General features: G+C 44.4%; 2 protein-coding genes and 1 long non-coding RNA gene across 6 annotated transcripts in view; 1 reads left to right on the top strand and 2 right to left on the bottom strand.

Moving 5' to 3' along the window:
- The first annotated feature begins 29,970 nt into the window (after window positions 1-29,970).
- On the top strand, window positions 29,971-36,167 carry LOC125545484 (putative ABC transporter C family member 15). Of its 4 annotated transcripts, XM_048709432.1 has the most exons (11): window positions 29,971-30,106; window positions 30,193-31,092; window positions 31,182-32,629; window positions 32,897-32,983; window positions 33,181-33,765; window positions 33,859-34,023; window positions 34,104-34,398; window positions 34,550-35,070; window positions 35,236-35,299; window positions 35,376-35,627; window positions 35,755-36,167. In XM_048709432.1, the coding sequence occupies exons 2-11, from the start codon at window positions 30,228-30,230 to the stop codon at window positions 35,874-35,876; spliced, it is 4,404 nt and encodes a 1,467-aa protein (XP_048565389.1). In that variant the 5' UTR covers window positions 29,971-30,106; window positions 30,193-30,227; the 3' UTR covers window positions 35,877-36,167. The 4 variants fall into 4 exon arrangements, with proteins under 4 accessions (XP_048565389.1, XP_048565388.1, XP_048565391.1 ...); XM_048709431.1 differs by having other exon boundaries at window positions 30,030-31,092; XM_048709434.1 differs by having other exon boundaries at window positions 30,030-31,092; window positions 35,391-35,627.
- LOC125545485 lies at window positions 32,509-36,710 on the bottom strand. Its single transcript, XR_007300046.1, has 3 exons — window positions 36,462-36,710; window positions 32,907-33,024; window positions 32,509-32,649 (listed from the first exon to the last, which is right to left on the bottom strand). It is a non-coding gene; the product is annotated as an uncharacterized LOC125545485 (long non-coding RNA).
- A 34,555-nt stretch (window positions 36,711-71,265) lies between these two features.
- Window positions 71,266-72,089, bottom strand: part of LOC125547057 (tyrosine/DOPA decarboxylase 2-like) — a 4,193-nt gene continuing 3,369 nt past the window's right edge. The window contains exon 2 of the mRNA XM_048711090.1: window positions 71,266-71,295. Coding sequence (XP_048567047.1) covers window positions 71,266-71,295 — 30 coding nt within the window. The remainder of the gene's footprint in view (window positions 71,296-72,089) is intronic.

Genomic DNA, 72,089 nt, shown 5'->3' on the forward strand with positions numbered 1-72,089 from the left:
AAACCGTTCCGATTTTCTAGATCGGTTTTCGTTCTTCTTTCGGACCGTTTCGTCTTCAACGAACATGATCACCGATTATTCCTTCTAGGTTAACGAAGCCCGTCGTATAACCGTTCTTCTTTTTCTTCTCGTCGGATTTATTCCGCGATCACGATCTCAGATCCGATCTTCGTTCCAGTCTTTCTTCCCGCTCGTTTATCGGAATCAGGTGATTCAAGTGCCTGGAGTTTCGTCTCGAAACCGCCGTTCCGTCTAATCAACTTGAACAAGTTTTTGCTATGGTAAAATTTGACCTAGTTTCAACTTGCTAGAACCGAGTTGTTTTCTTCCGCCGTTTGTTTTCCGTTTCTTTGTTCGGTTCGTTCTTTCTTTGCAACCGGAGTTCTTAAGTTGAACTTTCTGGTTCGTTCTCTCGTTCGAGTTTTACTTGTGCATTAGATGAGTACTATTGTGTGGTTACTATTGTTTGCTTACGATAGATTGACCGGAGTGTGACGAGTAGATCTATCAAGAGTTTTGAGTGCGAATCATCTTCATCAACCTTGCAGGCAAGTTCACACTTTGATCATACCTTTTCTACAACCCATGTTTTATTGCATTAGATCAATCCTCACACATTGCATGATTAGGATCTAATTAAATTGTGGGATGGAAAGTAGATGAGGTAGTACCTATCACTGTTTATTATGAAACCTTTGGGAGTTACTTCTACGTTTGCTTATTATGCCATGCTATGCTAGTAGACGTGGATTGGGTGAGTGATATCCATGACAGATGTGAGTTGATAATTTTAATGGTTTATCTAAGGTGGCAACTTAAACACACATCTGGGTGGATTGAGGCACCTGATGTCTATCAGGACTTGCCTGTTTTTTTTTGGACCGGCCACCCAGGCTCAAAGGGATCATAAGATCTTTCATGCTAGAAACTTCCGTGTGCAGCCACAATGCTACTATGGGCTCTGGCATAGTTGACTAAGTCGTGCGAACTCTTACGGGGTGGACTAGCAGATGTAGGGGATGTAGGTGGTACGGTCTACCCCACATGTAAGGTGCTAGCGCTTCTGAAAGACTATGTCTCGGTCATCCGTTTCTCAAACACCATGTAGTGCGAGAAAACAAACGAAGGCGATCGAGTCATGTGGGGAAAAGTGCGCAAACCTCTGCAGAGGTGTACAAACTAATCATGATTAGCCGTGTCCCCGGTTATGGACAACTTGAGTATCTAGTACTTGAATATCATGTGAATCTCATCACGTTACTTCTAATTAATGTTGTTGGGTTTTAATTACTTAATTGGGATTGAGAATGCTGTCAACCATTCTCAATGTTTAACAACCACCATGATAGTGATAGTAATTAATCTTATTCCTTTGCAGTAGGGAAAAATTGGCTTTACGCAAAAACCTTATAACCATAGAGCTTTCCACCAGCCAAATATGCATATAGTGATAGCCATTGTTCATCATTCTCTATGGTGTGAATTTGCCAGTACATTCAATGTACTGACCCGTTTCGGGCTGCAACGTCTCATGTTGCAGGTTTCTTACGACGAGTAAGTGATACGTTAGGGTTACGATTTCTACACTCAACTTTGTCGTTGGTGTTGATGGGAATCCACAACCTTGTTGCTTCCGCTATTGGATTGAGGTAATAGTATTTAAGTTACTTTATACATGTGATTTACCTCTGTTATAAATCCTTCGAGTACTGTGTGTGTCAGCATACCGATCCAGGGATGACACGTAAGCACAGAGACTTGACCCATTCGGGTCTGGTCGCTACACCATGGACATTGGATGTCGTAGATAACGGGATCACATCATTAGGGGAATGATGTGATGGACAAGACCCAATCCAAAGCCTAGCACAAGATCGTATAGTTCGTCTGCTAAAGCTTTTATAATGTCAAGTATCATTTCCTTAGACCATGAGATTGGGCAACTCTCGGATACCGTAGGAATGCTTTGGGTGTACCAAACGTCATAACGTAACTGGGTGGATATAAAGGTGCACTACGGGTATCTCCGAAAGTGTCTGTTGGGTTGGCACGAACCGAGACTGGGATTTGTCACTCCGTGTAACGGAGAGGTATCTCTGGGCCCACTCGCTAGGACATCATCATAATGTGCACAATGTGACCAAGGAGTTGATCACGGGATGATGTGTTACGGAACGAGTAAAGAGACTTGCTGGTAACGAGATTGAACGATGTATTGGGATACCGACGATCGAATCTCGGGCAAGTATCGTACCGATAGACAAAGGGAATTGTATACGGGATTGATTGAATCCTTGACATCGTGGTTCATCCGATGAGATCATCGTGGAGCATGTGGGAGCCAACGTGGGTATCCAGATCTCGCTGTTGGTTATTGACCGGAGAGTTGTCTCGGCCATGTCTGCGTGACTCCCGAACCCGTAGGGTCTACACACTTAAGGTTCGATGACGCTAGGGTTATAGGGAAAGTATGTACGTGGTTACCGAATGTTGTTCGGAGTCCCGGATGAGATCCCAGACGTCACGATGAGTTCTGGAATGGTCCAGAGGTAAAGATTTATATATGGAAAGTCCCGTTTTGGTCACTGGAAAGGTTTCGGGTGCTATCGGTAACGTACCGTGACCACCGGGAGGGTCCCGGGGGTCCACCAGGTGGGGCCACCAGCCCCAGAAGGCTGCGTGGGCCAAGTGTGGGAGGGGACTAGTCCCAGGTAGGCTGGTGCCCCCCCCACCAAGGCCCAAGGCGCAGGGAGAGTGGGAGGGGGCAAACCCTAGGTCCAGATGGGCCTTAAGGCCCACCCTAGGGCGCCCCCCTCTCTCCCTCTCCCCTCTAATCGCCACCCTAGATGGGATCTAGGGCTGCCGCCCCCCTTGGGGAGGGAACCCTAGAGGGGGCGCAGCCCCTCCCCTCCCCTATATATACTTGAGGTTTGGGGCTGCCCAACATATGTGATTTGATCTCTCTCTTGGTGCAGCCCTACCCCTCTCCCTCCTCGTCTCTCGTAGTGCTTGGCGAAGCCCTGCTGGAGTACCGCGCTCCTCCACCATCACCATGCCGTTGTGCTACTGCTGGACGGAGTCTTCCCCAACCTCTCCCTCTCTCCTTGCTGGATCAAGGTGTGGGAGACGTCACCGGGATGTACGTGTGTTGAACGCGGAGGCGCCGTTGTTCGGTGCTTAGATCGGAATCGACCGCGATCTGAATCGCTGCGTGTACGACTCCACCAATCGTGTTCTTGTAATGATTCCGCATTGCGATCTTCAAGGGTATGAATATGCACTCCTCTCTCTCGTTGCTAGTCTCTCCATAGATTGATCTTGGTGATGCATAGAAAATTTTAAATTTCTGCTACGATCCCCAACAGTGGCATCATGAGCTAGGTCTATGCGTAGTTTCTATGCATGAGTAGAACAAAAAGTAGTTGTGGGCGATGATTTGTTCAATTTGCTTACCGTTACTAGTCTTATCTTGATCCGGCGGCATTGTGGGATGAAGCGGCCCGGACCGACCTTACACGTATGCTTATGTGAGACTGGTTCCACCGACTGACATGCACTTGATGCATAAGGTGGCTGGCGGGTGTCTGTCTCTCCCTCTTTAGTCGGATCGGATTCGATGAAAAGGGTCCTTATGAAGGGAAAATAGAAATTGGCATATCACCGTTGTGGTTTTGCTTAGGTAAGAAACGTTCTTGCTAGAAACCCATAGCAGCCACGTAAAACATGCAACAACAATTAGAGGACGTCTAACTTGTTTTTGCAGGGTATGCAATGTGATGTGATATGGCCAAAAGGATGTGATGAATGATATATGTGATGTATGAGATTGATCGTGTTCTTGTAATAGGAATCACGAATTGCATGTCGATGAGTATGACAACCGGCAGGAGCCATAGGAGCTGTCTTAATTTATTTATGACCTGCGTGTCAATGAAAATGCCATGTAATTACTTTACTTTATTGCTAACCGTTAGCCATAGTAGTAGAAGTAATAGTTGGCGAGGCAACTTCATGAAGACACGATGATGGAGATCATGATGATGGAGATCATGGTGTCATGCCGGTGACGAAGGTGATCATGCCGCGCCTCGAAGATGGAGATCAAAAGGCGCAAGATGATATTGGCCATATCATGTCACTTTATGATTTGCATGTGATGTTTGTCATGTTTTTTCATCTTATTTTCTTAGAATGATGGTAGCATAAAAAAGATGACCCCTCACTAAAATTTCAAGAAAGTGTTCCCCCTAACTGTGCACCGTTGCTAAGGTCCGTTGTTCCGAAGCACCACGTGATGATCGGGTGTTATAGGTTCTAACGTTCGCATACAACGGGTGTAAGCTAGATTTACACATGCAATACACTTAGGTTAACTTGACGAGCCTAGCATGTACAGACATGGCCTCGGAACACGGAAGACCGAAAGGTCGAACATGAGTCGTATAGTGGATACGATCAACAAGAAGATGTTCACCGATGATGACTAGTCCGTCTCACGTGATGATCGGACACGGCCTAGTTGACTCGGATCATGTATCACTTAGATGACTAGAGGGATGTCTATCTAAGTGGGAGTTCATTGAATAATTTGATTAGATGAACTTAATTATCATGAACATAGTCAAAAGGCCTTTGCAAATTATGTCGTAGCTCACACTTTGGTTCTACTGTTTTAGATATGTTCCTAGAGAAAATTTAGTTGAGAGTTGACAGTAGCAATTATGCGGACTGGGTCCGTGAACTGAGGATTGTCGTCATTGCTGCACAGAAGGGCTATGTCCTTAATGCACCGCTCAGTGCATTGAACCTCGAGCGTCGTCTGTAGATGTTGGGAAACATATGACATACACGTTTTGATGACTACGTGATAGTTCAGTGCGTAATACTAGCGGTTTAGAATTGTGGCACCAAAGACGTTTTTTGGAACGTCGCAGAACATATGAGATGTTCCAAAGACTGAAATTGGGATTTCAGACTAGTGCCCACGTCAAGAGGTATGAGACCTCTGACAAGTTTCTTAAGCCTGCAAACTAAGGGAGAAAAGCTCAATCGTTGAGCATGTGCTCAGATTGTCTAAGTACTACAATCGCTTGAATCAAGTGGGAGTTAATCTTCCAGATGAGATAGTGATAGTTCTCCGTAGTCACTGCAACCAAGCTATTAGTGCTTAGTGATGAATTATAACATATCAGGGATAGACATGATGATCCTTGAGCAATTCGCGATGTTTGACACCGTGAAAGTAGAAATCAAGTAGGAGCATCAATTGTTGATGGTTAGTAAAACCACTAGTTTCAAGAAGGGCAAGGGAAAGAAGGGATACTTCATGAGACGGCAAATCAGTTGCTGCTCTAGTGAAGAAACCCAAGGTTGAACCAAACCCGAGACTAAGTGCTTCTATAATGAGGGGAACGGTCACTGAAGCAGAACTACCCTAGATACTTGGTAGATGAGAAGGATGGCAAGGTCGACAGAAGTATTTTGAATATACATTATATTATTGTGTACTTTACTAGTACTCCTAGTAGCACCAGGGTAATAAATACCGGTTCAGTTGCTAAGTGTTAGTAACTCGAAATAAAAGGCTACGGAGACTAGCTAAAGGTGAGATGACGATATGTTGGAAGTGTTTCCAAGGTTGATGTGATCAAACATCGCACGCTCCCTCTACCATCGGGATTGGTGTTAAACCAATATAATTGTTATTTGGTGTTTGCGTGGAGCATAGACATGATTGGATTATGTTTATCGCCACACGGTTATTCATTTAAGGAGAATAATGGTTACTCTGTTTATTTGAATAATACCTTCAATGGTCTTGCACCTAAAATGAATGGTTTATTGAATCTCGATCGTAGTGATACACATGTTCATGCCAAAAGATATAAGATAGTAATGATAGTACCATGTACTTGTGGCACTGCCATTTAAGTCATGTTGGTGTAAAATGCATGAAGAAGCTCCACGTTGATGGATCTTTGGACTCACTCGTTTTTGAAAAGATTGAGACATGCGAACCATGTCTATTGGTAGATATGCATGAAGAAACTCCATACAGATGGATCGTTTGGACTCACTTGATTTTGAATCACTTGAGACATGCAAATCATACCACATGGGCAAGATGACTGAAAGACCTCATTTTCAGTAAGATGGAATAAGAAAGCAACTTGTTGGAAGTAATACATTTTGATGTGTGCAGTCCAATGAGTGCTGAGGCACACGGTGGATATCGTTATGTTCTTACTTCACAGATGATTTGAGTAGATGCTGAGTATATTTACTTGATGAAACACAAGTCTGAATTATTGAAAGGTTCAAGTAATTTCAGATTGAAGTTGAATATCGTCGTGACAAGATGATAAAATGTCTATGATATGATCATAGAAATGAATATCTGAGTTACAAGTTTGGCACACAATTAAGACATTGTGGAAATTGTTTCACAACTAATACCGCCTGGAACACCATAGTGTGATGGTGTGTCCGAACATCATAACTGCACCCTATTGGATATGGTGCATACCATGATGTCTCTTATCGAATTACCACTATCGTTTATGGGTTAGGAATTAGAGACAACCACATTCACTTTAAATAGGGCACCACACAATTCCGTTGAGACGACACCGTATGAACTATGGTTTAGAGAAACCTGAGCTGTCGTTTCTTAAAAGTTTGGGGCTATGATGCTTATGTGAAAAGGTTTCAGGCTAATAAGCTCGAATCCAAAGCGGATGAATACATCTTCATAGAATACCCAAAACAGTTGGGTATACCTCCTATTTCAGATCCGGAAGCAAAATTGATTGTTTCTAGAAACGGGTCCTTTCTCGAGGAAAAGTTTCTCTCGAAAGAATTGAGTGGGAGGATGGTGGAGACTTGATGAGGTTATTGAACCGTCACTTCAACTAGTGTGTAGCAGGGCACAGAAAGTTGTTCCTGTGGCACCTACACCAATTGAAGTGGAAGCTTATGATAATGATCATGAAACTTCGGATCAAGTCACTACCAAACCTCATAGGTTGACAAGGATGTGTACTACTTCAGAGTGGTACGTAGTCCTGTCTTGGAAGTCATGTTGCTAGACAACAATGAACCTACGAGCTATGGATAAGCGATGGTGGGCCCGGATTCCGACGAATGGCTCGATGCCATAAAATCTGAGAAAGGATCCATGTATAAAACAAAGTATAGACTTTGAAAGAACTACTTGATGGTCGTAAGGCTGTTGGGTGTAGATGGATTTTAAAAGGAAGACAGACAATGATGGTATGTGTCACCATTAAGAAAGCTTGACTTGTCGTTAAGATGTTTCCCGAAAAGTTCAAGGAGTTGACTACGATGGGACTTTCTCACTCATAGCGATGCTAAGAGTCTTTTGGAATTATGTTAGTAGTTACTACATTATTTATGAAATCTTGCAGATAGGATGCAAAAACATTGTTTCCTCGACATTTTTCTTGAGGAAAGGTTGTATGTGATACAACCAGAAGGTTTTGTCAATCCTGAAAGATGCTGACAAGTATGCAAAGCTCCAGCAATCCTTCTAAGGACTGGAGTAAGCATCTCAGAGTTGGAATGTACGCTCTGATGAGATGATCAAAGATTTTGGGTTTATACAAAGTTTATGAGAAACTTGTATTTCCAAAGAAGTGAGTGGGAGCACTATAGAATTTTTTATGAGTATATGTTGTTAACATATTGTTGATCAGAAATGATGTAGAATTTCTGTAAAGCATGCAGGGTTATTTGAAAAGTGTTTTTCAATGGAAAACCTGGATTAAGCTACTTGAACATTGAGCATCAAGATCTATAAGGATAGATCAAAAACGCTTAATAGTACTTTCGAATGAATACATACCGTGACAAGATTTTGAAGGAGTTCAAAATAGATCAGCAAAGAAGGAGTTCTTAGCTGTGTTACAAGGTGTGAATATTGAGTAAGACTCAAGACCTGACCACGGCAGAAGAGAGAGAAAGGACGAAGGTCGTCCCCTATGCTTTAGACGTAGGCTCTACAGTATGCTATGCTGTGTACCGCACCTGAAGTGTGCCTTGCCATGAGTCAGTCAAGGGGTACAAGAGTGATCCAGGAATGGATCACACGACAGCGGTCGAACTTATCCTTAATAACTAGTGGACTAAGGAATTTTCTCAATTATGGAGGTGGTAAAAGAGTTCGTCGTAAACGGTTACGTCGATACAAACTTTGACACTAATCCGGATGACTCTGAGTAGTAAACCAGATTCGTACAGTAGAGCAGTTATTTGGAATAGCTCAAAGTAGCGCGTGGTAGTTGCATCTACAAGATGACATATAGATTTGCAAAGCACACATGGATCTGAAAGGTTCAGACCCATTGACTAATAAACCTCTCTCACAATCAAGATATGAACAAACCCCATGGGTGTTGGATTCATTACAATCACATAGTGATGTGAGCTAGATTATTGACTCTAGTGCAAGTGGGAGACTGTTGGAAATATGCCCTAGAGACAATAATAAAATGGTTATTATTGTATTTCCTTGTTCGTGATAATTGTCTATTGTTCATGCTATAATTGTATTAACCGGAAACCATAATACATGTGTGGATACATAGACAACACCATGTCCCTAGTAAGCCCCTAGTTGACTAGCTCGTTGATCAATAGATGGTTACGGTTTCCTGACCATGGACATTGGATGTCATTGATAATGGGATCACATCATTAGGAGAATGATGTGATGGACAAGACCCAATCCTAAGCCTAGCACAAGATCGTATAGTTCGTCTGCTAAAGCTTTTCTAATGTCAAGTATCATTTCCTTAGACCATGAGATTGTGCAACTCCCGGATACCGTAGGAATGCTTTGGGTGTACCAAACGTCACAACATAACTGGGTGGCTATAAAGGTGCACTGCGGGTATCTCCGAAAGTGTCTATTGGGTTGGCACGAATCAAGACTGGGATTTGTCACTCCGTGTAATGGAGAGGTATCTCTGGGCCCACTTGGTAGGACATCATCATAATGTGCACAATGTGACCAAGGAGTTGATCACGGGATGATGTGTTACGGAACGAGTAAAGAGACTTGCCGGTAACGAGATTGAATGAGGTATCGGGATACCGATGATCGAATCTCGGGCAAGTATCGTACCGATAGACAAAGGGAATTGTATACGGGATTGATTGAATCCTTGACGTCGTGGTTCATCCGATGAGATCATCGTGGAGCATGTGGGAGCCAACATGGGTATCCAGATCCCGCTATTGGTTATTGACCGGAGAGTTGTCTCGGCCATGTCTGCGTGACTCCCGAACCCGTAGGGTCTACACACTTAAGGTTCGATGACGCTAGGGTTATAGGGAAAGTATGTACGTGGTTACCGAATGTTTTTCGGAGTCCCGGATGATATCCTGGACGTCACGAGGAGTTCCGGAATGGTCCGGAGGTAAAGATTTATATATGGGAAGTCCCATTTTGGTCACCGGAAAGGTTTCGGGTGCTATCGGTAACGTACCGGGACTACCGGGAGGGTCCCGGGGGTCCACCAGGTGGGGCCACCAGCCCCAGAAGGCTGCGTGGGCCAAGTGTGGGAGGGGACCAGTCCCAGGTAGGCTGGTGCGCTCCCCACCAAGGCCCAAGGCGCAGGCAGAGTGGGAGGGGGCAAACCCTAGGTCCAGATGGGCCTTAAGGCCACCCTAGGGTGCCCCCCTCTCTCCCTCTCCCCTCTAGCCGCCACCCTAGATGGGATCTAGGGCTGCCGCCCCCCCTTGGGGAGGGAAACCTAGAGGGGGCGCAGCCCCTCCCCTCCCCTATATATACTTGAGGTTTGGGGCTGCCCAACATATGTGATTTGATCTCTCTCTTGGTGCAGCCCTACCCCTCTCCCTCCTCGTCTCTCGTAGTGCTTGGCGAAGCCCTGCTGGAGTACCGCGCTCCTCCACCATCACCATGCCGTTGTGCTGCTGCTGGACAGAGTCTTCCCCAACCTCTCCCTCTCTCCTTGCTGGATCAAGGCATGGGAGACGTCACCGGGCTGTACGTGTGTTGAACGCGGAGGCGCCGTTGTTCGGCGCTTAGATCGGAATCGACCGCGATCTGAATCGCTGCGTGTATGACTCCACCAACCGCGTTCTTGTAACGCTTCCGCATTGCGATCTTCAAGGGTATGAAGATGCACTCCTCTCTCTCGTTGCTAGTCTCTCCATAGATTGATCTTGGTGATGCGTAGAAAATTTTAAATTTCTGCTACGATCCCCAACACCCAAATACTCCTATGCCTGATTTCAAGCTGACTCCTGGCCAAAGTCATATGTTGACTCACTTCATACAAGAATAAAAATGGAAGTTGGAGAAGGCCAGGTAGATCAAGAAAGCACAGTACAAAAAGGAGCGCTACCTGAAGAAAAACATTGTCTCTATGACAACTGAAGAACTCGTCAATATGCAGTCTGAGATCAAGAAACTCAGTGATGAATTTGACGCATACCATGTTGATTGGTTGGGAGCCAAGGTTCTTTTTGTGAGACTCGCTGACAACTTCACTTCAAATGTTGCAGCCCCAATGCAACAGGAAATTCCTCAGGCTGAAGCATTTGCTCAGCCTACCGAAGAAAATGCCAGCACCGCTGATGACAATCAGGCTGCTGAAGAAAATGATAATTCCAGGGTTAATGACTGCATTCCAGCCGCTGAAGAAACTACTAGGGCAACCACTAGTGTTGTGCCTGAAGAAAGTGAAGACCTCAGGGCAACTGCATCAGTTGCGCCTAAATAAATTCAACCAAATTCCTCTGCTCCTCCTGCGCCTACACCAACTCCGATCCTTCCATCTGCATCAGATGTGAAGAAGACCAAGGCTGCAGAGCGTGCAGCAGTGAAGAAAAGGAAGACATCAACTTCATCAGATTCTTCAACCCCGAAGAAGATGAAGCCATTGACTAGCTCATTTGACAACCCAATTGATATTGTTCCTATCTCAACCATGCCATCAAAGGACCTTGTTCCTTTTGATGAAGAGTATGTGATTCCAAGTGAATCAGATGAAGCGAATCCTTCTGCTGCTTCGTTAGAGCAGTTGGATGAAGAAATTGAAGTGGATGAAATCCCTTCAACCCCAATTATCTCATCACCCATGCCTCAGTTCACTGCTGAAGAGGCCGACGTTGAAGAAATGGATGAAGAAGTCAATGTGGACATTGGATGCACCACCTCAGTGCTGAATGATGATTTTTGGGAAAGTCAGCACCCCAACTCTCCTCTATTCACACCTGTTCAACAAATTCCTCAGTCCCCAGTAACTACTGAAGTCCAAATGGGATCTGAAGAACCTCGGGCAACTCCATCCATCCATGAAGAAATTCCAGCCACTAGTGCTGATGAACATGTAAATGAAGAATTGAAGTCTGAGGCTGCCACTGAAGAAGTACCTGAAATTCCTCAGCCCGTGGAACCTGAGATTGAGATCCCTGAGGTTGTGATGCAATTGACTGACACTCCTCACCCCAAGCCAAAGGATCCCTTCTTGAAGGAAGAAAAATTCAAGGCTGATGACTTCTTTGGCGAGCATGTATTCTTCACTGACTACAATCCTTATGACTCTGCTCGTCTTAGGAGGAAGCGCTTCTGGACTCCTAGCCAGGCCAATTTCTATTCTTCGCTGCTTTTCAACAAGGACAAAATCTTCTACCATGAGCATATTCCTCATGTAGACATGGAATCATTGCCCTGTTTCACTCTTGTGCTCAGTGTGCTTCATGACGCAGGCCTCCTCAACTTTTGCTCTGACATTTTTGATTGGAATGAAGAGCTCATTCTTCAGTTCTATGCGACACTGCACATCACCGGTGATCCTGAAGACATCAACACCTGGGTCTTGGACTGGATGACCGATAATACTCACCTTAAGGCACCGGCCTCTGAATTACTTCACGCCCTGCCCATTAGTCCACCCAGTGATGGAGCTCGCTGCTTGTACCAAGAACCTGAACTCACTGCTCATTACATGCAAGTGTTAATGAAGCCTCTGAAGCCCGGTCAAGCCCCAAGGACCAAATTCCTTGTAAAGGACTTACTCTATGTGCCCAGAACAGTCTATCGCATTCTGACAAGGACAATGAGTCCCATCAAAGGCCACGACTCATATGACGAGGAAATATTTGGCATCATGAAGAATCTACTATTCAACATCATTCATAGCATTCCAACCAATTATTATGATTACTTCATGAGGACTCTGGCAATGTTGCACTCTCTCCATTTGAGTTGAAGCCTTATGCTCCTTGGATTATGAGATTCCTTAGAACAAGGTCTTCACTCAACTACAAGGCTGATTTTCAGAATCACCTCAGCTACTTGCCCCCGATTGAAGTCCTCAAGCAAACTTATACCTCAGCTCATGAAAAGGGCAAGGCACCTCTGGTCATTGATGAAGGCATTCGTCCATTGGATGGTCAGTTTCGCAAAGCTGCATCTTACTCCACCAATGATGACTCTGCCACTCATGATTCTGCTACCAATGCACCCAAGTCTACTCCTCAAGCCACAGCTCCACGTGTGATGACTGACCGTGAGCTGCTTCATAGTCTTCACCAGAAGGTGGATCGAAATCATAAATGGGTTAAGCGTCAGTTTGGTTCTATTCTTCACAACATGACTGCTACACATAATGCAGTGAAGAAAAACCATTACTACCTTCATGAAGTCTTCGATCGCACCTGGGCTGTCCTATCACATCTGTATGGTGAAGAAGATTTAAAGAAAATTGGTCTCAAGGAAGATTTTGACTGGTCTTCACCTCCTCCGAAAAAATTCAAGAAGGTCAAGGTTCATTCTTTGGTGACCAGCTCATATTCTTCATCGCGCGCTACCGACGAGTATGAAGACATGGACGACACTACGGCAGGCCCTACAACGACAAACGGCCCCAACAACGCTGGCGCTACTCCATCAACTTGATATTCTTCTGGGGCGTTAGTCCTCATTTTCAACCCTTTTGGTCATTCGATGACAAAGGGGGGATTTGAGTTAGTCTTCAAGCGGGTCTACTTTTATGGGCGTTGTTTTTCTGAGTTACAACTCTCGTTCTTTTGAAGACTTTGCTGGACCGAGTTGTAATCTTAAACTCTATGGTGACCTGATACTTTTGTTGTGCTTTCCTTCATGCTTATTCCTTATTAATGTTAATGCACGCATGCGGGATTACATCAATCACCATATTTCATCATGCATGTCAAATTCTTCATAATATATGTCAATGCGTGTATGAATTACAAGATATAGGGGGAGATCTCCATGATTCTACTCTTCAAGTGTGCTTTGCTTCAAAAGAAAATTCCTCACTATGCACATCTTCAGGGGGAGTTCTTCTATATCTTGAAAACTTAACATATATTGTCATCAATCACCAAAAAGGGGGAGATTGTAAGTGCATCTAGTGCCCCTTAGTGATTTTGGTGTATTGAAGACTTATAGGTTAAGCGACTAATATGTTTATGAGTGTACACAGGTCTATAAGTCTATGAGGAGTTTGATATTTACAGAGAAAGTCGGCCCCTAAAAATGAAGTTCTTCGACTGAAGACTTTGGCTTTCTAAAGACTTCCTGAAGACTTTGAAAGTGAAGAAATTGGTGCAATCCTGAAGACTTGGTATTCATTTGAGGAGCATGAAGCATGAAGACTTTTGTTTTCGTAGTTTCATTTTCTCTTTCTTGAGTCATAGGAAACACCGTATTGTTAAAGGGGGTCAAGTAAATACTAAGGAAAAATTTCCATGTGATGCTCAACTCAAATCCTACACCTACCAATCCCTTCGAGTGAAGCCATTGGAAATCTCATACAGTTCAGTCAAATTTCTTCAGTGACAGAGACGAAGTTCTTCTAGTCTCTGAGGAATTTGTTCTGACTAAGGAGTTAGGAATTCGCCAGTGTGAATTGCCTACACAGTGAGGAACATGATAGCCCTGAGGAATTTGATACTCAAAATTCTGACCGTTGCTGTGCTATGCGCCAGCTGTCCCAAAATATCTACCCACTTAACGGTCATATCATTGAAGGGCATTTATGTCTTATCATGTCGGCTGCTCCCTAGGCTATAAATAGCCGCCCCTTACAACCACTAGCTAGTTGGCTGCTCCGAGAGAAACTGACACTTGTCATTTGAGAGCATCCCATCCTTCGAGGACTTTGAGTGAAAATCATCAAGTGAGGAAAACCCAAACCCAAACACCTACAAACCCCAAGTGATTGAGCATCTGATTGATCCTGCGTGGATCCGACGCTTGTTACCTTTGAAGACTGTGCATCTTCCTGACGGTTAGGCGTAAGGTCTAGAGCATCCAAGGGGAAATTGTGGATCGCCGATGACCAAGTCTGTGAAGGTTTCGAAGTCACCTGAAGACTTACCACGAGTGATTGGGCGAGGTCTGTGTGACCTTAGCTCAAGGGGAATACGGTGAGGACCGAGTCTTCTGAACTGCGTGTTCAGAACTGGGTGTCCGGGACTATGTGTCCGCAGGTTTAAATACCTAGCCGCCCTAACCAGACGTATAACTGTCACAACAGTTGGAATTGGTCTACCAAATCATTGTCTTCACCAAGCTACCTGGTTCCATTTCCTCAACCCTTTCATTTCCTCATTTATGTGTTGAGTGCTTGTTTATATCTGTTTGAAGACTTTGACTGAAGACTTCCTCTATTTCCTCAGCTCAATTTCTTCAGCCTGTTTGTCTTATCCTGTGTTATCCTGTGTTTACACTTTCTATACTCTGTACTTATTTTCATTTCATCATGAAGACCATTCTCATGCACTGCTATGTTTACTTCTGAGTACTTATTCCACTTCAAGTAGTTCTTCACTCAGGAATTTCCTCACCCGCAAATTCCTCAATGAAGAATTCATAAAAATCGCCTATTCACCCCCCTCTAGTCGATATAATGCACTTTCATTTTTGAAATTACTACATTCCCCAACTGTGGCATCCGAGCCAGGTTTATGCGTAGATGTTATATGCATGAGTAGAACACAAGTGAGTTGTGGGCGATACAAGTCATACTGCTTACCAGCATGTCATACTTTGGTTCGGTGGTATTGTTGGATGAAGCGGGCCGGACCGACATTACGTGTACGCTTACACGAAACTGGTTCTACCGACGTGCTTCGCATACAGGTGGCTGGCGGGTGTCAGTTTCTCCAACTTTAGTTGAACCGAGTGTGACTACGTCCGGTCCTTGTTGAAGGTTAAAACAACACTAACTTGACGAAATATCATTGTGGTGTTGATGCGTAGGTAAGAACGGTTCTTGCTCAGCCCGTAGCAGCCACGTAAAACTTGCATGAGATATAAATTGTTGTATGAGATGATCATGTTTTGTTAAAGTTATCGGCAACTGGCTGAAGCCTTATGGTTGTCTCTTTATTGCATAAGATGCAAGCGTCATACAATTGCTTTACTTTATTGCTATGCGATAGCAATAGTTGCAGAAGCAATAGTTGGCGAGACGACCATATGAAGACACGTTGACAGAGATCAAGATGGTGGAGATCATGGTGTCATGCCGGTGATGATAGAGATCATGACAGTACTTTGGAGATGGAGATCAAAGGCACAAGATGATGATGGCCATATCATATCACTTATATTGATTGCATGTGATGTTTACCCTTTATGCATCTTATTCTGTTTTGATTGACGGTAGCATTATAAGATGATCTCTCACTAAATTTCAAGGTACAAGTGTTCTCCCTGAGTATGCAGCGTTGCCAAAGTTCGTCGTGTCGAGACACCACGTGATGATCGGGTGTGATAAGCTCTACGTCCATATACAACGGATGCAAGCCAGTTTTGCACACGCAGAAATACTCGGGTTAAACTTGACGAGCCTAGCATATGCAGATATGGCCTCAGAACACTGGAGACCGAAAGGTCGAGCGTGAATCATATAGTAGATATGATCAACATAGTGATGTTCACCATTGAAAACTATTCCATCTCACGTGATGATCGGACATGGTTTAGTTGATTTGGATCACGTGATCATTTAGATGACTAGAGGGATATCTATCTAAGTGGGAGTTCTTAAGTAATATGATTAATTGAACTTTAATTTATCATGAACTTAGTCCTGATAGTATTTGCATAACTATGTTGTAGATCAATAGCTCGCGATGTAGCTCCCCGTTTTTTTGATATGTTCTAGAGAAAAACTAAGTTGAAAGATGATAGTAGCAATGATGCGGATTGGATCCGTGATCTGAGGATTATCCTCGTTGCTGCACAGAAGAATTATGTCCTTGATGCACCGCTAGGTGACAAACCTATTGCAGGAGCAGATGCAGACGTTATGAACGTTTGGCAAATCTCGGTATGATGACTACTTGATAGTTTAGTGCGCCATGCTTTACGGCTTAGAACCGGGACTTCAAAAACGTTTCGAATGCCACGGAACATATAAGATGTTCCAAGAGTTGAAACTAGTATTCAGACTCATGCCCGTGTCGAGAGGTATGAGACCTCTGACAGTACTTTGCTTACAAGATGAAGGAGAATAGCTCAACCAATGAGCATGTGCTCAGATTGTCTGGGTACTACAATTGCTTGAATCAAGTGGGAGTTAATCTTCCAGATAAAATAGTAATTGACAAAGTTCTCTAGTCACTATCAGCAAGTTACTAGAACTTCGTGATGAACTATAATATGCAAGGGATGACGAAAGTAATTCCTGAGCTCTTCGCAATGCTGAAATCGGCGAAGGTAGAAATCAAGAAAGAGCATCAAGTGTTGATGGTTGACAAGACCACTAGTTTCAATAAAAGGGCAAAGGGATAGAAAGGGAACTTCAATAAGAATGACAAGCAAGTTGTCATTCCCGTGAAGAAGCCCAAAGCTAGACCCAAGCCTAGAACCGAGTGCTTCTACTGCAAAGGAAATGGTCATTGGAAGTGGAACTGCCCTAGATACTTGGCGGATAAGAAGGACGGAAAAGTGAACAAAAGTATATTTGATATACATGTTATTGATGTGTACTTTACTAGTGTTAATAGCAATCTCTCAGTATTTGATATTGGTTTAGTTGCTAAGAGTAGTAACTCCAAACGGGAGTTTCATAATAAATAGAGACTAGTTAAGGGTGATGTGATGATGTGTGTTCGAAGTGATTCCAAGGTTGATAAGATCACCATCGCACACTCCCTTTACCTTCGGGATTAGTGTTGAACCTAAAATAAATGTTATTTGGTGTTTGCGTTGAGCATGAATATGATTGGATCATGTTTATTGCAACACAGTTATTCATTTAAATCAAAGAATAATTGTTGTTCTATTTACATGAATAAAACATTCTATGGTCATACACTCAATATAAATGGTTTATTGAATCTCGATCGTAGTGATACACATATTCATAATATTGAAGCCAAAAGATGCAAAGTTAATAATGATAGTACAACTTATTTGTGGCACTGCCGTTTAGGTCATATTGGTGTAAAGCGCATGAAGAAACTCCATACTGATGGGCTTTTTGAATCACTTGATTATGAATCATTTGATGCTTGCGAACCATGCCTCATGGGCAAGATGACTAAAACTCCGTTCTCCGGAACAATGGAGCAAGGAACTGACTTATTGGAAATAATACATACTGATGTATGCAATCCGATGAGTGTTGAGGCTCGCGGCAGGTATCGTTATTTTCTGATCTTCACAGATGATTTAAGCAGATATGGGTATATCTACTTAATGAAACATAAGTCTGAAACATTTGAAAAGTTCAAAGAATTTCAGAGTGAAGTGGAAAATCATCGTAACAAGAAAAAAAGTTTCTGCGTTCTGATCATGGAGGATATTTGAGTTACGAGTTTGGTCTTCATTTGAAACAATGTGGAATAGTTTTGCAACTCACGCCACCTGGAACACCACAGCATATTGGTGTGTCCGAACGTTGTAATCGTACTTTATTGGATATGGTGCGATCTATGATGTCTCTTACCGATTTACCACTATCGTTTTGGGGTTATGCATTAGAGATGGGAAAATTTTGTTTTTGCCACTCTAGTTTTTGCCAACTTTTCTTAAGCCAGTCTAGAATTTGACATTTCACTTTTGCCACTCTTAGATTTTGACAATATATCACTTTTGCCATTCCGTGGCAAAAGCAAAAAATTTAGAGTGGCAATTGTGATACATGTCAAAAGCTAAGAGTGGCAAAAGTGAAATGAAAAATTATCGTTTTTGCCATGGAATGGCATTTGTGATGTATTGTCAAAAGCTAAGGGTGGCAAAAGTGAGATGTCAAATTCTAGAGTGGCATAAGCAAAGTTGGCAAAAACTAGAGTGGCAAAAACAAAGTTTTCCCATTAGAGATAGCTGCATTCATGTTAAATACGGCACCGTCTAATCCGTTGAGACGACACAGTATGAACTATGGTTTGGCTAGAAACCTAAGCTGTCGTTTCTTAAAGTTTGGGGTTGTGATGCTTATGTGAAAAAGTTTCAGCCTGATAAGCTTAAACCTAAATCGGAAAAGTACGTCTTCATAGGATTTCTATCATAGATCCGAAAGGCAATATCTTTGTTGCTAAGAGTGGATCCTTTCTAGAGAAGAAGTTTCTCTCAAAAGAAGTGAGTGGGAGGAATGTAGAACTTGATGAGGTAATTGTACCTTCTCCCGAATTGGAAAGTAGTTCATCACAGAAATCAGTTCTAGTGATCTCTACACCAATTAGTGAGGAAGCTAATGATGATGATCATGAAACTTCAGATCAAGTTACTACCGAACCTCGTAGGACAACCAGAGTATGGTCCGCACCAGAGTGGTACGGTAATCCTTTCTGGAAGTCATGTTACTAGACCATGACAAACCTACGAACTATGAGTAAGCGATGATGAGCCCAGATTCCGCGAAATGGCTTGAGGCCACGGAATCTGAGATGGGATCCATATATGAGAACAAAGTATGGACTTTGATTGACTTGCCCGATGATCGGTGAGTCATTAAGAATAAATGGATTTTCAAGAGGAAGACGGATGCTGATAGTAGTGTTACTATCTACAAATCTCGAATTGTCGCAAAATGTTTTCGACAAGTTCAAGGTGTTGACTACGATGAGATTTTCTCACTCGTATCGATGCTTAAAAGTCTATCCAAATCATGTTAGCAGTTGCCGCATTTTATGAAATCTGGCAAATGGATGTCAAAACTGCATTCCTTAATGGTTTTCTTAAAGAAGAGTTGTATATGATGCAACCAGAAGGTTTTGTCAACCCTAAAGGTGCTAACAAAGTGAGCAAGCTCCATCGATCCATCTATGGACTAGTGCAAGCATCTCAGAGTTGGAATATATGCTTTGATAAAGTGATCAAAGCATATGGTTTTATACATACTTGCGGTGAAGCCTGTATTTACAAGAAAGTGAGTGGGAGCACTACAACATTTCTGATAAGTATATGTGAATGACATATTGTTGATCGGAAATAATGTAGAATTTTCTGGAAAGCATAAAGGAGTGTTTGAAAAGAGTTTTTCAAAGAAAGACCTCGATGAAGCTGCTTACACATTGAGCATCAAGATCTATAGAGATAGATCAAGACGCTTGATAAGTTTTTCCAATGAGTACATACCTTGACAAGATTTTGAAGTAGTTCAAAATGGAACAGTCAAAGAAGGAGTTCTTGCCTGTGTTGCAAGGTGTGAAGTTGAGTAGAGACTCAAAACCCGACCACGGCAGAAAATAGAAAGAGAATGAAAAGTCATTCCCTATGCCTCAGTGCTTCCTCTTGAGCACTGCGTTGGTTTTTCCCGAAGAGGAAGGGATGATGCAGCAAAGTTGCGTAAGTATTTCCCTCAGTTTTTTAGAACCAAGGTATGAATCCAGTAGGAGGCTACGCGCGAGTCCCTCGTACCTGCACAAAACAAATAAATCCTCGCAACCAACGCGAATAGGGGTTGTCAATCCCTACACGGCCACTTACGAGAGTGAGAAATGATAGATATGATAAGATAATATTTTTGGTATTTTTGTGATAAAGATGCAAAGTAAAATAAAGGCAAAGTAGAAAAGCAAAGGAAATAACTAAGTAGTAGGAGATTAATATGATGAAGATAGACCCGGGGGCCATAGGTTTCACTAGTGGCTTCTCTCGAGAGCATAAGTATTCTACGGTGGGTGAACAAATTACTGTTAAGCAATTGACAGAATTGATCATAGTTATGAGAATATCTAGGTATGATCATGTATATAGGCATCACGTCCGAGACAAGTAGACCGACTCCTGCCTGCATCTACTACTATTACTCCACTCATCGACCGCTATCCAGCATGCATCTAGAGTATTAAGTTAAAACAGAGGAACACCTTAAGCAAGATGACATGATGTAGAGGGATAGACTCATGCAATATGATGAAAACCCCATCTTGTTATCCTCGATGGCAACAATACAATACGTGCCTTGCTGCCCCTACTGTCACTGGGAAAGGACACCGCAAGATTGAACCCAAAGCTAAGCACTTCTCCCATTGCAAGAAAGATCAATCTAGTAGGCCAAACCAAACTGATAATTCGAAGAGACTTGCAAAGATAACCAATCATACATAAAAGAATTCAGAGAAGATTCAAATATTATTCATAGATAGACTTGATCATAAACCCACAATTCATCGATCTCAACAAACACACCGCGAAAAGAAGATTACATTGAATAGTTCTCCACAAGAGAGGGGGAGATCATTGTATTGAGATCCAAAAAGAGAGAAGAAGCCATCTAGCTAATAACTATGGACCCGTAGGTCTGAGGTGAACTACTCACACTTCATCGGAGGGGCTATGGTGTTGATGTAGAAGCCCTCCGTGATCGATGCCCCCTCCGACGGAGCTCCGGAACAGGCCCCAAGATGGGATCTCGTGGATACAGAAAGTTGCGGCAGTGGAATTAGGTTTTTGGCTCCATATCTGATCGTTTGGGAGTACGTAGGTTTATATAGGAGGAAGGAGTACGTCGGTGGAGCAACAGGGGGGCCCACGAGGGTGGAGGGCGCGCCTGGGGGGGGGGGGGGGGGGGGGGTCGGGGGGGGGGGGGGGGGGGGGGGGGGGGGGGGGGGTAGGCGTGCCCCCCTACCTCGTGGCCTCCTCTTTTGTGTCTTGACGTAGGGTCCAAGTCTCCCGGGTCTCGTTCGTTGAGAAAATCACGTTCCCGAAGGTTTCATTCCGTTTGGACTCCGTTTGATATTCCTTTTCTTCGAAACCCTAAAACAGGCAAAAAACAGCAATTCTGGGCTGGGCCTCCAGTTAATAGGTTAGTCCCAAAAATAATATAAAAGTGGATAATAAAGCCCGATAATGTCCAAAACAGTAGATAATATAGCATGGAGCAATCAAAAATTATAGATACGTTGGAGACGTATCACTCAGTCATAGGTTCTATAAAGTATGCTATGCAATTTACCAGTCCTATTGTATACCTTAGCATGATTCTGGCAAGGGAGTACAATAGTGATCTAGGATTAGATCACTGGACAACGGTCAAAATTATCCTTAGGGGACTAAGGAAATATTTCTCAGTTATGGAGGTGATAAAAGAGTTCATCGTAAAGAGTTACGTCGATGCAAGCTTTTTACATCGATCTAGATGACTCTAAGTCTCGATCTAGATGCATATTGAAAGTGGGAGAAATTAGCTAGAGTAGCTCCGTGCAGAGTATTGTAGACATAGAAATTTGCGAAAAACATACGGATCTGAATGTTGCAGACTCGTAGACTAAACTTCTCTCACAAGCAAAACATGATCACTCTTTGGGTTTTAATCACATAACGATGTGAACTAGATTATTGACTCAAGCTAACCCTTTGGGTGTTAGTCACATGGAGATGTGAACTAATCACATAAAGATGTGAACTATTGGTGTTAAATCACATGACGATGTGAACTAGATTATTGACTCTAGTGCAAGTGGGAGACTGAAGGAAATATGCCCTAGAGGCAATAATAAAGTTGTTATTTATATTTCATTATATCATGATAAATGTTTATTATTCATGCTAGAATTATATTAACTAGAAACTTAGTACATGTGTGAATATATAGACAAACTAAGTGTCACTAGTATGCCTTTACTTGACTAGCTCGTTGAATCAAAGATGGTTAAGTTTCCTAGCCATAGACATGAGTTGTCATTTGATTAACGGGATCACATCATTAGAGAATGATGTGATTGACTTGACCCATTCCGTTAGCTTAACATTCGATCGTTTAGTATATTGCTATTGCTTTCTTCATGACTTATACATGTTCCTATGACTATGAGATTATGCAACTCCCGAATACCGGAGGAACACTTTGTGTGCTACCAAACGTCACAACGTAACTGGGTGATTATAAAGGTGCTCTACAGGTGTCTCTGATGGTACTTGTTGAGTTGGCATAGATCGAGATTAGGATTTGTCACTTCGATTGTCGGAGAGGTATCTCTGGGCCCTCTCGGTAATGCACATCACTATAAGCCTTGCAAGCAGTGCAACTAATGAGTTAGTTGCGGGATTATGTATTACAGAATGAGTAAAGAGACTTGCCAGTAACGAGATTGAACTAGGTATTGAGATACCGACGATCAAATCTTGGGCAAGTAACATACCGATGACAAAGGGAACAACGTATGTTGTTATGCGGTTTGACCGATAAAGATCCTCGTAGAATATGTAGGAGCCAATATGAGAATCCAGGTTCCGCTATTGGTTATTGACCGGAGATGAGTCTCGATCATGTCTACATAGTTCTCGAACCCGTAGGGTCCGCATGCTTAATGTTCTATGACGTTTTGTATTATGAGTTATGTGATTTGATGACCGAAGTTTGTTCGGAGTCCCGGATGAGATTGGGAGATCGGGGACATGACGAGGAGTCTTGAAATGGTCGAGACGTAAAGATCGATATATTGGAGGGCTATATTTGGACATCGGAAAAGTTCCGAGTGATTCGGGTATTTTTCGGAGTACCAGAGAGTTACGGGAATTTGCTGGGAGAAGTATTGGGCCTTATTGGGCCATACGGGAATAGAGGAGGCAGGACAAAGGGAAGGAGGCGCGCGCCCCCCTGGGTCCGAATTGGACTAGGGGAAAGGGGGCGGTGCCCCCCTTGCCCTTTCCTACTCCCTCTCTCTTTCCTTCTTTCTTCTCTCCTACTCCGGAAAGGAAAAGGGGAATCCTACTAGGACTTGGGAGTCCTAGTAGGACTCCCCACACTTGGCGCGCCCCCTCTAGGGCCGGCCTCCTCCTCCTCCCTCCTTTATATACGGGGGCAGGGGGCACCCCATGGACACACAAGTTGATCATTGATCTTTCTTAGACGTGTGCGGTGCCCCCCTCCACCATAATCCACCTCGGCCATATCGTAGCGGTGCTTAGGCGAAACCCTACGTCGGTAGCTTCATCAACATCGTCATCACGCCGTCGTGCCAACGAAGCTCTTCCGCGAAGCTCTACTGGATTGTGAGTTCGCGGGACGTCACCGAGCTAAACGTGTGCTGAACGCGGAGGTGCCGTACGTTCGGTACCGAGGATCGGTCGATCGTGAAGACGTACGACTACATCAACCGCGTTTTCATAACGCTTCCGCTTACGGTCTACGAGGGTACGTAGACAACACTCTCCCCTCTCGTTGCTATGCATCACCATGATCTTGCGTGTGCGTAGGATTTTTTTTGAAATTACTATGTTCCCCAACAAACAAACGGGTTGTATCTTCAATAGTAGGCTCTCTCAAGTACTCAGGGCCAAACGCAGCAATAACAGCCTTGCAGAACTTATACAGGGACTCTAGGCATGTAGACTCGCTCATACGCGCATACTCGTCAATGAGATCACCGGGCACTCCGTATGCAAGTATTCGGATGGTGGCAGTGCATTTTTGATAAGAGGAGAAACCAATCTTGCCAGCGGCATCCTCTTTGCACTCGAAGTAGTCATCATAGCCGACCACCCCCCTCTCTAATACGATTGAAAAGATGCCTACTCATACGGAAACAACGACATAATTTTTGATATTTGAACAACGGGTTGTTGTATCAAAGTAGTCCTTCCAAAGAAGGAATGCCCGCTCTCTCGGTTGCGATTCAACGCCGGAAGGTGGCCCAGAATGGAGCCACAGAACAACGGCCGTTGGCTGTTGAGGTGGTGATGGACCAACATGGCAGCCAATATCTCCTCATCGTCATCGGACGACGAATCGTCGGAGTCACAAAGGAAATTATGAAAAAAGAATTCGTTGGCGGAGTCCATTTTGTACCTTGGCAAACTGTCAAACAGTTTGCGGGAGTCGACAAAGGAGACGGCCGGCGAAGGGAGTCGCGGCGCGCATGGACTAGCTAGCTGCCCTGCCGGCGTCCGACGAGTGGGCCCGCGTCCGACGAGCGTGCCGGTGAGGATTTGGCCGGGGCGGCGAGGCGGCTTCTTGGTCGGGGGCGGCTGTGTGGTGGGGGAGACGCGGGGGTGTGGGAAGCAGTCGGCTCCCCGACGGCAAGACGGTGGTGGCGGGCAATGTGGGAGTGGGCGGCGTTGCTGGCGGATGTGAATGCGCCGGCAGCTGGCAGAGTCGCTGGCAAAAATGGACGGCGGCGTCGGCGACGAAGCAGGCGGGCGAGGGTTGCTGTTGGATGGGGGGAGGCCAATGTGCCACCGACCAGCGGGCCTGGGGAAGGAGAAGGCGAGTGTGCGCGCGTCCGTTGCGTGTCTGTGCCGACGCAAGTCCGGCTCAAAAATGGGCCGGGATTGGGTCGCCCGCGACGAAGAGCGGATGCGCGTCCGTTTGGATCGGCGCGTTGGGTCACCTTTTTTGTTCGCACCGACCCAAACAGAAGGCGGCGGACGAAATGGTTCGCCCCATTGGAGTTGCTCTTAGTGTCTTAGAAAGGATCCAACGGCCTCATGGAGTTTTTTTTTTTTTGAGACAAGGCCTCATGGAGCTGAATATCAGTTTTCATAGGAGACTTTGTCTGTGATCCAGACGAAGGGTGATCCAGTCCGCACACCTCAGATTTAACGGCCCATGACCGAGTTTCTAAGTTTCCATGGGATGTCAGGTTTCATTGGAGACTTTTTGTCCGTGATATGCCTGCAGCGCGGTGCAGTCCGAGACAGATCGAGACAAGGAGGCTAGCTAGGAACGCTGGTTGGCAACCTGTCCCTTCTAGCCTTTGCTTCCCCTAATTAGGTACTTCCTTTTTTTCCCGAGGAAATTACGTATACTTCCTTTAGTTTTTGACACTATACATTCTTATATTATGAGACGGAGGGACTTCGTGTATATATTATACACGTTCGTGCGTGCAGTTCACTGTGCCCACGCAGCGATCGCAGGATAGGACGGGGCCCCATAGAGACAGCTAGCGAATCCACGTACGCACTTGCGTAGTGGCTTCCCTCCAGTTGGCAAAAAGCGTTGGATTCTGCATCGGATGGTCCATTTCAAACAGAGGCACGCCGGTCCGGTGCACGCCGTACGCACTGCGTACGTGGTCCGTCCCCGGCCCCTATACATACATCAGTGCACAACCGACGCTGCACGTACCGCACGCGCATGCACGACGCAATCGCTCCGCTGCTACTTCAGATACCGTGACGCGTGTGGGGCTCCGGCGCGCAGGGCAGGGAGTGTTTTTTTTTAATGTTGGCAAGAGAACTATCAAATTCATTGATCAGAAGAAGTGTTACAAGAGATCCTCAGAAAGGAAAGCACCGCAAAAAGGCAGCGCAAAAAGAAAAGAAAAGAAAAGGCCCCGTCGGCAGAACCACAAACCCAAATTCTATCATCAATCGTGAACACCGTTAGAATCCATCGTCGGGATCTCCAAGGTGACGCCTCCAAAGAGGATAACGATGTTGAGGCACCGTCGTCACCCGATCTGGCACTACCAGATCTTAGGTTTTCACCCGAAGATCTCACGCCATTGGGCAGGAAGAGCAAACGGCTCCACAACGATACCTCCAAGGAGGAAGACGACATCCGTGGATGCCGTTATCGCTGGCAACGACAGGGTCGATGCAAGATTTTCATCCAGAGCTGTGCCCTCCACCAACAGTCCCGGATCCGAGGCCACCAGCGCCATGGAGCAGCACGAGTCCAGGCATACACTACCAGAAACGAATTGGTCAATGCCGCACGCAGAACTCAGTGAGCACACACCATTGTGCCCTCCACCAACAGTCCCGGATCCGAGGCCACCAGCGCCATGGAGCAGCACGAGTCCAGGCATACACTACCAGAGATGAATTGGTCAATGCCGCACGCAGAACTCAGTGAGCACACACCAATCTGACTGGTCCGCACCGCCGCACGCAAGCCTGGGCGAGCCAAGCCGGATCTGGCCACCCTCTACCTCCGTGCGCAGAACTGGGCGATCCTCCGCACCGCAGCGCACCGGGAAGGCCGAGGGGGAGCCGGACATAGCTGGTCAGCACCGCCGCGCGCAAGGACAGGGCAAAAACCAAGCCAAACTGCGCAGCCCGCACCGCCGCGCGCAAGAGCAAGACTACTCGTACTGGATCTGGTCTGCCCGAGCCTCCTGTAGCTTGACAAACTGAACGGCGCCACCGCTCAAAAGAGCCGGACGTGGACACGCTTGAAGGAGAGAAACCACCAGCCACCCCCGACACCACCACTACATCCTCCACAGGGCAACGCAGCCGTAACAGGCGCGTAACGCAGCCATACATGCGCGAACCACGGCCACCTGACGCACCGGCCTGCGGTGGCAAACTTCCGCCGCCAGCAGGCAGACGGCCAGCGCGAGCACCTCGCGTCCGGCCGCGCGCCCCTCCGCTCCCCACCGTGACCTCTCGCGCCAGGGGCTATGCCGGATCCACGCAACTCCGATCCTCACCTCCACCTCGCGCGCCGGCAGCCGCGCCAGATCTGCGCCGGCGGCCGCGTCGCGCCCTGCCTTCCCCGCGCACCTGGTCGCGCCCGCACGCGTGCTGCAGCGACCGACGTCGCGCGCCCCCTCCTTCGCACGCACCAGGCCGCGCGCCCGCTGAGTCCGCTGGCGCTTGCTCGCCGCGCCCCCACGTCTCTCCTCCGCCGGGCGACCCCGCAGCACCCAGACCTCGCGAGAGGGAAAAATTGAAAGCCCGCGCGGCGGCGAGGGGAGGGGAAGATCGGGGAGGGGGAGTTTCTTTGGCGGCTAGGGTTTCGACCGTCCCGGGGGGGGGCGGGGGGGGGGGGGGGGGACGACACGAGACGAGCTGTTGAAATTTTTTACGAAGCCTCTTTCTGGATAGCGCCATCGCATGGGGGGGGGGGGGGGGGGCAGGGAGTGTGAAACCGACGGCACGGGGCAAAGTACGTACAGCGGCATGCATGCGGGCCAGGCAGGCGCGCGCGCTCCATGGTGACCGTGGCGTGCACTGGCATCGGCATTGGCGCGCGTACGGCGGCACCCGGTCGATCGATCGATCGACACCGTGAGGCCACCGGCGATTCGGCCGCGGGCACACTGTGTCGACACCCTACGTACACAGTGCGCAGGTAGTCCTGCACATGCATGATGCATCATGCATGTATTGATCCAGCAAGTCACCTAGAGCGTTCTCCGGCACGTCCAATTCTTCGAGTCCTCTCGGTCCAGGAAGCAGGAACAGACGCCCATGCAGTAGAACAGCCGGCCGGGCCTATCCGTTGCGGTATACTATATGTCACGACAGCCACGTACTGCTCGTACGTGCTCCATGTTGCCATCAGCCGCTCGCTCCGAATCGTCTGGGACATGCGCGCGACGGGCATGAGGTAGCGAGCTGAGTGGTGCATGGAGGCACAACTAAGCTCAGTTCCATGCCTTTTCTTTTTCGCAATCATGGCTAGCTTTTTCGAAAAAATGCAAGCTACTCCTACATGCAGACGGCTGGATGTTTTCCCGTGATCCTTTTGACGAACCGATATGAGATACGTTATTTATCGCCAAATGGACGCCATGTGATGGAGAAAAGACAGAGAAAAGACGCAGAAAAAACAGCATGGCTGCATGCATGGGGGCGGGGTTCAGAGAGGCAAAGCACACTGACCACATACACTGGCTGGCAATGCCAAGCTAATTAATTAACCTCAAAGCGAGCATGGACAGAAGGATTTCCAGACCCCTTTGGCACCTGCCCTGTCCCAAAAGAGAGAGCATTTGATCTCCGTGTCTGATGAGTCCGCTAAGCACGAGCAAGATTCACCGCGCGGGAGGAACATGACAAATCGGCAAGGTTGCTCGACCTCACGATCTGACCGGAACGGGATCTTCGCTGGCAAATGTAAGGGCATGCGCGGTAGGCCCACGTGTAGCCAGTAGTGCCGGTGGGATCGTGTCAACTCAACCCGCACTAGCTATGTATGGACGCATGGTCCTGCTGTCATCTAGGAGTAGGAGCCTTGCCTTTGCGCCGCATGCATGGCCATGTTTATACGTCTACTCATGTAGCCAGGCCCGCCACTGTCTGGCGAATTACAACGACGGCTACAAACGCCTGCGTTCGTCAAATTTTACCAACACATAACTTTCGCACGCGCTCTAGGGAGAAATCGGTTAAAACCGGACCGGATTGCCTACAAGTGGCATCGCGGTGCCTGCCCGCAGCTGACGAGCGATGGGTACATTGAGACAGAGACAGATCTTGCGCAGTACGTACTCCAGGACTCCCGGCGTGCATGGATAGCCGCTTGGTGCGTGGCCGGCACGCGACGGGCGCGTGCCGCCGGGCTCCTGCCATGTGGCGGCCCTCATTAGGGCTTGTTCGGTTAAGGTGGATTTGAAGGAGATTGAGGAGGAATTAATCCCCTGCAAGCCAAAATCCCTGCAAATCCCCTCCAATCCATCTAGGGTTGGGGGATTAACCGAACAAAGCCTTAAGGAGTTCTTTTCTTAGAAAGAGGTGCAAACCGGGGATGGAGGGAGGGACGGCCATCACAACCGGATCGGATCGAAATCGTGGCGGATTTGCGCTCGCATCAACGACGTCACCACACACGCGGGCGACGTACGTGTGTGTATGTTCACAGGGACACATACAACCTCCTGCCAGCGAGCGCGAGGATAAATAAATCGACGGCAGTGGGGGCGGCACGTAGACGTACGTACACACGCACCTGATGGTAGATGGTAACTTTCCGCCGCTTACTCACATGGACGCTGCATCGGCCCCTCTTCCATTGGCCATTGCCAATGCTAAGCCATGGGGGGTAGACGACGGCACAAGGGCTCGTCCTGCAACTGCCGCAGCGCATGCATGCACGTTCCGCGTCCGAGCAGTACGCCGTTGGCGGCTTGCACCGCCACCCGACACCGATGGAGATGCCCGGGCCAGATCGGGTCCGGCTTGATCCTCGACTCTCTCTCTCTCTCCGTGGGCAATTTGGATCGGGCGTGCCCCTGGGTCTCTTTTTTTTTTTGCGGGGAGTGCCCCTGGGTCTCTGCCCTGCCGTACTTTCGATTAGTGGCATTTCGATATTTGCTTCTTCATCTTCTTCGCTGATACTCCCTCTGAAAAGAAATATAAGAGCATTTAGATCACTACTCCCTCTGTAAAAAATAGTGATCTAAATGCTTTTATATTTCTGGCTTGACTTATCTCCGACGCTTTTGTGTTTGTTTATCATATAGGGCCATCTTCCTGCAGAAACACAAAGGGCACGTTAGCTGGCTCACAGGATGTAACTTACGTTTCGAAATCACAATATCTGGAACGTTTAGCTGCATATAATACTGCATTAGCAGGTTAGCTGAGACCGACCAAATGCTTTGGGGCTGGCTGATAAGAACAATAGTTGGTGTACTCCATCCACGCCGCGACCAGCTCTAGTTGCCTAGTTGGTGCATCTTTCGTTATCCGGACACTGATACCAACCTTTCTTCCTGCTTATATATATGCCAAAAGAGTCGAACCTAAGATGCCAGCCAACAAACCCAATCAAGATGCACGCATGCTGCAAAACCTAATACCACCTCAATATATATGCCCTTTGATTCTCTCTTCTTCCTTGTTTTAGGTCGGCATTAAACACTAGCAAGGCTTGATGCCGTTGCCGATCCCGAGTACGCGTACATAGCCTCTCAAGCCAAGCCACGTGCTGTCAGTCAGGCTCTACTTTTGGTTAGCGCCCGTCCCCTCCCACTACGCACTGCTTAGCTTATTTTGCCCAAGTTTGTCTCTCACTGTCTCCTGCCTCAATGTAACAGGCCAGTTCGTTGCCATCTTGGTGTTCCACAGCTCCATGCCACCTTCTCATGATTCCCAGCATCCCATGGAGGAATTGCAAGCATTGGACTACGTCCGGGCGGCAGCCTTCGCCGTCCTGCTGGTTTGGACCCTCGCAGAGCTTGTGAAACGGAGGAACAGGCACCAAGAAGCAGCAGCGGCAGGGTATGGCGCCGACGTGGTCTCGGCGCAGCAGCGAGGAGGGGCAGCCAGTATAGTTGCATTCTGCAACGCTTCGATCACGCTGTCCCATATCGGGTTCTCGGTTCTTGGGGTCTGGAAGCGGCAAGCCGTCTCCCCGGGCCTGGTATTTCAATCTTCCTCGTGGTTTCTGGCTACTCTCTTCCTGCTCTACCACAAGCATGAAGGTGCTGCAGGGGTAGTAGTGTCATCCAACTGGCCTCCGGTTCTTGTTTCTTGGTGGTTCTTCAGCTTCTTATCTGAATCGCTCCTCGCCTCGCTACATTTGCTTTGCCTCTTTGATTCTGCAACTGCCGTCGTCGATTTCGCTTCTCTTCCCTTCTGCGCCGTCATCTGTCTGGTTGTAGTAGCTATGAGGCTTTCCAAAGCAAACCAGAAAGAGCTGGAACAGCCGCTGCTGCTGAGGGAGGACGTTGATGACAGCAGCAGGGACAGGTTCTCTAGCTCGGGGTGGTGGAGTCGCCTCACATTCCGATGGCTGAACCCAGTCTTCGAGAAGGGGCACAAGGTGAGACTTGAGCTGGAACACATCCCATCTGTGCCGCAGTCCGAGATGGCAGAGCAGTCTTATGCCTTGCTTCAGGAGACACTCCACAAGCAGAAACCTGAGCCAATCCCACTGCGGGAAGCCATCATTTGTGCTGTCTGGACACCTCTGGTCACCAATGCAGTCTTTGCAGGTTAGTGAACAGTTCATTTTCTTTTTCAATAATAGAGCTAGTATTTGTCCTGGCAATCCATTAATACATTAACTGTCTTTCATTACCAGGGCTCAACACTGTTTCTTCTTACATGGGACCATTCTTGATCACCTACTTGGTGGAGCTACTCTCCGACAAGAACACTGGCAAGGGCCATGGCCATGGCTACATGCTTGCATGCCTCTTCTTTGCCTCCAAGACAGTGGAGTCACTCTCACAGCGGCAGTGGTACTTTGGCGCCCGCAGAATTGGATTCCAGGTGCGGGCAGCGCTGATGGTGTCCATCTACAAGAAGTCCCTGCTGATGAAGAACTCGGGCCCAGTTGCCGGGAAAGTTGTGAACTTCCTTGATGTTGACGTCGAGAAGGTTGGTGAGTTCTTCTGGTACATCCATGGGATTTGGTTGCTGCCCTTGCAAATTTTCTTGGCACTTGCCATTCTGTACCGCAGTCTTGGTGCAATGGCCTCGCTGTCTGCAGTCCTTGTAACAGTATTGGTGATGGTGAGCAACACACCACTGGCAAATTCACAGCAGAACCTTAATATGAAGATAATGGAGGCGAAGGACTCGCGCATCAAGGCTATGGCCGAGGCAATGAGGAGCATGAGGATCTTGAAGCTTCATGCATGGGAGACAGCCTACTTGGACAAGCTTCTGAAGCTCAGGGATGTGGAAAAGGGGTGGCTCAGGAAGTATCTCTACACGTGCTCAGCGATAGCTTTCCTGTTCTGGGCCTCACCAACGTTGGTTTCGGTCGTTACCTTCGGTGTCTGCATTCTTGTGGAGATACCATTGTCAGCTGGAACAGTCTTATCGGCCCTTGCCACATTTAGAATCCTCCAAGACCCGATCTATAACCTCCCAGAACTCGTGTCAATGGTCACACAAACCAAGGTGTCCTTGGATAGAATAGAAGAGTTCATCAAAGAAGACCACCAGGGTAAGCCAAGTTGCCATGGCAACGTAAATGGAACGAAGGACTTGGCAATGGCTGGTGAAATAGTAATTGAACCAGGAGAGTACAGTTGGGAAGCTGATACTAGCTCGAAGAAAACAAAGGTAACACTCAAGATCAACAGCAAGGTGAGCATCGGGAAGGGTCTCAAGGTTGCAGTGTGCGGGCCAGTTGGTTCAGGCAAATCAAGCCTCCTTTACAGCATCATGGGAGAGATTCCAAGGGTTAGCGGTGCAGAACCAATGGTTGTCGGATCAAGGGCATATGTCCCTCAGAGTGCGTGGATTCAAACTGGGACAATTCAGGACAATGTGCTCTTTGGGAAGGCTATGGACAGAAGCTTATACGAAGAGGTGCTACAAGGGTGTGCTTTGGATAGAGATTTGGAGATATGGGCCAATGGAGATATGACTGTAGTAGGGGAAAGGGGTGTGAACCTAAGTGGAGGCCAGAAGCAGAGGATCCAGCTTGCCAGGGCATTGTACAGCGATTCTGATGTTTACTTCTTGGATGACCCCTTCAGTGCTGTGGATGCGCACACCAGCGCACATCTCTTCAAGGTACGTAAACCATGAGCAATCTGCAATACATGAACAGCAACAGATGAGCTTAGCCTCATCCGATTCAAGGGCAATTACTGCAATTTACAGGCCTACAGCATAAGGCGTGAAACATAACCAAACAAGTAAACACACGAATTACAGAACTAAATTGTATAGCTATTGCTGCAATCTATAAGCAAGAGTATTTCCATCGAGTACTTGTATTCTGACACGGTCAGCATCAACTTCGAGAAAATGAATCAACTGATCAATTCATATTTGCAGGAATGCTTACTGAGACTAATGTCCTCTAAGACAGTCATGTATGTTACCCATCAGCTAGAGTTCTTGCGAGACTCGGATCTCGTTCTGGTAAGGTGTCAACCCCATTTCCACACATAACTAGTTTTTCCCTGAGTAAAAGAAAATTTGTGCAGTTTAGACTAGGTTTGAACAGAATTTAAAAAAAATTGTGGATATCTTAAATAGAGTAGAAATGTAGAGTTATACTGTCATGCACGCATGGCAACATCCAATTCTAACAGATGATCGTGAATGGTCACTTGAAGGTCATGAAAGATGGAAGGATTGTTCAGTCTGGGAAATATGATGATCTGATAGCTGACAAAGATGGAGAGCTCTCGAAGCAAATGGCTGCACATGATCAATCCCTTAGTCAGGTCAACCCAGCAAAAGCACATGGCTTGCCCAAAAGCAAAAAACAGAAGAAGCAGATAGAGGCCACAGAAATAGAATCGGATGGCCATGTCATAGGGAGGGAATGTGAAGAAGAGCGTGAATCTGGAAGAGTCAAATGGGATGTTTACCGCAAGTTTGTCACCTCTGCATACGGCGGAGGTCTCATCCCTGTGGTTCTTCTATGCCAAGTCTTTTTCCAGGGATTGCAGATATGTAGCAACTACTGGATTGCATGGGCAGCAGAGAGAGAGGATCAAGTAAGCAAGAAGAAGATGATTGGTATATTTGTGCTTTTGTCTGCAGGAAGCTCGGTATTTATATTGGGAAGAGCTATCTTCCTATCAACAATTGCCATTGAAACTGCCCAACAGCTCTTCTTAGGCATGACCAGAAATATTTTTCGAGCACCAATGAGCTTCTTTGATTCCACTCCATCAAGTCGGATACTCAATAGGGTGAGCCAACAACTATACTTCTCCATTAGGGAAATTGTACAGAATACTCTCCGTTTTTTTCAGTTCTCGTGGCTTAGCTTGTCCATTTTGCAGGCTTCAACAGATCAAGCCACAGTTGACACAGATATTCCCTACAGGCTAGCAGGGCTGATATTCGCAATGATTCAGCTCCTCAGCATTATTTTCATCATGTCCCAAATTGCTTGGCCTATATTCATGCTATTCATAATAATAATTGCAATCTCCACTTGGTATCAGGTACAGCTTCAATCATTGTAACCTACTTCCCTAAGTTCTCAAAATGCACACTAGTAAGTAGTAGCTTGTACTTAATGCAGAACTATTACATCAGTTCGGCTAGAGAGCTAGCAAGGATGGTTGGCATCAGAAAAGCTCCAGTCCTCCACCATTTTTCAGAGACTGTATCAGGAGCTGCAACTATTAGATGCTTTAATCAGGGAGAGGAGTTCTTGACAAAGAGTCTTGCGCTAATTGATGACTATACCCGCATTACTTTCCATAATTCAGCGACAGTTGAATGGCTGTGCATCCGTATCAACTTCCTCTTCAACCTTGTGTTTTTCGTGATGCTAATCATACTTGTCTCCTTGCCACGGGACACAATTGATCCAAGTAAGTGTTTTTTGTAAAACAGGATATTCAATTACACGAACTGCATTTTCTAGGGCGTTTTAGAGTCAAAACGCATTATTCTATACAGCTTTAATTAAAAAAAAATCACACTGCTAGAAACAATAAATCATTTTTGTTTCTCCTTCTTTAGGTCTTGCAGGGCTTGCAGCTACCTATGGCCTTAACCTTAACGTGTTACAAGCATGGGTTATATGGAATCTGTGCAATGTTGAAAATAAGATGATCTCTGTAGAGAGGATTTTCCAGTTCTCAAACATACCGAGTGAATCTCCCTTAGTGATTGAGAATTCTAGACCAAGGGAGACATGGCCATGGTGCGGAACCATTCAGATCGAGGCTCTCCAAATTCAGTACAGCCCTGACATGCCCATGGTTCTCAAGGGCATAAGCTGCACATTTCCTGGAGAAAGGAAAATTGGGGTGGTAGGGCGGACAGGGAGTGGGAAGTCTACTCTCATCCAGGCTTTGTTTCGGGTCGTTGAACCATCTGCAGGACGGATATTCATAGATGGAGTTGACATATCGCTTTTGGGGGTGCATGATTTGCGGTGTAGATTGAGTATTATACCACAAGAACCAACTCTCTTCCAAGGGACTGTCAGAACAAACCTGGATCCTCTACAACAACATCTGGACCCTGAAATATGGGAGGTAAACAATATACAGTGCCAGCAAAAGGCACTTTAGTGTCTGTATGATGCAAATATTCTTTGCAAAGAAATTACAGTAGTAATAATTTACCTGTTCATGAATCAGCAGCTCACTAGTAGTTTCCTACTTTGTCAAGTCTAACTTTTAAGAATTTTCATCTATCAGGTTCTGCATAAGTGCCGCCTTGAGGAGATTGTCAGAGAAGACAATAGGTTGTTAGATGCACCAGGTAAGATTAATTAGTTACGTTTCTCACATTCTATCCAAATTCATTTTTCAAGATGGCCCTTGTTACATGGTTGTAGTTTATCTAACAGTAGTTGAAGATGGCGGAAACTGGAGTGTGGGGCAAAGGCAACTTGTGTGCTTGGCCAGGGTATTGCTGATGAAAAAGAAGATACTTGTTTTAGATGAAGCTACAGCATCAGTTGATACTGCGACGGATAATATCATCCAAAAGACCATAAGGCAAGAAACGGACAATTGCACAGTTATTACAATTGCACACAGGATCCCCACCGTGATTGACAGCGACCTTGTTCTTGTACTCGGAGAAGGTAAAGAACACTAAAGCACTTGCAGTATTTTTTTTTTTGCATATATTTTGGGGTGTTATAAGTTGGCACTTCCAACAAATTGTGTTCTATGACAAAGATTATTATTTCTCATCAATTTTTGCTGCAGGTAGGATACTAGAGTTTGACTCACCGGAAAATCTACTTAGGGATGAATCATCAGCTTTCTCAAAGCTGGTGATGGAATTCGTGGGAAGGTCAGAGGGCCGACATCAACCAGAGCTAATGTAGAGGCATCAAGCAACTACCAACCTGCCTGACCTCACTTAGGCTTGTGTACATATAAGCTCTGACGGAGTATAAGGAGATACAGCACGGGAAACAAGGAAAATTTGGTTTAGTGGTGACTGGTGAAGATTAGACCAGCTTTATATGGACACTTGAACTACTGTAGAAATCTTATTTATCTTCCTGCTCCAGCCCCTTCTTTTCCTCCTAGCGTTTGTTCATATTGTATGGCCAATCTAAGTGATGTTAGATGTATGCAACTTCTTTTCTAACAACCATTGAAGAGTGAATGAATAGTCACCCTGCTATTTTCAAACAGAATATTGCCATCCGTAATTCGTTCTTATCATGGTACGTTTGGAGCGAGACATTCTACGATTAGCATTTTCAGGCCAACAGAGACCCATATGCCCTTGGCCCTGCCCCAATCTACTCAAGATGAAGCAGGCAGAGTTCATCTTGTGCCCCGTGCAGTTGCAGAACATGTAATTAACTTGCTAAAAAAGAGTAAAATCATGCCGGCACGGCAAATCGGCAGACACCAACGAGTAAATCCGCGGTTGCCGAGAGGCAGTAGCGAGTCCTTACCGTCTCGAGCAAAAGAGCGAACAGCTGGCGGGCATTGGTGATCCCCGGTGCGGCAAACGGCGACTTGACCGACTGCTTCGAGCACGAGAGGCGGTTCCCGCTCCGCCGCCGGTCGCCGTACTCGCGCACAAGCGCTGTTTCCCGCGGCAGCATCGGCGCTCCGGCCCGGGAGTTCCACGGTGCGTGCTGTCGCATTCGCATTTTGTTTGTTTTTCTCTCCGAAGTGAAACGGGATGCAAACTGCGCAGAGCACAGTCTATTTTAGGAAGAGAACCGTAAACAAAAGAGTAAAATGCAGAGTCTTTTTAACACAGACAAGCCGAAAGTCCTGAAATAAAATTTAGGAATAATGCTAGCACCAGGATTTGAACCCTGATGGGCTAAGGATATCACTGTCTCTCTGACCATCCAACCACGGGTTGGTTCGCAAGTAAAATGCACAGTTAGGACATCTCCAACATGGACCTTCAAACCACCCGCAACCGGACCGAACGATTCAGACACACTATGTCATCCAACGTGATACCCATCGGTCCGTGGACCGATCTGGTTGTCCATTTTCTCGCAAACCGGACATAATCAGATGGGTTTTGCGGGAGTCGGCACATCCGCCACGTAGGACTCTAACACCCTCGACACACTCAAAACTAAGGCGGAGCCCGCGCATTTGGCCACATCGGGACTGTTTTCACACTAAAATCCCCCACTTTCTCCACCCTCCATGCTTTGATCGTCGATGCTCTCCATCCAATTGCTACCCACTGTCTCATGGACCCACTCAACGAGCTGCCGGAGCCGGCGGAGGTGGAGGATCCATAGGAGGCGGAGACTCAAAGGATCAGCTTGGCGCTACGACAAGCCCGCCGACTTTCATATATCATGAATGTTGATATTTTTTCAATAAAATTTGTTAAACTTTACAAAGTACTCCATCCATCCAGAAATATTTGTCCTAGAAATGGTTGTATCTAGACATATTTTAGTTATAGATACATCCATTTTATCCATTTTAAAGACAAGTATTTTCGGATGAAGGAAGTATGAATTTAAGTGAATTTTATATGCAGATGAAAAACAAGCAAGGGGTATCTTGGATTCATGTAAATAGTTGGTGTAAAAAGAGGTACTCATGCATGAAGTCACGTGTGCATTTCTTCTTGTCCGCGGCCAAGGCCAAACCAAACATGATGAACAGTGTTGAATGATAGCAAAAATAATAACAAAGCCTTCTTTTGCAGTTTGGCGATCCATGTTCCTTCATCAGCCGCTGATACGTCTTCGTCATATCTACTTTTCCAAACACTTTTGCCCTTATTTTGAACTCTAACTTGCATGATTTGAATGGAACTAATCCGAACTGACGCTGTTTTCAACAGAATTGTCATGGTGTTATTTATGTGTAGAAACAAAAGTTTTCGGAATGACCTGAAACTTCAAGGAACATCTTTTCGGAAATAATAAAAAAATCCCTACAAAAGATGAAGACCAGGGGCCCACCACCTGTCCACGAGGGTGGGGGCGCGCCCCCCTACCTCGTGGGCCCCCTGGAGCTCGTCCGACCTCAACTCCAACTCTATATATTTGCTTTCGGGGAGAAAAAACCAGGGAAAAAGATTCATCGCGTTTTACGATACGGAGCCGCCGCCAAGCCCTAAAACCTCTCGAGAGGGCTGATCTGGAGTCCGTTCGGGGCTCCGGGGAGGGGAATCTGTCGCCATCGTCATCATCAACCATCCTCCATCACCAATTTCATGATGCTCACCGCCGTGCGTGAGTAATTCCATCGTATACTTGCTGGACGGTGATGGGTTGGATGAGATTTATCATGTAATCGAGTTAGTTTTGTTAGGGTTTGATCCCTAGTATACACTATGTTCTGAGATTGATGTTGCTATAACTTTGCTATGCTTAATGCTTGTCACCCGGGCCCGAGTGCCATGATTCCAGATCTGAACCTATTATGTTTTCATCAATATATGAGAGTTCTTGATCCTATCTTGCAAGTCTATAGTCAACTATTATGTGTTATGATCCGTTAACCCCGAAGTGACAATAATCGGGATACTTACCGGTGATGACCGTAGTTTGAGGATTTCATGTATTCACTATGTGTTAATGCTTTGTTCCGGTACTCTATTAAAAGGAGGCCTTAATATCCCTTAGTTTCCGCTAGGACCCCGCTGCCACGGGAGGGTAGGACAAAAGATGGCATGCAAGTTCTTTTCCATAAGCACGTATGACTATATTCGGAATACATGCCTACATTACATTGATGAATTGGAGCTAATTCTGTGTCACCCTAGGTTATGACTGTTACATGATGAACCGCATCCGGCATAATTCTCCATCACTGATCCATTGCCTACGAGCTTTCCATATATTGTTCTTCGCTTATTTACTTTTCAGTTGCTATTGCTATCATCACTACAAAATACCAAAAACATTACTTTTGCTATCATTACCTTTTGCTACCGTTACCACTACTATCATATTACTTTGCTACTAAATACTTTGCTGCAGATATTAAGTTTCCAGGTGTGGTTGAATTGACAACTCAGCTGCTAATACTTGAGAATATTCTTTGGCTCCCCTTGTGTCGAATCAATAAATTTGGGTTGAATACTCTACCCTCGAAAACTGTTGCGATCCCCTATACTTGTGGGTTATCAAGACTATTTTCTGGCGCCGTTGCCGCGGAGCATAGCTCTATTCTTTGAGTCACTTGGGATTTATATCTTCTTATCATTATGAAGAACTTGAGAGATCCAAAAACCAAGATTTATCCCTCAACTACGAGGGGGGGGGGGGGTAAGGAGCTGCCATCTAGCTCTGCACTTGATTCACTTTCTATTTTGAGTAAGCTTGCGACACCTAAACCTGCTTCTGCTATTCGTTCTGATATGTCGCATGTTATTGATGATGCCACTTCTGCTATGCATGATACTTATAATGAAACTACTTCTATGCTTGATACTACTGTGCTACTTAGTGAATTTCTTGATGAACAACTTGCTAGGGTTAGAGAGAGTGAAAATATTGAATCTGATAATACTGATGAAAGTGATGATGAAGACTCACCTGTTATTACTGAGGGTTATGTTTTTGAAAAAGAAGCTGCTCTAACTATTTTAGATTGCAAAGATAGATACGAACTTAAGAGGTTATTAGCTAAATGGAATAAGCAATCTCTTAATGCTAGAATGAAACCTGACCCTGCTTTTGCTACTTCACCTATCTGTGTTACCGATAAGGATTATGAATTCTCGGTTGATCCTGATATAATTACTTTGGTTGAATCTGATCCTTTTCATGGCTATGAATCTGAAACTGTTGTGGCACATCTTACTAAATTAAATGATATAGCCACCCTGTTCACTAATGATGAGAGAACTCGCTACTTTTATATCCTTAAAATATTTCCGTTCTCATTAAAGGGTGATGCTAAGATATGGTTTAATTCTCTTGATCCTGGTTGTGTGCGTAGTCCCCAGGATATGATTTATTACTTCTCTGCTAAATATTTCCCTGCTCATAAGAAACAAGCTGCTTTAAGGGATATATATATATATATATATATATATAATTTTGTGCAAATTGAAGAAGAGAGTCTCCCACAAGCTTGGGGGAGGCTTCTCAAGTTACTTAATGCTTTGCCTGATCATCCTCTTAAGAAAAATGAAATACTTGATATCTTTTATAATGGACTAAACGATGCTTACAGAGATTACCTGGATAGTTGTGCTGGTTCTGTTTTCAGGGAAAAACACTGGATGAAGCTGAAATTCTATTGAATAATATGTTGGCAAATGAAAATAATTGGACACTTCCTGAACCAACTCCTGAGCCTATTCCTAAACCAACTCCGAAGAAGAGAGGTGTTCTATTTCTCAGTCCTGAAGATATGCAAGAGGCAAAGAAATCTATGAAAGAAAAGGGTATTAAAGCTGAAGATGTTAAGAATTTACCTCCTATTGAAGAAATACATGGTCTTAATTTACCGCCTGTTGAAGAAACATATGATCTTAATCCATTACCTATTGAAGAAACTCATGGTCTTGATAACCCGACACAAGTAGTAAAGGTAAATTCTCTCTATAGATATGATAAAGCTGAAATCCCATTTACTAAATTTGCTAGCCCATGCTTAGATGAGTTTGATAAATTTATGGCTAAGCAAGAAGATTTTAATGCTTATTTTGGTAGACAATTGAAATACAATTCAAATATGCTTGAACACTTTGGTGATTATATGGCTAATGTTAAAGGTGAACTTAAACTTATTACTAACATACTTCTATGGTTAGCACTCAAGTAGAACAAGTACTTAAAGCTCAAAATGATTTTCTCAATGAATTGAATAGTAAGAATAATGATAATGCTGTTAGAGGGGCTACTAGAACTGGTAAAATGACTCAGGAACCTTTGTATCCTGAAGGCCACCCTAAGAGAATTGAGCAAGATTTTCAGAGAAATAACATGGATGCACCTAGTCCTTCTAATAGGAAGAAAAAGAAAAACGATAGGACTTTGCATGCTTCTAGTAAACCTATTACTGAAACACCTAAAAATCCAAATGATATTTCTATTTCTGATGCTGAAACACAATCTGGCAATGAACCTGAAACTAGTGATAATGTTAATAAAAATGTTCATGATGATGCTCAACCTAGTAATGATAATGATGTAGAAATTGAACCTGTTGTTGATCTTGATAACCCACAATCAAAGAATCAACGTTATGATAAGAAAGACTTTGTTGCTAGGAAACACGGTAAGGAAAGAGAGCCTTGGGTTCAGAAACCCATGCCTTTTCCTCCCAAACCATCCAAGAAAAGGATGATGAGGATTTTGAGCGCTTTGCTGAAATGATTAGACCTATCTTTTTGCGTATGCGATTAACTGATATGCTCAAAATGAATCCTTATGCTAAGTATATGAAAGATATTGTTACAAATAAACGAAAGATACCGGAAGCTAAAATTTCCACCATGCTTGCTAATTATACTTTTGAGGGTGGAATACCAAAGAAACTTGGAGATCCAGGAGTACCCACTATACCATGCTCCATTAAAAGAAACTATGTTAAAACTGCTTTATGTGATCTTGGAGCCGGTGTTAGTGTTATGCCTCTCTCTTTATATCGTAGACTTGATTTGAATAAGTTGACACCTACTGAAATATCTTTGCAAATGGTTGATAAATCAACTGCTATACCTGTCGGTATTTGTGAGGATGTGCTTGTTGTAGTTGCAAACATTACTATTTTAACAGACTTTGTTATTCTTGATATTCCCGAGGACGATAGTATGTCTATTATTCTTAGAAGACCCTTTTTGAATACTGCAGGGGCTGTTATTGATTGCACTAAAGGCAATGTCATTTTTCATGTTAATGGTAATGAGCATACAGTACACTTTCCGAGGAAACAACCTCAAGTTCATAGTATCAACTCTATTGGAAAAATTCCATCGATTATATTTGGAGGTTTTGAATTTCCTCTTCCTACTGTCAAGAAGAAATATGATATTCTTATTATTGGGGATGTGCATATCCCCGTTGAGGTAACATAGTGTTATTCAAAATTTCTCCGTCCATGTTATTCGGAATGAGTTCGTTAACAAGACTTGATCAACCTTGTTAGTGGATTCCTTTTGATGAGCATAAGATGGATGAAACTAGAAGGCACAACCTTCTTTACCCTACTCTTACTTTCTGTTATTTATATTAAATAAAATAAAATAAAAATATTATTTTCTGTCTGTTATCTGAATTATCCGTGCAATATAAAAATACCCCGAAAATAAAAGTTCTCCAAATGCCCTGAAATTTAAATATGATTTTTTCTAGAATATTTGAGAATATTTGGCACTGAGAACATAGCAGGAGGAGCTGGCACCTGGCCACGAGGGTCAGGGGCGCGCCCTACCCCCTGGGCGCACCCCCCTGCCTCGTGGGCCCATGGTGGCCCTCCTCCACTTATCCTTTCACCCACATACTTCTTCTTCCTCCCACAAACACGAATATCCAGCTCAAACCCGAGTCCAAGCTCATTTTGCTGCCATTTTCGATCTCCTTGCTCAAAGCACCTCTCACAAAACTGCTTGGGGAGATTGTTCCTTGGTATGTGACTCCTCCATTGGTCCAATTAGTTTTTGTTCTAGTGCTTTATTCATTGCAAATTTGTGCTGCATAGGTGACCATGTTCTTGAGCTTGCATGTCAAATTTATATGGTTCCAAGTAGTTTTGATGCATGATATAGGCTCTAGGCACTTGTATGAGTAGTTGCTACCAATATTATTAAGTTTGGCTTACTTTTATTTTGAAGTTACTAAAAATTTCAGAAATTTTTTAGTCGAGGAAATATGCTTAGGAAAATGTTCCAAGGTGGTTCTTCAAGGAAGCAAGGACCCAGGCTTGCAATGCGTGATGCTGATGAAGAATCACCAAGAGACGCTCCAGTGCATCCTTGTGAATGGCCTTCTGAGAACTTTATGGATCGAGCGGGAATTAAGGAAGAATTTAACGCATATTTGCGTAACGCGAATCTTGTGAGCTTCGAGGAAGAGAAGTGCAGTCAGTATCACTATCTCACTAGTTCCTTTGTGAGGAGGTTTGAATTTTCATCTTCACGTAATTCTCCAACTGTCCTGTTTGATCTTTATGAAAATTCTTATACTATGGACTTAGAGGATTTTACCACTGCTTGCAAACTTCCACAATGGGGTAGTATCAGGGAACCTCGCAAATCTGAATTTAGAGATTTTCTTGCTAGTATAACTGTGGGGGAATCTAGAGATATAACACAAGCTACCATAGGGAGCATTCATTTTCCTGCTATACATTATTTTGCTCTCTTCATAGGTAGATGCATTAACGGTAAAGATAAAGCATGCCACATGTGTGTCCCTGACCTCAGTATTCTTAGGAGTGCTGTGTTAGGAGATAAATTTTATAATTTGGGAGCCATTGTTGCACGTAGGTTGCATCTGAATAGATTTAATGGAGATTTCTTTGGTGGAATTTATGCAACCCGCTTAGCTGATTTTCTTGGTGTAACTATACATAATGATGATATTGAATTACCTCCTGCTTACCTAGACTTTAATGCTATGGTTCACCACCAGTTTGTTGAGAGGAGTGAATCACCTCTCCAGTATCGATTAATCTTTGACAGACGGCGTGTTGTCCGTATTACTCTCCCTGCTCCTGCCTTCTTTGATTATCAGGCAAAAGGAAGATATGTTATTACCAGAGAGGAGGCAGATGAGTACGAGAGGAGGGCTGAGGCCACTCGTCACCACACTGCAGCTCAGGAGGCGATAGCCGCTGCATCTCAGTACGACCCCAACTATTATTATGGATATCTGCCAGGCCAACCGTGGCCATAGACCAACTTAGGCCAAAAGCCTAAGCTTGGGGGAGTACGTATTTCTCACAGACATTACATTTATGTTCACACACTCATTGCCATATGTCGGTGCTCATACTTTTTCATTGTATCATCCATGCTAGTTTATTTCCTTTTTATGCTTTCTTCTTGTGTGTTTAATAAACCTTAAGAAAAACCAAAAAAATTACTTGCAGATTTTAATTAGTTTACTTTCCATGCTTGTAGTAGTAATTAAAAAGAAAACCCAAAAATATTTCCTGTCTTCTTTTTCTTGTTGGGAGCTTTCCCGTGTAAATAGTTTTATTTCTTTTCTTTTCTTTGGGGGTCGATAGGGGAAGACCATGATTAAATTGTTGAAGAGGCTCTTATATGCATTATTGTTGACCTGACAAAAGAGCCCATTTTGCCTTGTCTTCTCCTGTTTATTGAATGCTTGCAGATTCCAGCTTAGTCCAATGCACGTGCACTATTATTATTATTCACACTATTCGGTCGTGCAAGTGAAAGGCAATTATGATGATATATGATGGACTGACTGAGATGAGAAAAGCTGGTATGAACTCGACCTCTTTTGTTCTTGTAAATATGATTAGTTCATCATTCCTGATTCAGCCTATTATGAATAAACATGTTTGCAATGACAACTAGAGATCATAGTTTCTTGTGCCATGCTTGATTAGCTAGGAGTTTATAATGGTTTACCTTGCGTGCCAACATGCTATTAAAATGGTTGTGATGTGGTATGATAGGGTGGTATCCTCCTCGGAATGATTTAAGTGACTTGACTTGGCGCATGTTCACGCATGTAGTTGAAACAAAATCAACATAGCCTTCACGATATTTATGTTCATGGTGGATTATATCCTACTCATGCTTGCATTCGATGTTGATTAATTTTAATGCATGTTCATGACTGTTGTCGCTCTCTAGCTGGTCGCTTCCCAGTCTTTTGCTAGCCTTCACCTGTACTAAGCGGAAATACTGCTTGTGCATCCAACTCCATAAACCCCAAAGTTATTCCATATGAGCCCACCACACCTACCTATATACGGTATCTACCTGCCGTTCCAAGTAAATTTGTATGTGCCAAACTCTAAACCTTCAAATAAATATCCTGTTTTGTATGCTCGAATAGCTCATGTATCAACTAGGGCTGTCTGTATCTTCCATGTTAGGCGGGTTATTCTCAAGAGGAGTGGACTCCGCTCCTCACTCATGAGAAAAATGGCTGGTCACCGGGATGCCCAGTCCCATGCTTTATGCAAACTAAATCAAAATAATTGCAAATAGAACTCCTCCTGGGACTCTTGTTAGTTGGAGGCACTCGTTGTTTCGAGCAAGCCATGGATTGATGCTTGTTGGTGGAGGGGGAGTATAAACTTTACCATTCTATTTGGGAACCGCCTATAATGTGTGTAGCATGGAAGATATCACCACCTCTCGATTGTTATGTTGACAATGAAAGTATACCGCTCAAAATATTATTCATCTCTATTCCAAAATCGAGCTCTGGCACATCTACAAATCCCTGCTTCCCTCTGCGAAGGGCCTATATATTTACTTTCATGTTGAGTCACCATCTTCTTATTAAAAAGCACCAGTTGGAGAGCACCGCTGTCATTTGCATCCATTACTGTTAGTTTACATTGAGTATGACTTGACTGGATCTCTTTTACCATGAATTACAATGTCTAGTTAGTCCTTGATCTTTAAAGGTGCTCTGCATTTATGTTTTCCGGTCTTAGAAAGGGCTAGCGAGATACCATATTGTTATATCATATTATGATTGTTTTGAGAAAGTGTTGTCATCCGAGATTTATTATTATTGCTCGCTAGTTGATTATGCCATTGATATGAGTAAGCTTGAGACCTAAGCGTTATTGTGAATGTAGTTAGTCATAATCTTCACTGAAAACTTGAATGCTGGCTTTACATATTTACAACAACAAGAGCAAATAGAGTTTGTAAAAGTTTTTCTTCATCACTTTCAGTTTGTCAACTGAATTGCTTGAGGACAAGTAAAGGTTTAAGCTTGGGGGAGTTGATACGTCTCTGTCGTATCTACTTTTCCAAACACTTTTGCCCTTGTTTTGGACTCTAACTTGCATGATTTGAACGGAACTAACCCGGTCTAACGCTGTTTTCAGCAGAATTGCCATGGTGTTATTTATGTGCAGAAACAAAAGTTCACGGAATGACCTGAAACTTCACGGAAAATCTTTTCGGAAATAATAAAAAAATCCCTGCAAAAGATGAAGACTAGGGGGGCCACTGATACGTTTCCAACGTATCTATAATTTTTGATTGCTCCATGCTATATTACCTACTATTTTGGACATTATTGGGCTTTATTATCCACTTTTATATTATTTTTGGGACTAACCTATTAACCAGAGGCCCAGCCCAGAATTGCTGTTTTTTGCCTGTTTTATGGTATCGAAGAAAAGGAATATCAAATGGAGTCCAAATGAAATGAAACCTTCGGGAACGTGATTTTCTCAACGAACAAGACCCAGGAGACTTGGACCCTACGTCAAGACAGAAAAGAGGAGGCCACGAGGTAGGGGCGCGCCTACCCCCCCCAGGCACGCCCTCCACCCTTGTGTCCCCCTGTTGCTCCACCGACGTACTCCTTCCTCCTATATATACCTACGTACCCCCAAATGATCAGATACGGAGCCAAAATCCTAATTCCACCACCGCAACTTTCTGTATCCACGAGATCCCATCTTGGGGCCTGTTCCGGAGCTCCGCCGGAGGGGGCATCGATCACGGAGGGCTTCTACATCATCACCATAGCCCCTCCGATGAAGTGTGAGTAGTTCACCTCAGACCTACGGGTCCATAGTTAGTAGCTAGATAGCTTCTTCTCTCTTTTTGGATCTCAATACAATGTTCCCCCCCTCTCTTGTGGAGATCTATTCGATGTAATCTTATTTTTGCGGTGTGTTTGTTGAGATCGATGAATTGTGGGTTTATGATCAAGTCTATCTATGAACAATATTTGAATCTTCTTTGAATTCTTTTATGTATGATTGGTTATCTTTGCAAGTCTCTTCAAATTATCAGTTTGGTTTGGCCTACTAGATTGATCTTTCTTGCAATGGGAGAAGTGCTTAGCTTTGGGTTCAATCTTGCGGTGTCCTTTCCCAGTGACAGTAGGGGCAGCAAGGCATGTATTGTATTGTTGCCATCGAGGATAACAAGATGGGGTTTTCATCATATTGCATGAGTTTATCCCTCTACATCATGTCATCTTGCTTAAGGCGTTACTCTGTTTTCATTAACTTAATACTCTAGATGCATGCTGGATAGCGGTCGATGAGTGGAGTAATAGTAGTAGATGCAGGCAGGAGTTGGTCTACTTGTCTCGGACATGATGCCTATGTACATGATCATACCTAGATATTCTCATAACTATGCTCAATTCTGTCAATTGCTCAACAGTAATTTGTTCACCCATCGTAGAATACTTATGCTCTCGAGAGAAGCCACTAGTGAAACCTATGGCCCCCAGGTCTATCTTCATCATATTAATCTCCTACTACTTAGTTATTTCCTTTGCTTTTTACTTTGCTTTTATTTTACTTTGCATCTTTATCACAAAAATACCAAAAATATTATCTTATCATATCTATCAGATCTCACTCTCGTAAGTGGCCGTGTAGGGATTAACAACCCCTTATCGCGTTGGTTGCGAGGATTTATTTGTTTTGTGCAGGTGCGAGGGACTCGCGCGTAGCCTCCTACTGGATTGATACCTTGGTTCTCAAAAACTGAGGGAAATACTTATGCTACTTTGCTGCATCATCCCTTCCTCTTCGGGGAAAACCAACGTAGTGCTCAAGAGATAGCAAGAAGGATTTCTGGCGCCGTTGCCAAGGAGGTCTACGCAAAAGTCAATATACCAAGTACCCATCACATACCCTTATCTCCCGCATTACATTATTTGCCATTTGCCTCTCGTTTTCCTCTCCCCCACTTCACCCTTGCCGTTTTATTCGCCCTCTCTCTCTATCCTCCATCTCTCTATTTGCCTCTTTTTTCCCGCTTGCTTTTCGTTTGCTTGTCGTTATGGCTAGTCCCTTACCTTCTGCCTCTATGACTGAAATTGGGGAAATTATTTTCCATATGGACAATAATAATATCATGAAAAATTCTGATACTCATGCTAAAGAACCACCCTTCTTACATACAAAAAAAATTCCGTGTTGGTAGTGGTAATATTATTGGAAAAGGATTTATTCAAGATTTCTTTACTTGTGCCGGTGCTTTACCTTCTATGGGTAGTTCCATCCTTCATAGAACTAGTAGTCTTGCGGACGCTATTGCGATGCTTGTAGTTCCACTTGAAAGAAAATTCATGCACATGCACCCTTGCATACAAAGGATTTTCCTAGAATTTTCTAATATTGAACATTCTTCTGTTAAGCGTGCCGCTACTATCTTTTTGGCTCATGAGTTTAGATTCATAATAAAAGAGGCCAAATAAATCTTTGCGCATTATAGGGTGGACGCTTGTCGTCCTCCCATAGAGGCCATCCTCTTTGATCAAGAAGAAATAATGCGTTTTCAATCTCTAGATTATGTTGCTTTCAATGAAAATCTTAGAAAAAGGGTTCCTACCAATGTTTTAGTTGATAGAATTTCTGAACTTAATGATGATTTGGCTATTCGAAATAATGAACTAGGATATTCTCTTGAATATAGGCTCATGAAGTTATGTGAAAAGAATGCTTACAATGATGAATTGGTTGTGCAATACGAAGGACCAAAGGAGGAACCTATACCTCCTAAGGTTGATCTTGGGGACTTTTGCCCCATTAAATTTAGCCCTCTTGATTACTTTTGCTTGCCTCAAAGAAAACTTGTCGCTGAATGTAGAGAATATGAAATGAGTTTTAATGATCTATCTTATTATTATGGCAATACCTAGATCTATCCTTGCTTGTTATGCCTAGCTAGGGGCGTTAAACAATAGCGCTTGTTGGGAGGCAACCCAATTTTATTTTTATTCCTTGCTTTTTGATGCTGTTTAGTAATAAATAATTTATCTAGCTTATTTTTTGGTTGTGTTTTTTGTGTTTAATTAGTGTTTGCGCCAAGTAGAACCGTTGGGAAGACTTGGGGAAAGTCTTGTTACACTTGCTGTAAAAAACAGAAACTTTAGCGCTCACGAGAACTGCTGCCATTTTTATTTGGAAAGTGATATTTAGTTAATTCTTTTTTAAGATGATTAATAGATAAATTCCTCACGTACAGAAATTTATTTTATAATTTTTGGGGTTCCAGATCTTGCGCTAGCTACAGATTACTACAGACTGTTCTGTTTTTGACAGATTCTGTTTTTCGTGTGTTGTTTGCTTATTTTGATGAATCTATGGCTAGTAAAATAGTTTATAAACCATAGATAAGTTGGAATACAGTAGTTTTAACACCAATATAAATAAATAATGAGTTCATTACAGTACCTTGAAGTGGTATTTTGTTTTCTTTCGCTAACGGAGCTCACGGGATTTTCTGCTTTGAGTTTTGTGTTGTGAAGTTTTCAAGTTTTGGGTAAAGATTTGATGGATTATGGAACAAGGAGTGGCAAGAGCCTAAGATTGGGGATGCCCATGTCACACCAAGATAATCTAAGGACACCTAAAAGCCAAAGCTTGGGGATGCCCCGGAAGGCATCCCCTCTTTCTTCTACTTCTATCGGTAACTTTACTTGGAGCTATATTTTTATTCGCCACATGATATGTGTTTTGCTTGGAGCGTCTTGTATGATTTGAGTCTTTACTTTTTAGTTTACCACAATCATACTTTCTGTACAAACCTTTTGAGAGAGCCATACATGATTTGGAATTTGTTAGAATACTCTATGTGCTTTGCTTATATCTTTTGAGTTATATAGTTTTGCTCTAGTACTTCACTTATATCTTTTAGAGCACGGTGGTGGATTTGTTTTATAGAAACTGTTGATCTCTCATGCTTCACTTAGATTATTTTGAGAGTCTTAAATAGCATGGTAATTTGCTTAAAATCATAATATGCTAGGTATTCAAGATTAGTAAAATTTTCTTATGAGTGTTTTGAATACTAAGAGAAGTTTGATGCTTGATGATTGTTTTGAGATATGGAGGTAATAATATCAAAGTCGTGCTAGTTGAGTAGTTGTGAAATTGAGAAATGCTTGTGTTGAAGTTTGCAAGTCCCATAGCATGCACGTATGGTAAATTTTATGTAACAAATTTGAAACATGAGGTGTTATTTGATTGTCCTCCTTATGAGTGGCGGTCGGGGACGAGCGATGGTCTTTTCCTACCAATCTATCCCCCTAGGAGCATGCGCGTAGTGCCGAGTTTTTTGATGACTTGTAGATTTTTGCAATAAGTATGTGAGTTCTTTATGACTAATGTTGAGTCCATGGATTATACGCACTCTCACCCTTCCATCCTTGCTAACCTCTTCGGTACCGTGCATTGCCCTTTCTCACATTGAGAGTTGGCGCAAACTTCGCCGGTGCATCCAAACCCCATGATATGATACGCTCTTCACACATAAACCTCCTTATATCTTCCTCAAAACAGCCACCATACCTACCTATTATGGCATTTCCATAGCCATTCCGAGATATATTGCCATACAACTTTCCACCATTCTGTTTATCATGACATATTCATTATTGTCATATTGCTTAGCATGATCATGTAGTTGACATAGTATTTGTGGCAAAGCCACCGTTCATAATTCTTTCATACATGTCAGTCTTGGTTCACTGCATATCCCGGTACACCGCCGGAGGCATTCATATAGAGTCATACTTTGTTCTAGTATCGAGTTGTAATCATTGAGTTGTAAATAAATAGAAGTGTGATGATCATCATTTTCTAGAGCATTGTCCCAAGTGAGGAAATATAAAAAAGGGAGAGGAAGGCCAAATAAAAAAAGAGAAAGGCCAAAACAAATGAGAGAAAAAGAGAGAAGGGACAATGTTACTATCCTTTGCCACACTTGTGCTTCAAAGTAGCACCATAATCTTCATGATAGAGAGTCTCTTGTTTTGTCACTTTCATATACTAGTGGGAATTTTCATTATAGAACTTGGATTGTATATTCCAACAATGGGCCTCCTCAAGTGCCCTAGGTCTTCGTGAGCAAGCAAGTTGGATGCACACCCACTTAGTTTCTTTTGTTGAGATTTCATACATTTATAGCTCTAGTGCATCCGTTGCATGGCAATCCCTACTCACTCACATTGACATCAATTGGTGGGCATCTCCATAGCCCATTGATTAGCCTCGTTGATGTGAGACTTTCTCCTTTTTTGTCTTCTCCACATAACCCCCTCATTATATTCTATTCCACCCATAGTGCTATGTCCATGGCTCGCGCTCATATATTGTGTGAAATTTTATAGGTTTGAGATTACTAAAGTATGAAACAATTGCTTGGCTTGTCATCGGGGTTGTGCATGATGAGAGCATTCTTGTGTGAAAAAAATGGAGCATGACTAAACTATATGATTTTGTAGGGATGAACTTTCTTTGGCCATGTTATTTTGAGAAGACATAATTGCTTTGTTAGTATGCTTGAAGTATTATTATTTTTAGGTCAATATGAACTTTAGTCTTGAATCTTTCAGATCTGAATATTCATACCACAATTAAGAAGAATTACATTAAAATTATGCCAAGTAGCACTCCGCATCAAAAATTCTGTTTTTATCATTTACCTACTCAAGGACGAGCAGGAATTAAGCTTGGGGATGCTTGATACGTTTCCAACGTATCTATAATTTTTGATTGCTCCATGCTATATTACCTATTGTTTTGGACATCATTGGGCTTTATTATCCACTTTTATATTATTTTGGGACTAACCTATTAACCGTAGGCCCAACCCAGAATTGCTGTTTTTTGCCTGTTTTAGGGTTGTGAAGAAAAGGAATATCAAACGGAGTCCAAAGGAATGAAACCTTCGGGAACGTGATTTTCTCAACGAACAAGACCCAGGAGACTTGGACCGTACGTCAAGACACAAAAGAGGAGGCCACGAGGTAGGGGGCGCGCCTACCACCCCAGGCGCGCCCTCCACCCTCGTGGGGCCCCTGTTGCTCCACCGGCGTACTCCATCCTCCTATATATACCTACGTACCCCCAAATGATCAGATACAGAGCCAAAATCCTAATTCCACCGCCGCAACTTTCTGTATCAATGAGATCTCATCTTGGGCCTGTTCCGGAGCTCCGCCGGAGGGGGCATCGATCACGGAGGGCTTCTACATCATCGCCATAGCCCCTCCGATGAAGTGTGAGTAGTTCACCTCAGACCTACGGGTCCATAGTTAGTAGCTAGATGGCTTCTTCTCTCTTTTTGGATCTCAATACAATGTTCTCCCCCTCTCTTGTGGAGATCTATTCGATGTAATCTTATTTTTGCGGTGTGTTTGTTAAGACCGATGAATTGTGGGTTTATGATCAAGTCTATCTATGAACAATATTTGAATCTGCTCTGAATTCTTTTATGTATGATTGGCTATCTTTGCAAGTCTCTTCGAATTATCAGTTTGATTTGGCCTACTAGATTGATCTTTCTTGCAATGGGAGAAGTGCTTAGCTTTGGGTTCAATCTTGCGGTGTCCTTTCCCAGTGACAGTAGGGGCAGCAAGGCACGCATTGTATTGTTGCCATCGAGGATAACAAGATGGGGTTTTCATCATATTGCATGAGTTTATCCATCTACATCATGTCATCTTGCATAAGGCATTACTCTGTTTTCATTAACTTAATACTCTAGATGCATGCTGGATAGCGGTCGATGAGTGGAGTAATAGTAGTAGATGCAGGCAGGAGTCGGTCTACTTGTCTTGGACGTGATGCCTATATACATGATCATACCTAGATATTCTCATAACTATGCTCAATTCTGTCAATTGCTCAACAGTAATTTGTTCACCCACCATAGAATACTTATGCTCTCGAGAGAAGCCACTAGTGAAACCTATGGCCCCCGGGTCTATCTTCATCATATTAATCTCCTACTACTTAGTTATTTCCTTTGCTTTTTTACTTTGCTTTTATTTTACTTTGCATCTTTATCACAAAAATACCAAAAATATTATCCTATCATATCTATTAGATATCACTATCGTAAGTGGCCGTGTAGGGATTGACAACCCCTTATTGCGTTGGTTGCGAGGATTTATTTGTTTTGTGCAGGTGCGAGGGACTCGCGCGTAGCCTCCTACTGGATTGATACCTTGGTTCTCAAAAACTGAGGGAAATACTTATGCTACTTTGCTGCATCATCCCTTCCTCTTCAGGGAAAACCAACGCAGTGCTCAAGAGGTAGCACCCACCACCTGTCCACGAGGGTGGGGGGCGCGCCTGCCCCCCTAGGGCGCGCCCCCTACCTCGTGGGCCCCCTAGAGCTCCTCCGACCTCAACTCCAACTCTATATATTTGCTTTCGGGGAGAAAAAAATCAGGAAGAAAGATTCATCGCGTTTTACGATACGGAGCCGCCGCCAAGCCCTAAAACCTCTCGGGAGGGCTGATCTGGAGTCTGTTCGGGGCTCCGGAGAGGGGAATCCGTCGCCATCGTCATCATCAACCATCCTCCATCACCAATTTCATGATGCTCACCGCCGTGCGTGAGTAATTCCATCGTAGGCTTGCTGAACGGTGATGGGTTGGATGAGATTTATCATGTAATCGAGTTAGTTTTGTTAGGGTTTGATCCCTAGTATCCACTATGTTCTGATATTGATGTTGCTATGACTTTGCTATGCTTAATGCATGTCACTAGGGCCCGAGTGCCATGATTCCAGATCTGAACCTATTATGTTTTCATCAATATATGAGAGTTCTTGATCCTATCTTTCAAGTCTATAGTCACCTATTATGTGTTATGATCCGTTAACCCCGAAGTGACAATAATCGGGATACTTACCGGTGATGACCATAGTTTGTGGAGTTCATGTATTCACTATGTGTTAATGCTTTGTTCCGGTACTCTATTAAAAGGAGGCCTTAATATCCCTTAGTTTCCGCTAGGACCCCGCTGCCATGGGAGGGTAGGACAAAAGATGCCATGCAAGTTCTTTTCCATAAGCACGTATGACTATATTCGGAATACATGCCTACATTACATCGATGAATTGGAGCTAGTTCTGTGTCACCCTAGGTTATGACTGTTACATGATGAATCGCATCCGACATAATTCTCCATCACTGATCCATTGCCTACGAGCTTTCCATATATTGTTCTTCGCTTATTTACTTTTCCGTTGCTATTGCTATCATCACTACAAAATACCAAAAACATTACTTTTGCTATCATTACCTTTTGCTACCGTTACCACTACTATCATATTACTTTGCTACTAAATACTTTGCTGCAGATATTAAGTTTCCAGGTGTGGTTGAATTGACAACTCAGCTGCTAATACTTGAGAATATTCTTTGGCTCCCCTTGTGTCGAATCAATAAATTTGGGTTGAATACTCTACCCTCGAAAACTGCTGCGATCCCCTATACTTGTGGGTTATCAGCCGCTAGTGATTCTGGGGTTCCCTCGCCTCCACTGGCTACTGCGACGCCGGTGGGAGGAGTGGGAACCCAGGGACTTTGTCTCAGGTGCGTATAGTAGGTAGGTTTAGGTTTCCCTTGGTGAGGCTTCGATAAATGTCCCTTCACCCTAACTCCATCTCGGTGACGCCCCGTGCGGTGTGGTCTAGGATTCATGAGGGTGGTCTTCCGGCGCTCCTCGATGGCGGCGGATTCGTGGGGCCTTGGTGACGGCGGCATTGATGCCTGGTGGCTGCTTGGATCTATGAGACTTGCTCTGATGTTCTCCTCTCTTATGGCATGCTGGTCTGGTATGACATTTGTCTTCATGACTTACCATCCACGAAGAACAAACTCAGGCCGGTTCTGAATGAGTGGCAGCGTGGCATGGGTTCGTGCGAGAGATTGAAAGAAGATTTGCGACCCAAAGACCTATTTGCAATTTCTTTATATGTCTGGGGTGTATGCTGGAGGGTGTTTTAAATAAGATTTTTTAAAAAAAATATCAATTCTTTTGTGGTGCAACATGCTCATGTGCATGATGTCCATGTGAATTTTGGTGAAGTTTGAAAATTCCAGGAGCTTGTGGCAAAAAAGGAGCATGAGACAAGGAGCTTGTGGCAAAAAAGACGAATTTCTGGTGCATGTGAAACTTTTGAAAACAACAGTGCTCACGTCCAATTTTGTATTTTTTGCCATGAGCTCCTTGTATATCCAAACACCCCTGAAATTTTGTACAAATATAACACATTTGACCATCTAGCACCAAAAAAGGGATTTTTTCCATACATTTGTGCTATCTTTTTATTTTCCTGTTCATCGGGTGTAGATGAGACCGGGTACCAAATTGCATTATCGTAAACAAGCAGCTTGATCATAAGTAAATTAGACGCACTTGCTGTTATGTGTTTTCTCATCGAGCTCTCCTTTCCTCTCTCTTCTCATATATATCCTCTGTGCTCCAAATAATTGAAGTTCCAATTTTTTCTTAAGTCAAACTTGTTTATGTTTGACCATGTCTATAGGAAAAAATATTAACAAAAGAACACCAATTTTTTTTTGAGTGTATATATAAAGAACACCAATTTTGTCTCACGAAATTGTTTATAAAAAAATTGGGGGGGGAGAGGGGGGGGTGGTCATTACGGTCTTTGACCGTGTTCGTTCGAATTTCATCTGTTTTCTATGAATTATCATACCAGTTTGATGTGTGAATTAAAAAATTTGATCAGTATTTTGCATTAAGCTTATCTGTCTGAATGCTGTAGGCGCTCGGTAAGAAAACCTCTGCACACTTCACTATATTTTCTAATCAAGAAACAAATCCATACGCCGGCCATCAGAACCAATTAGGGTTTTGATCCAAATTCGACTGAGTACCCACATGTAAATGAAGATAGAGGTTTTGTACATAGCTCGGTTGTCATGAAGAGTGGAAAATATTACAAACTACCAAATGCATCCACAACTAATCATGAGATTTGGGCCGGGTTAGGCTAGCACGACACGACCCTGCCATGTCCCAGGCCAAGTAGGGCTTGGGCCAAAGGGCCCGGCCAATCCGGCGTGTCGTATCTGTTGGGGAATGTAGTATTTCAAAAAAATTCCTACGATCACGCAAGATCTATCTAGGAGAAGCATAGAAACGAGCGGGGAGAGTGTGTCTACGTACCCTCGTAGACTGTAAGTGGAAGCATTTAGTAACGCAGTTGATGTAGTCGAATGTCTTCGCGATCCAATCGATCCAAGTACCGAACGTACGGCACCTCCGCGTTCAGCACATGTTCAGCTCGATGACGTCCCTCGATCTCTTGATCTAGTTGAGGACGAAGAAGAGTTCCATCAGCATGACGGCGTGGCGACGGTGATGATGAAGTTACCGGCGCAAGGCTTCGCCTAAGCACTACGACGATATAACCGAGGTGTGTAACTATGGAGGGGGCACCGCACACGGCTAACAATTGTTGGTGTGTGTTCTAGCGGTGCCCTCCTTCATATATATAGGTTGAAGGGGAGGAGAGGCAGCCAAGGGGGCGCCCCAAGTAGGAGGAATCCTCCTTGGGCGCCTCCCAATTCGGCCTCCCCCTTTCCTATGCCTATTCGGAGTAGGAAGGGAAGAGCGGGAAGGGGGAATCCCTTTTCTTTCCTCCTTCCCCTTTTCTACTCCAATTTGGCCAACCCATACGGGAGGGGCGCACCAGCCCCTTAGGGGCTAGTCTGTCCCCCTCTTGGCCCATTATGGCCCATGTAGTTCCCCCGGGGGGTTCCGATAACCCTCCAGCACTCCATAATTATCCGGTACCTCTCGGAACTCATCCGGTGTCCGAATAACATCGTCCAATATATCAATCTTTATGTCTCGACCATTTTGAGACTCCTCGTCATGTCCGTGATCTCATCAGGGACTCCGAACATCTTCGGTCATCAGATCACAAAACTCATAATACAAATTGTCACCGAACGTTTAAGCGTGTGGACCCTACAGGTTCGAGAACTATGCAGACATGACCGAGACACGTCTCCGGTCAATAACCAATAGCGGAACTTGGATGCTCATATTGGCTCCTACATATTCTACGACGATCTTTATCGGTCAAACCGCATAACAACATACGTTGTTCCCTTTGTCATCGGTATGTTACTTGCCCGAGATTCGATCGTCGATATCATCATACCTAGTTCAATATCGTTACCAGCAAGTCTCTTTACTCGTTCCGTAATGCATCATCCCGCAACTAACTCATTAGTCACATTGCTTGCAAGGCTTATAGTGATGAGCATTACCGAGAGGGCCCATAGATACCTCTCCGAAACACGGAGTGACAAATCCGAATATCGATCTATGCCAACTCAACAAACACCATCGGAGACACCCGTAGAGCATCTTTATAATCATCCAGTTATGTTGTGACGTTTGATAGCACACAAGGTGTTCCTCCGGTATTCGGGAGTTGCATAATCTCATAGTCAGAGAAACATGTATAAGTCATGAAGAAAGCAATAGCAATAAAACTAAACGATCATATATGCCAAGCTAACGGATGGGTCTTGTCCATCACATCATTCTCTAATGATGTGATCCCGTTCATCAAATGACAATACATGTCTATGGTCAGGAAACTTAACCATCTTTGATTAACGAGCTAGTCTAGTAGAGGCATACTAGGGACACTATGTTTGTCTATGTATCCCACACATGTACTAAGTTTCCGGTTAATACAATTCTAGCATGAATAATAAACAATTATCATGATATAAGGAAATATAAATAACAATTTTATTATTGCCTCTAGGGCATATTTCCTTCAGTCTCCCACTTGCACTAGAGTCAATAATCCAGATTACATAGTAATGATTCTAACACCCATGGAGTCTTGGTGTTGATCATGTTTTGCTCGTGAGAGAGGCTTAGTCAACGGGTCTGCAACATTCAGATCCGTATGTATCTTGCAAATCTCTATGTCTCCCTCCTTGACTTGATCGCGGATGGAATTGTAGCATCTCTTGATGTGTTTGGTTGTCTTGTGAAATCTGGATTCCTTCACCAAGGCCTCCAGTATTTTTACAAAAGATTTTCATTGGACCCGATGCACTAGGTATGACACCTAGATCGGATATGAAGGAAGGAAATATGCCCTGGAGGCAATAATAAAGTTGTTATTTATATTTCCTTATATCATGATAAATGTTTATTATTCATGCTAGAATTGTATTAACCAGAAACTTAGTACATGTGTGAATACATAGACAAACAGAGTGTCACTAGTTTGCCTCTACTTGACTAGCTCATTGAATCAATGATGGTTACGTTTCCTAACCATAGACATGAGTTGTCATTTGATTAACGGGATCACATCATTAGAGAATGATGTGATTGACTTGACCCATCCGTTAGCTTAGCACGATGATCGTTTAGTTTGTTGCCATTGCTTTTTCCATAACTTATACATGTTCCTATCACTATGAGATCATGCAACTCCTGAATACCGGAGGAACACTTTGTGTGCTACCAAACGTCACAACGTAACTGGGTGATTATAAAGGTGCCCTACAGGTGTCTCCGATAGTGTTTGTTGAGTTGGCATAGATCGAGATTAGTATTTGTCACTCTGATTGTCGGAGAGGTATCTCTGGGCCCTCTCGGTAATGTACATCACTATAAGCCTTGCAAGCAATGTAGATAATGAGTTAGTTACGGGATGTAGCATTATGGAATGAGTAAAGAGACTTGCCGGTAACGAGATTGAACTAGGTATTAAGATACCGACGATCAAATCTCGGGCAAGTAACATACCATGACAAAGGGAACAATGTATATCGTTATGAAGTTTGACCGATAAAGATCTTCGTAGAATATGTAGGAACCAATATGAGCATCCAGGTTCCGCTACTGTTTATTGACCGAAGACGTGTCTCGGTCATGTCCACATAGTTCTCGAACCTGTAGGGTCCGCACGCTTAACGTTCGGTGACGACCGATATTATGAGTTTATGTGTTTTGATGTACCGAAGGTAGTTCAGAGTCCCGGTTGTGATCATGGACATGACGAGGAGTCTTGAAATGGTGAAGACATAAAGATTGATATATTGGACGGCTATATTCGGACACCGGAAGTGTTCTGGGTGATTTCGGAGAAAATCGGAGTACCGGAGGGTTACCGGTAGGACTGGGCATTCGGTTCCCCCGAACCGATCGGTTCGGTTCCTCGGTGTATTTAACATTTCGGTCCTGTTAAAATACTGACCGATTGGTGAATTGAAAATTAGCTGACCGAAGATTCTTTGCACCGAAATGTCGGTTCGGTCATCAGTTCCACCGAAACAGCACCGAGATATACCGCAGCCTGCGTCTATTCAAATGTACAGTGCTTGTACCTCTGCCTACTAGTAGTAGCTAGTAATAAAGCCTAGCCTGCTTGGCTGTTTCCTCCTATTGATTCTCCCGAGTAAAAAGTAGCGGTGGCGGCTCACTAGGTAAAGTACTAGTACTATCTACTACCTACATGAGAGAAGTAGTACTATCTCCTCTACACAAAATTTAAAGCGATGCTGAGCCTAGTGAGCCAAGGTCACCTCTTCCCGATACAACCATGGTACTCGTGCACTTGGGCAGATAGCACTTGATAGCAACAGGCGTGCAGGCCAGACATCTGTATTTCTCAGTTTTCGGTCCACTCGGTTACCCGAGGTATAGACCCGAATTAACCGGACTAAGTTCGGTTTCCACCAAATGCAAACCGGATGTACCACCGAAGTTTTCATTTTCGGTGTATTCGGATTCGGTGCCGGTTAGTTCGGTTCGGGACATCGGTTTTCGGGTTATATGCCCAGCCCTAGTTACCGGAACCCCCCGGGAGAACTAATGGGCCACATGGGTCTTTGTGGAGAGAGAGAGAGAGGTCCGGCTAGGGCAGGCCGCGTGGCCCCTCCCCCTATGGTCCGAATTGGACTAGGGAAAGGGGGGGGCAGTGCCCCCCTTTCCTTCTCCCTCTCCTCCTTCCTTTCCCCCTCCTAGTAGGAGTAGGAAAGGGGAGTCATGCTCCTACTAGGAGGAGGACTCCTCATCTCCTGGCGCGCCCCAAGGGCCGGCCGACCTCCCCCTTGGTCCTCTATATATGGGGCAGGGGGCACCCTAGAACACACAAGTTGATTGTTTCCAGCCGTGTGCGGTGCCCCTCTCCACCATTATCCACCTCGGTCATATTGTAGCGGTGCTTAGGCGAAGCCCTGTTCCGGTAGCATCATCATCACCGTGATCACGCCGTCGTGCTAACAAAGCTCTCCCTCGACACTCTACTGGATCATGAGTTCGTGGGACATCACCGAGCCGAACGTGTGCAGATCGCGGAAGTGCTGTACCTTTGGTACTAGGATCGGTCGATCGTGAATACGTACGACTACATCAACCGCGTTGTCATAACGCTTCTGCTTATGGTCTACGAGGGTACGTGGACAACACTCTTCCCTATCGTTGCTATGCATCACCATGATCTTGCGTGTGCGTAGGAAAATTTTGAAATTACAGCGTTCCCCAACAATGAAATCCTTCATCCAGACTCCTTCATTTGCTGCTTCTGAAGCAGCTATGTACTCCGCTTCACACGTAGATCCTGCCATGACGCTCTGCTTGGAACTGTACCAACTGACAGCTCCACCGTTCAATATATATACGTATCTGGTTTGTGACTTAGAGTCATCCGGATCAATGTCAAGGCTTGCATCAATGTAACCGTTTACGACGAGCTCTTTGTCACCTCCATAAACGAGAAACATATCCTTAGTCCTTTTCAGGTATTTCAGGATGTTCTTGACCGCTGTCCAGTGATCCACTCCTGGATTACTTTGGTACCTCCCTGCTAAACTAATAGCAAGGCACGCATCAGGTCTGGTACACATCGTTCCATACAAGAACCTATGGCTGATGCATAGGGAATGACTTTCATTTTCTCTCTATCTTCTGCAGTGGTCGGGCATTGAATCTGACTCAACTTCACACCTTGTAACACATGCAAGAACCCTTTCTTTGACTGATCCATTTTGAACTTCTTCAAAACTTTATCAAGGTATGTGCTTTATGAAAGTCCAATTAAGTGTCTTGATCTATCTCTATAGATCTTGATGCCTAATATATAAGCAGCTTCACCAAGGTCTTTCATTGAAAAATTCTTATTCAAGTATCCTTTTATTGCTATTTAGAAATTCAGTATCATTCCCAATCAACAATATGGCATCCACATATAATATCAGAAATGCTACAGAGCTCCCACTCACTTTCTTGTAAATACAGACTTCTCCAAAAGTCTGTATAAAACCATATGCTTTGATCACACTATCAAAGCGTATATTCCAACTCCGAGAGGCTTGCACAAGTCCATAACTGGATCGCTGGAGCCCGCACACTTTGTTAGCACCTTTTGGATCGACAAAACCTTCTGGTTGCATCATATACAACTCTTCTTTAAGATATCCATTAAGGAATGCAGTTTTGACATCCATTTGCCAAATTTCATAATCATAAAATGCGGCAATTGCTAACATGATTCGGACAGACTTAAGCATCGCTATGGGTGAGAAGATCTCATCGTAGTCAACTCCTTAAACTTGTCGAAAACCTTTCGCAACAAGTCGAGCTTTGTAGACAGTAACATTACCATCAAAGTTAGTCTTCTTCTTGAAGATCCATTTATTCTCTATTGCTTGCCGATCGGGGTAAGTCAACCAAAGTCAATACTTTGTTCTCATACATGGATCCCATCTCAGATTTCATGGCCTCAAGCCATTTCGCAGAATCTGGGCTCATCATTGCTTCCTCATAGTTCGTAGGTTCGTCATGGTCAAGTAACATGACCCCAGAACAGGATTACCGTACCACTCTGGTGCGGATCTTACTCTGGTTGACCTTGAGGTTCGGTAGTAACTTGATCAGAAGTTTCATGATCATCATCATTAGCTTCCTCACTAATTGGTGTAGGAATCACTGGAACTGATTTCTGTGATGAACTACTTTCCAATTAGGGAGCAGGTACAGTTACCTCATCAAGTTCTACTTTCCTCCCACTCACTTCTTTTGAGAGAAACCCCTTCTCTAGAAAGGATCCATTCTTAGCAACGAATATCTTGCCTTCGGATTTGTGATAGAAGCTGTACCCAACAGTCTCCTTTGGATATCCTATGAAGACACATTTCTTCGATTTGGGTTCGAGCTTATCAGGTTGAAGCTTTTTCACATAAGCATCACAGCCCCAAACTTTAAGAAACGACAACTTGGGTTTCTTGCCAAACCACAATTCATATGGTGTCGTCTCAACAGATTTAGATGGTGTCCTTGTCGGTGTCAAAACCGGCGGATCTCGGGTAGGGGGTCCCGAACTGTGCGTCTAGGATCGATGGTAACAGGAGACGGGGGACACAATGTTTACCCAGGTTCGGGCCCTCTCGATGCAGGTAATACCCTTCTTCTTGCTTGATTGATCTTGATGATATGAGTATTACAAGAGTTGATCTACCACGAGATCGTAGAGGCTAAACCCTAGAAGCTAGCCTATGATTATGATTGTTGTATATATCTATCGACTAGCCTGGCCTCAGTTTATATAATGCACCAGAGGCCTAGGATAACAAGAGTCCTAGCCGAATACGCCGATGGGGAGAAGTCCTTGTCTTGATCGCCAAGTCTTGTGGAATCTTCCTTGTATGCGGCAGCTGTCCGAACTGGCCCATGAGTATACGGCCATGGGGGTCCTCGGCCCAATCTAATAGATCGGGAGATGACGTGGTGATTACCCCCTAGTCCAGGACACCGTCAGTAGCCCCCTGAACCGGTCTTCAAGTTAGGGATGCTCCTCGATTCTTCCTAACTGTTCTTCATCTTCGGTCGTCGGTCTTGAAAACTGGTTCAACAAAGCTTCTCATCTTCGATCTTGAGGATCGCCAAAGTGCATCCGAAGAGTTTACACGCCGGGTATCCGAGGAGCCCCTTTAAGTTTCCGGCCTTTATCAATGCCTTGTTATTTTTATGCCACACCTCGGGTTTTGAAGTTGTTCCCAGGAGGCACTGTCCTCTTGTGTCCGAGCTCCAACGCCGGACTGCATTCGAGGTATCTTTTGCAGCCGAGCACCAATGCGGGACTACTTCCGAGCTCCAACGCCGAAATGTATCCGAGATCCAACGCGGGACTATTCCAAGATGTCATAGATCATCTCGGTCCAAAAAAGTTGAAGGAGTTTAGCCGAGCTTAATGCCGGAAATGCCCTCTATGGAGCTAGCCACTAGCGCCCGAGCTTTATGCCGGACTGCTTCCAAGGTGGTGAACCACCCCAACCGCGGGCTAATTTTTTGCGAATATTTTTAACTGGTGCAGTTTATTCTCTGCCGATGTATATCTAGTAGCCCTCAAGGTGTGTATCAGTCTAAAACCCGAGATGCACCTGAAGGTAAGCATAAAACTGATGTTCCCAGTAGTGTTGGAAATATGCCCTAGAGGCAATAATAAAATGGTTATTATTATATTTCCTTGTTCATGATAATTGTCTATTGTTCATGCTATAATTGTGTTATCCAGAAATCGTAATACATGTGTGAATATATAGACCATAACATGTCCCTAGTGAGCCTCTAGTTGACTAGCTCGTTGATCAACAGATAGTCATGGTTTCCTGACTATGGACATTAGATGTTATTGATAACGGGATCACATCATTAGAAGAATGATGTGATGGACAAACCCAATCTTAAGCATAGCACACGATCGTGTAGTTCATCTGCTAGAGCTTTTCTAATGTCAAGTATCTTTTCCTTAGACCATGAGATTGTGCAACTCCCGGATACTGTTTTATGGTCATGCCCCGCTGGTTAATGGTTTATTCTTATTTAATCTCGAACGTGATGTTACACACATTCATAGTGTGAATGCCAAAAGATGTAAGGTTGATAATGATAGTCCCACATACTTGTGGCACTGCCGCCTTGGTCACATTGGTGTCAAACGCATGAAGAAACTCCATGCAGATGGACTTTTGGAGTCTCTTGATTATGAATCATTTGACACATGCGAACCATGCCTCATGGGTAAAATGACCAAGACTCCGTTCTCCGGAACAATGGAGCGAGCAACCAACTTATTGGAAATCATACATACTGATGTGTGTGGTCCAATGAGCGTTGAGGCTCGCGGTGGCTATCGTTATGTCCTCACCCTCACTGATGACTTAAGTAGATATGGGTATGTCTACTTAATGAAACACAAGTCTGAGACCTTTGAAAAGTTCAAGGAATTTCAGAGTGAGGTTGAGAATCAACGTGACAGGAAAATCAAGTTCTTACGATCAGATCGGGGAGAATATTTGAGTCACGAATTTGGCACGCACTTAAGGAAATGTGGAATAGTTTCACAACTCACGCCGCCTAGAACACCACAACGTAATGGTGTGTCCGAATGTCGTAATCGCACCCTATTGGATATGGTATAATCTATGAGGTCTCTTACCGATCTACCGCTATCATTTTGGGGTTATGCTATAGAGACTGCCGCATTCACTTTAAATAGGACTCCGTCGAAATCCGTTGAGACGACACCGTATGAATTGTGGTTTGGCAAGAAACCTAAGTTGTCGTTTCTGAAAGTTTGGGGAAGCGATGCTTATGTAAAGAAACTTCAACCTGAAAAGCTCGAACCCAAATTAGAAAAATGCGTCTTCATAGGATACCCTAAAGAAACTATTGGGTATACCTTCTATCTTAGATCCGAAGGCAAGACCTTTGTTGCCAAGAATAGATCCTTTCTAGAGAAAGAGTTTCTCTCAAAAGAAGTAAGTGGGAGAAAAGTAGAACTTGATGCAGTATTGCCTCTTGAACTGGAGAGTGGCATAGCTCAAGAAATTGTTCCTGAGGTGTCTGCACCGACTAGGGAGGAAGTTAATGATGATGATCATGAAACTTCAGATCAAGTTGCTACTGAACTTCGAAGGTCCACAAGGACACGTTCCGCGCCAGAGTGGTACAGCAATCCCGTCCTGGAAATCATGTTGTTAGACAATGGTGAACCTTCAAACTATGAAGAAGCGATGGCGGGCCCAGATTCTGACAAATGGCTGGAAGCATGAAATCCGAGATAGGATCCATGTATGAAAACGAAGTATGGACTTTGAATGACTTGCCTGATGATCGGCGAGCCATAGAAAATAAATGGATCTTTAAGAAGAAGACAGACGCGGATGGTAATGTGACCATCTATAAAGCTGGGCTTGTCGCTAAGGGTTATCGACAAGTTCAAGGGGTTGAACTACGATGAGACTTTCTCACCCGTAGCGAAGCTGAAGTCCGTCCGAATCATGTTAGCAATTGCCGCATTCTATGATTATGAGATATGGCAAATGGATGTCAAAACGGCATTCCTTAATGGTTTCCTTAAGGAAGAATTGTATATGATGCAGCCGGAAGGTTTTGTCGATCCTAAGAATGCTGACAAGGTGTGCAAGCTCCAACGCTCGATCTATGGGCTGGTGCAAGCCTCTCGGAGTTGGAACATTCGATTTGATGAGATGATCAAAGCGTTTGGGTTTACGCAGACTTATGGAGAAGCCTGTGTTTACAAGAAAGTGAGTGGGAGCTCTGTAGCATTTCTCATATTATATGTGGATGACATACTATTGATGGGAAATGATATAGAATTCTTGGAAAGCATAAAGGCCTACTTGAACAAGTGTTTTTCAATGAAGGACCTTGGAGAAGCTGCTTATATATTAGGCATCAAGATCTATAGAGATAGATCGAGACGCCTCATTGGTCTTTCACAAAGTACGTACCTTGACAAGATATTGAAGAAGTTCAATATGGATCAGTCCAAGAAGGGGTTCTTGCCTGTATTGCAAGGTATGAGATTGAGCACGGCTCAATGCCCGACCACGGCAGAAGATAGAGAAAAGATGAGTGTCGTCCCCTATGCCTCGGCCATAGGGTCTATCATGTATGCCATGCTGTGTACCAGACCTGATGTAAACCTTGCCGTAAGTTTGGTAGGAAGGTACCAAAGTAATCCCGGCATGGAACACTGGACAGCGGTCAAGAATATCCTGAAGTACCTGAAAAGGACTAAGGATATGTTTCTCGTTTATGGAGGTGACGAAGAGCTCGTCGTAAAGGGTTACGTCGATGCTAGCTTCGACACAGATCTAGATGACTCTAAGTCACAAACCGGATACGTGTATATTTTGAATGGTGGGGCAGTCAGCTGGTGCAGTTGCAAGCAAAGCGTCGTGGCGGGATCTACATGTGAAGCGGAGTACATGGCAGCCTCGGAGGCAGCACAAGAAGCAATCTGGTGAAGGAGTTCATTACCGACCTAGGATACCCAATGCGTCGGGCCAGATGACTCTCTTCTGTGACAACACTGGAGCTATTGCCCTTGCCAAGGAGCCCAGGTTTCACAGGAAGACCAGGCATATCAAGCGTCGCTTCAACTCCATTCGTGAATGTTCAAAATGGAGACATAGATATTTGTAAAGTACAACGGACCTGAATGTCGCAGATCCGTTGACTAAACCTCTTCCTAGAGCAAAAACATGATCAACACCAGAACTCTATGGGTGTTCGATTCATCACAATGTAACTAGATTATTGACTCTAGTGCAAGTGGGAGACTGTTGGAAATATGCCCTAGAGGCAATAATAAAATGGTTATTATTATATTTCCTTGTTCATGATAATTGTCTATTGTTCATGCTATAATTGTGTTATCCGGAAATCGTAAGAATATATAGACCACAACATGTCCCTAGTGAGCCTCTAGTTGACTAGCTCGTTGATCAACAGATAGTCATGGTTTCCTGACTATGGACATTAGATGTCATTGATAACGGGATCACATCATTAGAAGAATGATGTGATGGACAAGACCCAATCTTAAGCATAGCACAAGATCGTGTAGTTCGTCTGCTAGAGCTTTTCTAATGTCAAGTATCTTTTCCTTAGACCATGAGATTGTGCAACTCCCGGATACTGTAGGAATACTTTGGGTGTGCCAAACGTCACAACGTAACTGGGTGACTATAAAGGTGCACTACGGGTATCTCCGAAAGTGTCTGTTGGGTTGGCACGAATCGAGACTGGGATTTGTCACTCCGTATGACGGAGAGGTATCTCTGGGCCCACTCGGTAAGACATCATCGTAATGAGCTCAATGTGACTAAGGGTTGGTCAAGGGATGATGTGTTACGGAACGAGTAAAGTGACTTGCCGGTAACGAGATTGAACGAGGTATTGGAATACCGACGATCGAATCTCGGGAGAGTAACGTACCGATTGACAAAGGGAATTGAATACAAGATTGATTGAATCCTCGACATCATGGTTCATCCGATGAGATCATCATGGAATATGTGGGAGCCAACATGGGTATCCAGATCCCGCTGTTGGTTATTGGCCGGAGAGTTGTCTCGGTCATGTCTGCATGGTTCCCGAACCCGTAGGGTCTACACACTTAAGGTTCGATGACGCTAGGGTTGTAGAGATATTAGTATGCGGTAACCTGAAAGTTTTTCAGAGTCCCGGATGAGATCCTGGACGTCACAATGAGTTCCGGAATGGTCCGGAGGTAAAGATTTATATATAGGAAGTCCAGTTTTGGCCACTGGGAAAGTTTCGGGGGTCACCGGTATTGTGCCGGGACCACCGGAAGGGTCCCGGGGGTCCACCGGGTGGGGCCACCTACCCCGAAGGGCCTCATGGGCTGAAGTGGGAAGGGATCCAGCCCCTGGTGGGCTGGTGCGCCCCCTTGGGCCTCCCTTGGGCCTAGGGATGGAAACCCTAAGGGGGTGGGGGCGCCTCCACCTGCCTTGGGGGCCAAGCCACCCCTAGGCCGCCGCCCCCTCCCCTTAGATGGGATCTGTAGGGGCCGGCGCCCCCAGGCCCCCCTATATATAGTGGAGGGGAGGGAGGGCATCCGCACCCAACTCCCTGGCACCTCCCTCCCTCCCGTGACACCTCCTCCTCCCCGCTTGCGCTTGGCGAAGCCCTGCCGGGATCCCGCTACTTCCACCACCACGCCGTCGTGCTGCTGGATCTCCATCAACCTCTCCTTCCCTTGCTGGATCAAGAAGGAGGAGACGTCTCTCCCAACCGTACGTGTGTTGAACGAGGAGGTGCTGTCCGTTCGGCACTCAGTCATCGGTGATTTGGATCACGACGAGTACGACTCCATCAACCCCGTTCTCTTGAACGCTTCCGCTCGTGATCTACAAGGGTATGTAGATGCACTCCCCTCTCCCTCATTGCTAGATGACTCCATAGATTGATCTTGGTGATGCGTAGAAAATTTTAAAATTCTGCTACGTTCCCCAACAAGTAGCCCGTGAGACTCAGGTCGGTGTGTGAAATCGGCCTGAGGATCAACTCCTAGCTCGGCAACATATATAGGAATAAAAATGCAGTGTAATATATTAGAGATAATAGTGATCGGCAAACGGGCCCCTGAGAGAGGTGATAACCCACAAGTATAGGGGATCACAACAGTTTTCGAGGGTAAAGTATTCAACCCAAATTTATTGATTCGACACAAGGGGAGTCAAAGAATACTCTCAAGTATTAGCAGCCGAGTTGTCAATTCAACCACACCTGGAAACTTAATATCTGCAGCAAAGTGTTTAGTAGCAAAGTAATATGATAGTAGTGGTAATGGTAGCAAAAGGTAACAGAAATAAAAGTAATGTCTTTGGTATTTTGTAGTGATGATAGCAATAGCAACGGGAAAGTAAATAAGCGAAGAACAATATATGGAAAGCTCGTAGGCAATGGATCAGTGATGGAGAATTATGTTGGATGCGGTTCATCATGTAACAGTCATAACCTAGGGTGACACAGAACTAGCTCCAGTTCATTGATATAATGTAGGCATGTATTCCGAATATAGTCATACGTGCTTATGGAAAAGAACTTGCATGACATCTTTTGTCCTACCCTCCCGTGGCAGCGGGGTCCTTACGGAAACTAAGGGATATTAAGGCCTCCTTTTAATAGAGTACTGGAACAAAGCATTAACACATAGTGAATACATCAACTCCTCAAACTACGGTCATCACCGGTAAGTATCCCGATTATTGTCACTTCGGGGTTAACGGATCATAAAACATAATAGGTGACTATAGACTTGCAAGATAGGATCAAGAACACTCATATATTGATGAAAACATAATAGGTTCAGATCTGAAATCATGGCACTCGGGCCCTAGTGACAAGCATTAAGCATAGCAAAGTCATATCAACATCAATCTCAGAACATAGTGGATACTAGGGATCAAACCCTAACAAAACTAACTCGATTACATGATAGATCCCATCCAACCCATCACCGTCCAGCAAGACTACGATGGAATTACTCACGCACGACGGTGATCATCATGAAATTGGTGATGGAGGATGGTTGATGATGACGATGGCGACGGATTCCCCTCTCCGGAGCCCCGAACGAACTCCAGATCATCCCTCCCGAGAGGTTTTAGGGCTTGGCGGCGGCTCCGTATCGTAAAACGCAATGAATTCTTCTCTCTGGTTTTTTCTCCCCGAAACACAATATATAGAGTTGGAGTTGGAGTCGGAGAGGCACCAGGGGGCCCATGAGGTAGGGGGCGCGCCCTATGGGGGCAGGTGCGCCCCCACCCTCGTGGAGAGGTGGTGGGCCCCCTGGCCTTCATCTTTTGCAGGTATTTTTTATATTTTTCAAAAAGTTGCTCCGTGAAGTTTTAGGTCATTCCGAGAACGTTTGTTTCTGCACATAAATAACACCATGGTAATTCTGCTGAAAACAACATCAGTCCGGGTTAGTTCCATTCAAATCATGCAAGTTAGAGTCCAAAACAAGGGCAAAAGTGTTTGGAAAAGTAGATATGTTGGAGACGTATCAAGAGGGTCGTGAGAAGTCGCTGTGATATATTAGCTTGATGCCAGATAGGTCCAGATGGTACTTATTGTTGTCCAAAGACGCGCTTTCCCATAGTTTGATCAAGCCGAACACTGAGCCCTTTGAATTTTCTGCATTGAATAGGCAATGTAGTAGCCCCCGAGACACTGGTCGGGTGGCAACACCAGATCAGGGGATCGATGTGCCCCTTTAATATTTGTAAATAATGAGCGCAAAGCCCAGTAGCCCCCGAGCCTTAATGTGGGCACGGGTGGCTGGATTAAGGATCGATATCCAGAGTAAAATCACAGTTTATGTGTAATGATTCTATGTATCCAAGTACTTTACATCATTATTTTGACTCCATTGCAACCGTTATCAGTTGAAAGTGGCCCATCGTCGGACTCTACCCCTTAGATACTACGCAGGGTGTTTCCGCAATAACAAAACAACCCTTAGCTGACGTCTCGATGCCCGAAGGCGGTTGTGTTAGCGGAAACGAGGCAATCAGATATGCGGGGTTTATAACTTTCGCTTAGTCATAGGAGCTTTAAACTAGGGAAGCTAGCTATGAGCCCTCGGTTAGTGTTCGGCGACATCCGAGGTCAAGCCGTAAACACTTCGACCAATGTTATGAACGGCCCGTCATTTAACATAGTCATCGGATCGCTGACCAGTTTACGCCTATTGTGACAGTCAGTTTTCGGCTTTCTCCACTGAGGTGCTTAACCATGCGAGCTGGAAGCACAATCGCAGTGGTTCTCCCTTTGCACACCTAGCCGAACAAAGCGGAATGTAGGAGGCAATCACAGGAGCCGGGCAACCCAACTATTGACCGAAGACACAATTCGAAACCGATGCATATATGGCAATATCCGAGAGTGTTTTTGCCGAATCTCTAAAGGTGTCCAGCGTTGCACTACGAGACTAATGCTGGAAACACACAAATAGTTTTAAAGTGCCATAGGCTTGGAAAACCAAAAAATGTCAGTGAAAACCTGACGTCCGAATAAGATCAAGTGTTCGGTGCCAATCTGAAAATTGGACTTTAGAAAAAAAAAGTGCTTCTGTCGTGCTTTAACATGACACATCCTATCTCAAGACTTCAAGCGGGCTAGCCTACGGCTTCAACCTCCTATCCCGAAGGCAGAGTACTTCTCATTAGGCCAGTTTAGCAAACTAAACTCTAGCAGCTTTGAGAGAGAAATTAGGCTCCCCGGCCAGTGACCACACACTCGTGTCGAAAAAGGGAGTGGTAAATAATAATAATAATAAAACTTTGCAACGACTAAGAAGAAGAACACTTATTATAAAACGGCTCATATAAATTTAAGAGCCCCCAAATGACTTGGGTAAAAGAATTTTATGTATAATGATCCTATGTACTGAAGTACTTGTATCATATTTGTGTTCACCCGAACTTTAAACGCGTCTTAACCGACCGTCGGCTTCTCCCTCTTTGGTCAAGGGTCGAAGAGTGTTATGTACTCCACCTGTCGAGAATATCGATGGTGTTTCCGATAACCAGGCAATCATGCCATAAGGCTGTAACAGACAAAGCGCGCTCAGGGAACTTATGTTATATTATTGACGAAGTGTAAGAAGCATCTTCGAAGAAAATAGTACCCCCACCGATACCTTTCTTCGGTTGCTCATTGCTACTATGAGACTTGTGCAATAGATTTTTTGTACTCATGAGTTCCGTTGTGTGCCGACCATGATTGAAAACAATAAGAGCGCTAGCTTTCGGCTTCACCCAGTATGAGGTACTAACTCGGATGACCCGGTAGTAACAATCGCAGAGGTGCTCCCTTTACTCCCTAGACGAACAATCGGGAACGTAGGGGTAAGCACAGGAGCCAGGCAACCCAGCTTGCGAAACGCTTAAGTCAACATGGTGCATATTGTGGCGTAATACACGAACAAGGAATGAAGCCGTACAAGTGTAATCATTTGCAAGAGGAAAGGCTTCATAAAGGAAGCCCCCAAGTAAACGGGGTATTTGAATTTGTGTGTCACAAACAAAGTTTTAACAAGGAAATTTTTTACAAGCAACTTTTTTCCAAAAAAGTATAATGCTTGGTCAAACCGAACACAAGTTAAAAATTTAAAACTTTGAGCATGAAGGCAACTTAGCTGGTTAATGTTTTTGGTATTGATAACGCGGTCCGAGCTTGATGCGAGACAAGGTTCCATCCCGCAAGCCGGTCCCGTGATGGCGGAGCAAAGAGCTCGGCACTCCGAAGTGGTGACATAGCACGGTCAATGTAGGCCGGCAGAGTGATGC

Source organism: Triticum urartu, chromosome 3 (genome assembly GCF_003073215.2).
Source record: "Triticum urartu cultivar G1812 chromosome 3, Tu2.1, whole genome shotgun sequence".
NCBI lineage: Eukaryota > Viridiplantae > Streptophyta > Magnoliopsida > Poales > Poaceae > Triticum > Triticum urartu.

Coding starts and splice junctions, on each gene's coding strand:
- LOC125545484 (XM_048709432.1), top strand. CDS start 30,228: ATGCCACCTTCTCATGATTCCCAGCATCCCATGGAGGAATTGCAAGCA. Junction 33,766..33,858: donor CAAGTCGGATACTCAATAGG/GTGAGCCAACAA, acceptor TCCATTTTGCAG/GCTTCAACAGATCAAGCCAC. Junction 35,071..35,235: donor TGGACCCTGAAATATGGGAG/GTAAACAATATA, acceptor TTCATCTATCAG/GTTCTGCATAAGTGCCGCCT.